Source organism: Syzygium oleosum, unplaced genomic scaffold, assembly GCF_021117445.2.
Source record: "Syzygium oleosum isolate NSW1041296 unplaced genomic scaffold, Sole_v2.1 Sole_v2.07, whole genome shotgun sequence".
Classification (NCBI taxonomy): Eukaryota; Viridiplantae; Streptophyta; class Magnoliopsida; order Myrtales; family Myrtaceae; genus Syzygium; species Syzygium oleosum.
In genome coordinates, this window is record NW_026607491.1 from 11,448,290 (window position 1) to 11,506,068 (window position 57,779).

Consider the following 57,779-nt stretch of genomic DNA (forward strand, 5'->3'; position numbering starts at 1 on the left):
TGCCTTATATAGAAGGTAAAGTATTGACTATATATTTCCGAGGAAATCTGTCTTGGTTTTTATGTCTTCGAGATTCTAATCTCTACCGTGTATTATGGTAAAGTTAGATATAATATTTATTATATGCAAATATAAATCCGTTATTCATAAAAACAAAGTGTTATGCAAATTACTTTACGAGCGTCCCGTAAGTTTGCTGAAAAGACAATGGTTGTGTATTGGACAGAGACAGGTTTGGCACTTGGCGGGGTTTTTCTCTTCTCTAGGAATTCTCCGGGAAGCAAACCAACAAAAACCATTCACCAGTCTGCGCTGCAGAGAGGAAAGAAGGGGCCTGCGAAAGTAAAACCAGTAAATTCAAAAGTAAAGGAAAAAGGAAAGGATACCTTCTTGCCTTGCATAGATATGTTCATAGGCCTGTTCCTCAACAGCGCAGCAATCTCTCTGTGTCTCTCGTGCATGTGTTTGCTGGTCCAAAGTTAAACATAAATGGAGTCACCGCCCTAGTCCACCATTAGCAGAGGCGACATTCAAACCCAACCCCATCAGACTCCTTCCTCCACCACACCCCCAACACTCTCCGAGGTGGTCTCTCTCTCTCTCTCTCTCTCTCTCTCTCTCTCTCTCTCTCTCTGTGTTTTTTATAATGGACAACACCACTCCCTCGCCAACCACCACTACCACCGCAACCCAAGAAAACCCCACCACTACCGTCTCCACCACCAGCGACAACTCCTCCACCACCACCACCAGCAACAGCAGCACGAGGAAGTGCAAGGGCAAAGGAGGCCCCGATAACAATAAGTTCCGTTACAGAGGGGTGCGGCAGCGGAGCTGGGGCAAATGGGTCGCCGAGATCCGGGAGCCCCGGAAGCGGACCCGCAAGTGGCTCGGCACCTTCGGCACCGCCGACGACGCCGCCCGCGCCTACGACCGCGCCGCCATCATCCTCTACGGTTCTAGGGCTCAGCTCAACCTCCAGCCTTCCTCCTCCTCATCCACCACCTCCTCTCGCGGCTCTTCGTCCTCCTCCACCTCCTCCTCGTCGTCCACCCAAAATCTCCGGCCTCTGCTTCCACGGCCTTCGGGCTACGCGTTCACCTTTCCTTCTTCATCTTCCTCTTCTTCCCCTGCGCCGTTCTGTTCGGTCCCGTACGGAGTGTACATCCCTAACGGTGCAATTAGCAACAGCGTCGTTGTCCCGTCCGTACAGTGCCCGAGCAACATCGGGCTACAGAATCTTCAGCTTTCGAATCATCAGAATTTTCATCCTCAGGCCGTACAACATCCTCAACAACAATATCTGTGTGCGCGGCCCGACGGGATCGAGAATATCCCCGCCATGGCAACGACCGCCACCGCGGATGGAAACCCTAACTATGAACACCAAGAACAACAACTACGAGAAGATCAAGATCGTCATCATCAGCAGCAACATCATCAGCTCGGTCACTTGAGCTATGACGACATCAACGCGCTTGCTGGGTCGGTGGGCGCGAGCCTTTCCTTGGCCTCGGAGGTGGAGGCGGCCCCACCGGTGCCTCCGGAGACGACCGCTGCCGAGGTGGGGCAGGGTTCGCCAGCGATGTGGCCGCTGGGGAACGAGGATGATTACATTCATCATGGGATTTGGGATTACGGAGACCCTTTCTTGTTTGATTTTTGAGGAGACTGTTGTGATCTGATTACAGTAGATGCATGATATATATATTAATCAGAGCAGGAACACGCTGAAGTGCTCCTTCGGAGTTCATCAAGATGGTTGCATGCCAGTGCTTTCGAGGTCGGCGATGGCTCGCTTTCGCGGGTTCAAGTGCATTTGCACCGAGCGGCAGAACTCTCCGGCCATATAGCAGAAGGACGAAGGAGATCGGGATTCGTGATATAAATTTAAGAACAGAGAAAGGAGAAAAGCAGGAGGATGATCTGCAATGAGTTGCATCTGCATGTTTTATTATGATCTTCTATATATATTCTCGAGATTTATCCATTTTAAGTAGTAGAAAGGTTTCTGGGAGATTTCAAGATCTGTTAGTTTTGAGCACTTGGAGTCTCGATCAGGTAAGGAGATTCCACATTTTCTCTTAGATTATAATCTTTAGTGAAGAGGTAAGTGAATGCTAATTGCATTTAGATCAAGTTGAAGGTCCTGGGATTAAGCTTTTCTTCTTTTTTTGTGGGATTAAACCATTGTTGAGGAAGATGTTATTTGAGGTTCTCCCTCTGTTGTTGATTTATCCAGAATTTATTTAGGAAATAATTCTGTAGTCTTCATTCTTTGATATTGTATTTTGGCTTTTACATCTCTGTAATAATGCGCTGCAGATCTCTCCTTGGAGTTTTTCTTCCTTCAGTTCGAATTAAATTCTGCCTTGTCCTGCTGGTTTCATTTCATGTTTTGGGTTTCATGTCATTTTTGCTATTTGAGCTTTGGTTGTTTAGTGTTTAAGTGTAAGTTTAGCTGCCACCAAGAACCAGCAAACTGCTGCAATATTCTTCTTCGAGATTAACCAGTGAAATGATGGATAGACCATTTGTTTTTTAAAGTAATGCGGATGTGAGTTGCCTGTTAGAGTTAATTGTAACATTTACAATGTAGCCAATAATATATTCTTTAAACTTAGGTATATACATGCTTGGTTGGGATGAACTAGTTCATTAGTGTGCAAATGAATGCTGAAGGTTTCGCATTGATGGATGATCTCCAAATTCGGCCATTTTTCCCGATCTAAGAACCTGCAGCATTCTCTATGCCTTGTAGCATAATCTTTGCTTAATTTGGTGGAGAATAGGCAAACCTAGTTTGCTCAAGCTGAATTAAGGACACTATGAATAGATATGTATGGAAGTTCCTTAAGAATCACGGTCCATCAATCTTCGTTTCTTGCAGGTTTATTTCCCATTTGCGAGCCCTCCAATATTATCTTCCTGCATAATTTCAAGCAAGGGGAGGGAACAAGAAGCTACAGACTAGTGGTAAATTTTTTGATTCATTTATGAATGGACAATTTTAAAATCGAATCTTGTTAAGCATACTTAACAAGTGTTCTACGGCATTCGTCCACTCTCTACAAAATTATAGTATAGTTTCTAATGAAATGATGCGACTTATTTAGTGAAAAAGTGTCATCAAAGCTTGGAAATGGGCATTGTCTTTGTCAAGCATGCTTTGAAAACCGTTTCCTTTTTCTGTTTAAGTCCGCTTAACAAATGCCATTGACCCGAAGAATGATCACAATTAGAATCTATATGTCCACGTTACAATTCATGGAAACTAAAATACATTTCAAATGCTCGTTATGCATAATGCATTTCTAGGATTTTATATGATCCATGTGAAATCATTTGTTACGGTACCCACCTCCATTATAGTTTGAAAAATTAACTAACTATCCAATTGATGGTAATGAATTCATATTGTATAAAAAATTTTACATGGGTTGGGTTTCAAAATTAATCTTTTGTGGCTTTTCCCTTCATCCCTGCCCGGAGAAAATTCCTCTAATTAGGTCTTTTGATGGTTTAGGAATATGAACATCACCCGCGTGCAAATTTTACTTGTAATAAATGTAGCTGATGTTCATATTTGTAACCTATTAAATTATAAGACTAGTTGGAAGAAGTTTACTCCAAACTTGAAACGGAAGAAGACACGATTCTTTTAGCTGCCCTTCATTCTTGTAAGTTTTATTTGTGTCCCTACAGAAGCGTCATAGGTCCCTTATTTTTACATAGAATAATACTCGACTAGAGTATTTCATATAAATACCATCGGCGAGAGAAATTTGATGTACGTGTCCTGTGTTTTTTTCCCTTTTTAACACAACCCACATTCATTACAATTGATTTTTATTGTCAATCAAGTTTTTTTATTATTATTATAACTATCCAATCAATAGTGGTAAAAGTGTGTTATATAAAAAAAAGTAAAAGGAAGAATTTCTATCCAATAAAATTGGCTATATAGGGCGTTCAATGATAACTTTGCATGCGTCTTCCCGAGGCAAAGGAGCGTTCCAACCACCGTATTGGAGTGGGACTAGCAAAAAGAGATTGAATGAGAAATTAAATTAATTACAAGGAGCAATTTTTGTGCATGCCCAATCTTTGTTTATTTTTCCCCTTGTTTCATACCCCAATGCGACTTAAATCAATCGAGGACACTATCCCTTCACGATCATGTTGCGATACAATGATGCTACAATGAGGCCGTTCTTGTTAGATTTTAAGAAAATTCCTTTCAATTTGAAAATTGCTAAATTCGATTTTTTCATCATGTGTCGCGATTTCATGAATAAGTAAATTGAAATGACTGATTGGATTTTTTTAAAGCGTGATATAACTATATCATTGCCAACTGAAGGAACATCGATTCATTGAATCAATGAACATAAAACAGATAAGCAAATCCATATTTCAAATCATGCGCGATATACCCAATGCAAAACCCTACTCGAGGGGGGCGGGAGGAACTACGAGCCTTATTGACCACGAAATCAATCTCGTAAAATGCAAATCGAAACTCGAGTAATTAGCAAGAACATAAATATAAAACAGAAAGAAATCTCGAGTGCATCGGATGTGTGGTCGTACGCGTCTTCGGGTCTTGGTCAAAGGCAGAACAAGTCAGGAATCATCTTTTGGCGGGCGCCGCAATTGGACCGGAAAGAATTTTCTATTTTTCATTTCATTGGCAATCGTTTCAGCTTACCAAAGATATAATTTGATGAAAACTAAAAAGAGAAAAAAAATAAGGGAATGATGGATGGTTTCCTAACCTATAGCTCATAGAATTAAAAGTTGGCGACAAAATATTTTTACAATTATTGTATGGCATACATGCTTATCTTCTTCTTCATGCAATCCAAATCCAAACATCATAGAGTTCGGATTCTCCTGTTCATGTAATTGTCGTATTTGAATTTCTACCGTTTATGTTCTTTTCATGGTAAATGACATCTCGAGCTAGACACGACCCATCATATCCAAAGGGAAAGTCATTGGTTAAGAGATTGTGAACTATGTTTAGATCAATTAAAATGTCTGTTGAGGCTCACGTGTGAGAGCGTTGCGGGATATAGACCCACGTCGGATAGGCGATGCAAGGTGGAACGATCAATATAATTCTAGTTGGTTTACAACTCGTTAGTCTAAACTCAAAGATAAAAGGAAATATATATTTTTTTTGGATGTGAAAAAAAGGGCTAAAAGCTAAATGCAAAAATTTAACATCGTAAATTTACTATCACTATTTTATCACTTGATAAAGCATAAATAGACTCTGTAGGAGGTAATGAAAAGAAACTAATATCCAAGCGTTTATTCATTTCAATATTAGCAAGGCGGTCAGCAGAGCGAATTCCTTCCCAAAAGTTATGTTTCGCTTTAAACTCAAAGTGAGAGCACATCAGTCTTATGATATCTTTAAACAAAGTAGGGTCAACATTATCAACCATAAGATTCGGACTAATAAGATGAGTGATAGTTTTAGAGTCAATCTCAATGGTGATCTTATGAAAAACCAAGTTGTTTTGCAAAGTTGATTCCCAATCACAAAGACCAAAGTTCTGCTTGTGTCAACAAACATAATCCTATGAATGCGGCAAAACCACCAAGTCAGTCTAAGATAATTATCCAAAAAGATAAAATCTCAAAACAAGGAAAGAATGAATCAAATCGCAACTTTGAAGATTATATCGTGTCCCACATTAGTCTCCCTTGATGATCTCCCCAGGCAAAGTCATCAGACCTCTACCGTGCGGCCTTAACACTATCTATATTCACTTAGCTAAAAATAAACCTATTCCAAGATCAATACGTCCGTAATCGCTCATACCTAACATATAGAAGTCCAAAAAGGTTTAAAAGAAGTCATTGCAAGTCCATCGTACACGATCGAAGTCATCACATCACAAGAGCATTAAACGATAGTGTCCAAACTGAACATCTCGCCAAGACACACAAACGGCGGTGAAAGCCAAATTTCGCCCCTTTTGCCCCCATTTTTCGGCTGTTTTTGCAGCAGTTGGCCTTTCGAGGGATGCATAGGATCTCTCCTAGCGGCACAGGTGCACGAACAGCGAGAGACAGAGAAGGAGGTTTGTCCTACTCGCCGATTACCATGTTGAATGCACTGATCTCGTCCACTGTTTGTCTAATCTCTGTGCTGAGTCAGTAAGCAACGTTACTCTTCGACAAAAAAAAAAACACATTACTCGAAAAATAGGGATAATTACCGAAAAACAATCGTAAATATATTGTACGGATATCAATTCAGTTCTAATCCTTTTAAATTTGACCAATTTATTTATTTTATTCAATCCTAAATATTTTGACAATTTACTAATGAAATCATTCCGGCCAATTTTGAATGAAAATCGGTGACGTGGATACTTGCTATCTTACATGGCATAGCCGCTGGCATTAACGTAGAAAGTTTTTTCAAATTTTTAAAAAATTTTCTGAATTTTTTGTATTTTTCTCTTTTTTTCCTTTTTTACTTTTTTTTTCCCATAGTGGCTGGCGAGGGCCACCAGGGCTTGCCAACCCCTGGGGCAAAGCCGCGAACCCTCACTAGAGGCTAGCGAGCCTCCGCGACTTTTGCCAACCATTGTGAAAAAGAAAAGAAAAGAAAAAGATAAAAAATTCATAAAATTTTAATAAAATTTGAAAAAGTGAAAAAATTATTTACGTCGGTTTTGGTTGTCTCACGTAAGATGGTCAACATCCACGTCGGTGTTTTTCAGCAAAAATTGGCTGGAATAATTATATTGAAAAATTGCCAAAAAGTTGAGGACTAAAATGATCAATTGTTAGGTTTAGGACTGAATTATTATCCGTACAATAGGTTTAAGATTTTTTCGGTAATTTTCCCTTGAAAACATCGTTATGTTCATTAATTTTTGTTTGTGAAAATGAGATTGTTATCAATGATTGTAAAAAAAAATCATAAAATTTTAATAAAATTTTAAAAAGTGAAATAATTATTTACGTTAGTGCCGGTTGTATCACGTAGGATGCTCAATATCCACGTCAGTGTTTGTCAGTGAAAATTAGCTAGAATAACTATATTGGCAAATCATCCAAAAGTCGAGGACTGAAATGATCAATTGTTAGGTTTAGGACTAAATTAGTATCCGTATAATAGATTTAAGATTTTTTCTAAAATTTTTCCCTTGAAAACATCGCTGTGTATATAAATTTTCGTTTGTGAAAATAAGATTATTTTCTATGATTGAGATTTGTCGAGCAACTAAGGAGAGCACCGTGAGAGGTAGAGAACCAACATCGAGGCTCTCGAAGCGTCTAATAATTAATTTGTTTCTCAAACTTGAAGTGAATAATACGATGGATAAATTGCATTAAATAGACCGGCATAATTTGCTCCACCACTGTAGAATCCCTGGGTTCTTGCCCGTATGATGATGACCCTATACATGTGTGGGAGATGAAAAGCTGAGGACATGCAGCCTCTGCTCCTCGGAACTCATAAAACTCCTAATTGCATGCAGCAAAATTGGACCACTAGAGCAACTTTCTAGAGAGAGATCGATCGATCGATCGATCGATGTACAGGCTGGCGAGAGAGATCCTGTTGTTTTTGTAAAGCTTTCTCTTCTTTCGTTTGGTTAGAGGAGAGTCACATTGCCCGTTTCATTAAACTATATATCAACTTCCTCCTCGAAGATCTTCTTTATATATAACTCTTAGGTTAAAATGTATGCGTGCGGAGTACTCGATTTAGTATTATATTTCACATTGCCCGTTTCATTAAACTATATATCAACTTCCTCCTCGAAGATCTTCTTTATATATAACTCTTAGGTTAAAATGTATGCGTGCGGAGTACTCGATTTAGTATTATATTTCACTTGATAATCTTGGAAAAGAAAGACAATCCCGTGATCACAAAACCAACCACGTTCAAAAAAAGTGTCAAGGTAGTAGGCAGGATATTATGGAACAATGACTTAATAAGTAAGTAGGGACAGATCCCATCATGGCCCAAAAATTAAAAGAAGAAAGAACGAGTATTGATTTTCTTGTCGATGATGTTTTTCCTTAATCGTGGACCGACAAGAGCTGCCACTGATGAGACTAACCACGACCCCGTTTCTCGTTTGACCAAAGGGCTCAGAAATAAATCGCTGGGTAGAAATTTTACTCAAGATCTCAAGTTTCTTGAATTGAGGAGATAATGAATCTCAATCGGATAACCACTCGACCGATCCCTAAGAAGACGAGATTACTTTAATGCTATTGGATGAAGAGGACGTTCCTTTACCTTACGGTATGTGTAAGTATGCTTACGTCTCTTTTTACTCTATCTTTATAGTATGATCGAACAGATTAAGCACAAAAGAACCATGAATGATTCTATATGTCATGGGCTTAAATCCACGCAAAATAAAGTTCTCAAGGCCCTAGCCCAGGTCCAACTGGTAGTCAAACTCTTCAGACAACTAATGGCCGTTGACTTTGGGTGGGTCAAGAAAACTACTCTTCCTTATGATCAGAATTCCCTCTCTCTCTATCTCCCTTTGTGCCAAGGCAGGCGTTGACTAGCAAGTGCATGAATCATCTGCCACGACCATCATCCACAAGCAAAGCAACCACTCCTGTCCAATCGACATGCTTTGACCTTGCCAATAAACAATCCTTACAAGATCGTGCGCAGGATCGACACCCCCGAATGTTTAAGATGCCCCCTTTTCCCCTCCAATGGATCAGCATCACTCGTTCTGACGCCACCAGCACCAGCATACTGCAGAAAGCTAAGGTTGGATTGCCCTAAGCGACGTCGCGCATCTCTCTGGTGTTGATGCTGAACAACTACCGACCATTTCAACGGACCGTGCATATCCAGTTTCTTAGGCTTTGACATCTCTTGAAGGGGGTTCGATTCTTGGATATGCTGCACGGTCATACTGATCCATCCAAAGATTAATCCGGCCTCAGTGGATTCCACGTCTCTCGATATAAAGGGGTTGGTAAAGGGGGCGACACGATTGGAGGGTGACCACCGCATTCCTCCAAAAGATTAAAGAGCAAAAGAGCCCGTCCCTTTTGGATCCAAATCGAAGGGAAGGAATTTCCCTTGTCATCTTCCACCACGCCACACCATGGAGCGATATCACTTGCTTGGATCCAGTAGTCCCACCACTTCTGATCACTATCATTTTCGCGATTTTATGTAATGCCCGTTTGATTATGTTTGATGAAGTCGCACATTTGTTTTGTATGTTTTACGTATAGTAACGAGACCCCTCCATAAGGCGGTTGATTTCGTTGAATCGTGTACGGTAATAATCACTGTTATAGATAGTACCGAACTCACGTTGTATATATCATATAGAAATGGTCTTAATCACCATATGTGTGTCTATTGACGAATGGATTGAAAGTTACTGAAATCGAGGATTGACATTCAACACATAAAACTGTTTATGTCTTGAGATATTTCTTGAGCCGACATCGTTATCGTAAGATCTAGAGAAAGATGTAATTTTGTGTTAGCCTGATCTTTGAAAAGTCAACTGGCCGGGCCAGGATGGGACCGTGCGTTTACGTGCATGGGCTCTTGACCAAGCATTCATATCTCTCGACGGCGCTCGCGGGAAGCGCCACCATCACCTTCACGGCGTCGCTCCTGTCATGCAGCGGGAGGAGCAAGCAGTACCGGTCACAGCAGACGGGCCCCACGTTGACCGGTCTTCCCATCCCGAAGTCAACCCTATCCAGTCCGAGCCTCGACCACTGCGACACTATGAGGACCCCGACTGAGTCAGGACATGCCCTCGACTCGCTCACCGTCTCCACCACCGTCCTCACGTACTCGTCGTCGATTCTGTCTTTCTCTCTCTTCACTAGCATCGTCGCGAACCCTAGACCCTTCTCCGCGATGTCTTTGACGCTGGCCTGTGCGCATGCGAGGACGAACGCGTTGCCGTAGTATCCACTCGGAAGGCTCGGCTTGACTCGGTTTCGAACATTCACGCTGAAGAGAAGCTTTAGCGTCTGATTTGGAGGCAGGTTTAGCGATCTTGCCCAGCTTCTCCATATATGAGCCGTGACAACTTCGAACGACGTGAATGCCGAGTCGCTGAGTCGACCTGTGGACGAGGCAAGCCTTTTGAGCTCGTCGAGAGAGGCCCTGTTGAAGGTGATTGAGGTCGGGATGAGCCTTTCGTTGGTGAAGCGAGATGTGAAGCTGCAGAGGTCCGGAACTCGGTTGAACTCGGGGTGAGTTTGCGCTGCCGAGCTGTGCACGCCGCCGCAAGGGAGACGCCGCGGCATTGGCGGGTCCATGAGGTGGCGATCCCAAACAGTCTTAGCCTTGGGCTTGGGCTTGGCCTTGAGCTTGAGGGCGAGTCCTCCGAGTTTGGCTAACTCGGCGAACGAGTTGAGGAACTCCGCACTCCCGATGCCATCGCACAGGCAGTGCTTGATCCCGACGGCAAGCGCAGCAGCGCCATCCCTGAGCCACGTTAGCTGGACAACGAGTGGTGGGGGCTCCTTGAGCACGTCGGCCACGTGGAGCGATAGGAGCCCCCGCCACTCTGTCACGTGCTTTGGGGGCCGCTCGAAGTCGCTGATCACGATGTGGTCGGCCACGGCCTCGATGAAAAGCACGCCTTGCGCCCGACACAGCACTTCGAGCCTCGAGCCGTCCGGCTTGGCCTTGACCCGGCCTGCAAGCGGATAATACGGAACCAAGGCTTGAGCGAGTGCGCCCTTCAAGCGGACCGCCACGCGATCGCGATCCAACCCGGGGTGAGGCTTGTAGACGAGGAGGTACTCGATGGTGAAGCCGAGGAAGAGCTGCGAATCGAGGGCCGAGAGAGCGAGGATCTTCGAAGGAGTGGGCTCGACCGGAGAGACCAAAACGGCGTCCTTGACGGAAACGTGACTTCCCATACCGAACGGCAGTGGTTAGAACTGGAAGAGAGGATGTTGGGCTATATATGTTTGCGGAGGTGTTTTTTCTTTAAGGTCTGCTCAGTGGTCTTTGCTTAGCGAAATGCGTGTAATATGTAATTTGTAGTTGTGATTATTCTACACTATTCTTTACACAACTTAAGGTTTGTCTTTGCTCTCCCCCCTCTCACTGTGGAAGATTTATGGCAGGATTCTGCGCATCACTTTATGGGAAAAAACGAAATAAGAAAAACTATGTTAACAGTTCGGGTTTGCTTTGTCTCTCTTCGGCTGAGTGATAGCTCTCTTTTCTCGACAAAGTATTAGGTCATGCAGGGAATATTTAAAGTGCTTGACTTGATTTATTTCTTACCGCAGAGTACATTATTTTTACACACACACACACACACACACACACACACACATATATATATATATATATATATATATATATATATATATATATATCTCTTTCAAAATGACGGTCTAAGATTACTTATGTGCAGTTATGAACGCAACCCCTTTTTGGTATTTATAATATTATATGCGAATAATTCTTAAAATGTCTGTTTCAACATTGATATCTCCTCCAGCAAAATTATTGTGCATAATAGTAAATTTGCAAGGGGGGTTGATGGACGTCGATGCTGGGACCTGTCTAGCTTGTGTCTGCAATATCTCCAAAATAGATTAGTGCCGACCTTATTGATTTCCTTTCAGTGCAGACATGCATGATCAATCGCTAAAAATAGTACAATAAAAAACCTCGATGTAATGAAAGGAGATGATGACGACCTTTTGGGGTGGGGACGACGTCAAAATTCAATAAATTAGCTCCATGGTGTTTCCTCTGTCCCCTCCGTCGGACATTCCGTGGACCCAACCATTTCCCCAGACCTTATTTTAAGAAGGAAAAAATAATTTGGCAAAAGCAAAAGGGAACAGATAAATATGGAAAGAAGTTAATGATGCACGACTATGATTATCGCATGAAGCAGTAAAGGACAGGTGAAATTAGGGGAGGATGTCCACCAGTAGAGAAATCATCTTCCCCGGTTATCAGGGTCATTGGGCCACGTTGTACCTCTTTGTCCCGCTGAAGAAAATATAAACTATGATGATCTTATGTTTATTCTCTAATTTGGGTATCATGTTCAAGGAAACTTTCGAAATTTTAAATTAGTTATGCTCCATTTTGGCTTGTCTTATATGTAGGTAGAATTTTAATGTTGCTAATTAAGATATAGGATTTTTTTTTTTTGTTAATTTCGTTATCCCAACATAAGATACAGAAGAACTCCATAATGGTCACTCGATAAATAGGTTTCATAAAAAATATCTGAGCAAGTTTTCACGACTTAAAAAAAAGGACAGCATCAAGCAACAACTTGTGGTGAGGCACACTCCTGTCTGTCGGGGGCAAATGGGGCCTATTAGCATGAGCTAGATACTTAATAGAATGATTAGAGTAGGTCAGATTAATTAAAGCATATGTGTCTTAGCATAAGCCGTGCTTTCCCTAGTTTGCTTTTCTTGAAATTCCGCATTCTTAGTAACCATTGGGTTGCTAGAACTAAAATTTCATTCATATCGTATCCTCCATAGTCTTTTCATAGAATGGGAGGATATAATCTTCCAAATAGCCTTACAACCCCAAATATTTAGGCCAGCACAAAACAATGCACTTTATCTAATATACGATGTTTATTCGATACACATCACTGTCACCGTTGAATGAATGATATATGCGTTTGAGAATTAGTCACATTAACAAGCTTCCGCACGTATCGGGCTTTCAAGAATGATAATGAGGTATTACTATTGTTAGATTATTGCTGTGCATAATGAAATTCGGTATGGATATATTTGTCTCGTTATACATCTTCCTTTGACAGTTCAAGGGTTGTGAACAGATATATCTAGGTGGAACGAATAGTTGAAAGAAGAACTACAACATCATAAAAGGGTTAATGTTGAATATACATGTTCTTTTGATTTTCGTGTCATTTTAGATTAAACGAGAAGACGGTTACGTTAAAGCTTTATCATCTAGATTTCCATGATTTCTACTTTATACCTTTTAAGCGATACATAATAAATACGTACACTCTTTTCTCCTCCCAAAAAGGGATCATGAGTTGCACTCGATATATGGAAAAAGCAAATGCCTTGAGATGCCAAAAAATTTGAGCAAACCAAGATATACCCAGAGCTATCAGATATGCCTTAGCTTACATTAATAAAGAATTGAAGCCCCTTGGCTCCAAGAGCACGAGACCTAAAAAGCGTAGAAAGATTAACCTCTCTTTCAAAGGTTCGCTTTCCATTCCTATTCATATATGCTTTTAGCTCCCCCATCCACGAGGAATGCCGCATATTTTAATGAAAAGAAAGATTTATATGATCTCATTTCGCGGACTGTATGATAGACAGAACCAATTACAGTATAAAAAAATACGAGGGAACAGCGCTTTAGAGTAGATACAAGAGTAGCAAAGTTCGGGAGCTATGTCTTGTACGTCCCTTTTGTCTTTACATTGAACCGAGATATTTGCGAATTCGATTAATTTATTATGCTAATTTAGAGGGTGTATCGAGTTGGGAACTTGCAGCATGGTGATGCTGTGTCCACCACATTGTGGTATTGCTGAACGCATGAAAAAGGGGGATCGGCTAGGGTTTTTATGAAGTTTCACTTTATTCTTGTAGATATGGACTACATGCCCATGATGCATGAAATTGATTTCTGTGTTGATATGATACCGTCCAATTTGATGCAAAAAGTTGTTGGTTGTTCCTTTCATTTTCCTTGACATTGATTGGCGATGGTTGCTAGCCATGTATGGCTTGAAATAAAAGACCACTTTCTGTACCTTTACCAATCATTTTCAAAGTTTCATATATATATATATATATATATAAATCTTGACAAATGGAAGATTCATTTAGACTCGTCTTAATAACCCAGTCTCAATTCTAATTAATGAGAGCAAACCAAAGTTCAATAATCAAACAAAAGAATATGAATCTTACATTTAAGTGTATGGACTTTATCTACCACATCAACTGTCAAATGAATCTACCTCATTTTTTTCCTCAACAGGGTCGCCCTAAAATTATCACGGCTCTATACAAGACAAGCATTTAACTAATCAATGGAAACCATCCTTGATTTTTCATGAACCATCAATAAAACATGCCTCAGATTCTATTAAACATGGTACAATTTAACTGTAATATCTTGGTTCTAACATAAATCTCGACAAACGGAAGATTCATTTAGACTCGTCTTAATATATCGAGTCTCAACTCTAATTAATTAGTGCAAATCAAAACTCAATAATCAAACATAAGAAGATAGATCTTACATTTTAGTGTATTGACTCATCTACGACATCGAATGTCAAATGAATCTACCTCATTTTTTTCCTCAATAGGGTCGCCCTCAAATCACCTCAGCTTTATACAAGACAAGCGATTAACTAATCAATAGAATCCGTCTTTGATTTTTCATGAACAATCAATAAAATCAGCCTTAGATTCTATCAAATTTAAATGTAATATCTAGGCTTTGGATGGTCTGCATTAGATCCTATAGATGTCCTAGATGATCTGTGATCTTGAATCACGGTTCCTGCTGTACGAGGATTTTTTGAAAATCTTTAGTGGATCCGGAATTAAAACAATATTTTGTTATTGCGGCACACTATGCATAGATAGTCTTAGTCTCGATCTCCCCTCATCGGAGGAAGTAATTAAAGCTGTCTTAATCTTTCTGACCAAAGCGGCTCAATATTTCTAGCGGGAATAAATGCAAGAGAAGTAGCATCACCTTGTCATTCCTTCCATTCTTCCTCATCTTAAGCCGATTTTCAAATTTGCTCTTAAAAGGGGGAATTTGTGTTATTATAGATATCTCTTTGAAATCAATCGCTTTGGCATCAAAGCTTGGTATAGATTTGAATTGAACGGAATATATGAAGCATGATTCGAACCAAAATAGCTCTTCCGCACGCATCACCGAGTTATGTTAGGAATCTAAAGGTTTTTCATATATATATATGAACAAAAGAACAAAGCAAATCTTGGGGGTTTATAAATGCTTCCTCGATAAGCGGGGAAAAAGCCATCCTAGCTATACTGTGTTCTCATGGACCCTATCTATATTGAAAAATATTTGGAGGTATATTGATATTTTGGCGACAAGGCCAAGGACAAAGTTGGCTATTTGAAAGGGAATGGATGTGCATTAATTGGGCATGCATGTGCCTCCAAAGAAGAGGCAGGCTCTCCTCCCTTCGTCGTCTCCACGGTCCTGCGACTTTTACGTGGTCTTGCGGGTGCCGACATAATTTTTGTTCCCATAGCAATCAATTCAATAACAATGTACAAAAATGGAGGGGACATATTTTCTAAGTTGAGTCGAATCAAGTCGAGTCGGTCCAAGATATAAAAAGAAAAAGTCGATAGGAGTCGAAGCCATTTATTTCAAACCGAAGAAGGTGGATTGACTTGATGCATTCGATGACCTTCGAGTTAGTGTTTGGCTCCTAAACGGGTAATTTCAAACTCGAAGTCTTATGGACTAAGATCGACTGACGGGGTTACAAGCCGAATCTATGGGAAATGGTTTGGAAAGCTTTCAAATTCAAGAGTGTCTCTAGCCCAAAGATCGTGCTTATAGGAGTAGATGCTGCCGTTTAGGTCTCATTTCAATCTGATTCTCACTTAAGATTTAAGTGATTAGTTTAATGTTAAGAAAGCAAATTCGTGGAAGGGGACCAACTGGATGCAATCCACAAAATGCTTCTCCACCAAGGAATATTGCTGTCGTAATTTAGGCAGGGAGCTAGGGGAACCGACGACTCTGGAAGGCAATAGTTGTTACATCAAACATTAAAGTGACCAATATGTATTTAACCAAAAAGATGCCCTTGTCTATTCCTACCGATCGCCGTACCACCGTCCTATTAATTTTCTTTTAGGATGTTCTGCATTCTAGAGAGAGAGAGAGAGAGAGAGAGAGAGAGAGAGAGAGAGAGAGAGAGAGAGAGAGAGAGAGAGAGAGAGAGAGAGAGAGAGAGAGAGAAGGGTCCTTTTCAATTGAATTGAAACAATATTCGAACACGCTTCTGTACCATCGTGGAAATATCGTGCTTCTTTTATAGCCATGAACATATGAGCGATCGTAACATTAAGTGATTAATAGCGTTTTCACTGAAATAGTTGACCGACAGACCATAGCTACAACAATAATAATAGCAGGATTTGTTGAAGAACATGACATGCTGAAAGATTTCCTTGAATTCTAACTATTACAGATTTATTTTTCCTTTTCCTGTGCTTTTCCTTTCTTGATTTGAGTTGAAGAGTGATTTAATTTGTAAATGGAACTATAGCTGAATAATTTGTATTCCTATAGGGACATGATAAAAAAGATGTAGTTCAAATGATAAGCATTTTATATGTCGTTCTAAAAAGTAAAAGGAAAAAAGCCATCAAAAACTATAAATTATGTCCACTATGACATATGTACCATAAATTTTTTTTTCTGTGACACCTAAAATCCCAAACTTGTACTTATGTGATACAATTACCCTCCATCAAAGTTCTGTCAATGAGAACTGTTAAAAACATACCCCCATGGATGCCAGAAAGCAAAACAATATTGACATGGCGCCAATGTGGCTTAATTAAGTGAAGTAAAAACGATGTTGTTTTGGCTAAAAAATCATCTAATGGAACCTTGACGAAAGGTAAATATGTCACATGTACAATCTTGGAGTTTTTTATGTTACAAAAAAAAGTTTAGGGTAAATGTGTCACAGTGGACATAGTTTGGGGTTCTTGTGACTTTTTCCCAAAGTAAAAATCAAGTACCCAGAATATGACTTAGTAAAATCGAAATTTTTTCTATGTTGGTAAATTTCTGAAGGACATGGTAAGTCCCAAAAAATTTCGGTAAATAAAGGTTACCGGCCTTTGTGAATAATAAAAGAAGGTATCAAAAGGGAATTGTGACATCCCTAGATTAACTCAGTGAAGTATCATCTGTTTTTGCCCGTCCCATACCGAGCCTCATGGTTTTGTTCTTTGACATATAGATGGCCATCTTCCCAAGAGGTTACCCATCCTGGGAGTGCTCCCACTTGAGTATACTTAACTTTGGAGTTCCAAAATTAAGTATTGCCATTATGTCAAAAGGCGTCTCCTCAAGTTTATTCTATTTTCACATATATATCCTAAAGTCGCTCTCTCATGTTTATTGTATAATTCGGTTTATTTCTATCCCCTTCACCATTCTAGAAGCCTACCAGGAGCCGTTCTTTGTCCAAGCCCTGGTGATCACTCCCCACCCTTGTCGGATTGGATTGTTACTAGACAACTCAAATGAGAATTAATAAACAATAACTAGTTGGTAACTTGATCAGGAAAAAGTTGATAAATCACTCAAATTAAATTTAGTAATACAAGAGTTGATAAATTTAAGTCGGATTGGATTGTTACATGAACAACTCAAATGAGAATTAATAATCAATAACTAGTTGGTAACTTGATCGCAAAAAAGTTGATAAATCATTCAAATTAAAGTTAGTAATACAAGAGTTGATAAATTTAAGCCATTGTTAAGATAAGTAAATAAAAGTTTGTTAAGAAAAGGAAGATTGGTAACTAAAGAAAAATAAACTTGCTAATTACTCGAATGATATTTAGAAACTCAATTTGAGTAAAGCTGGATACTGCTCTAATTAAGGTTAAGAATTTCTAAAAAGGTTGATAAATTCAAGGCTTTGCAAAGAAATGCAAATAAAGTTGTAAACAATAAAAAAAAAGTCGACAAATTAAAGAAGCTAAATATATGTCGTTAAGTAATTCAAATAGAAACCGGTAACCAATAATATGTATGAACTTAATTGGAGAAAAGTTAAAAAGTTACGCTAATCTAAGTTTGAATCTTTAAATGACTTTATAAATGTAGGTGGTTGCTAACAAGGCAAATAAAAGTTGGTAACTCAATAGAAAAGCTAATAAAATATTGTAGAAAAATAATTAAAAGCCGACAACTAATCCAACTAAGAGTTAGTAACTCAAAACTGTTGATAATTTAATCTGACAACAGTTAATAAGTTACTCTAATTTAGGTTGGTAATTTCATAAAAATGTCAGTAAGTTATATTATTAAAAGTTGGCAATTTCATAAACCCGTTTGTAAGTTACCCATATTTTACCCGAAAAGAAGTCACCGGTCACATTTTCTATCAACGATTTTTTAACAGTAAGCTACAATTATTGAAATTCACCAGTATGAAAAAATCCTCATTTTTTTTGTGCACAGAATAATAGAAATTCTGCCTGCATTTTTTCAAATGATTTGTGGAGTGAAAAATCGGGAAGGAGGAATTTAAAAGTACAATACCTGTTGGTTCACAAAGAGAATAATAATTAAAAAAAAAGGATTTAAAGCAGGGAATTTTAGGTCAAAGTAGGTCCTCCAGATGCATAAAACAAAGTTGATAAATTTCTTGAAAGCATCTAAAGTTATTGAGAAAAAGATGCAGGGGGGTGGCGATAAGATGGCAAAATCAACGAATACATCCTTCCTTTTCTTGATAGACATGCATGCACGGCTGTGCTCCTTTCTAGGGTTTCTTTCCTTCTTGGTTTTCCATGGACACCCCGTCGCTCCTTTTCACAAAAAGCAAAGAAACTCAGGCTGTAGATTACACTTTGACTAATCTCTTTGCTTTATCATCAAAAGATAAAGATCATTTGAATAGACTTTTAGGAAACAATTTCTTTCGGTCGTATACATACATCTAGATATCCTCCTAAAGTTTCAACTACCCATTGTATTGTACTCCATGATTAGCATCATCGCTCAATGATTAGCGCATAGATTAATCGAGGATGGTGTGGTGATGTTCTGTGTTTTGTCGCCGTGTTTCTCCATGCGCGAAGACGAAGATATTGTTGGGGTTTTAAGGAAGATTGGGACTTCGATCTCACTGATTTTGTGCCATGTGATATGTGGACTCCATTTGCCTTGAGAGATCGAAACTTTTTTCTAATTTAAGTGTGTTTGACGCCGCGCGTTAGTTAAGATTGGCTTAAAGCCACATCCATTTTTTTAATTCTAGTCGAGGCAGTGACCAAATATGGCCTTTCAAAAGATAAGGTAAAAAAAAATCAAACAAAAAAAAGGTAAGGTCAAGCTTTGCATGTGAGACTGTCAGTCCATTCCGTGGGCTGGTTTCATCCAAAACCATGGGTTCTTCATCATTGCTCGCATGTTCGTCGGCTCGGTATGTATTAAAATATTAAAATATCAAGTCAAGCATCCATCTGACAGTATAAATGTATAGAATAGTCAGAACGACAGTAATCCTGTGAGATTTCACATGATATTAGAATAAGAGATTCCCCGAGTTCGAATCTTTTATGCGCGAGGAGGGAGGTTGGGAATGATAGAATACTTAAATATTAAAGGGAAAATATCACCAAAAACTCCAAACTATTTCACTTATGATAATTTACCTTGAATTTTTTTTTGTGACACGAAAGACCCTAAACTATGCCACATGTGACAAATTTATCCTGAACTTTTTTTTGTGACACGAAAAATCCCAAACTATGCCACTTATGATACATTTACCCCACAATACTTTGGCCCATGGCATTTTCGTCTTTTTCCTTTTTCTGTTTTTTTCCTTTTTTTCTTTTCTTCTTGACAAGGCGATCGGCGTCGGCGAGGCTACCTCGGCCGGCATCGGGCAAGGGCGACCCTCGCCCGACGCCGGCGACAGTCGCCCTCGCCTGGGCAGGCGAGGCTACCCTCGCCCGACGTTGACGAAGGCAGCCCTCGCCCTCGCTCGACGCCGGCGAGGGCTACCCTTGCCGGAGAATAAAAGAAAAAAAAAAGGAAAAAAAAACAGAAAAAGGAAAAAGACGAAAATGTTCATGGGCCAAAGTATTGTGGGGTAAATGTGTCACAAGTGGCATAGTTTGAGGTTTTTCGTGTCACAAAAAAAGTTCAAGGTAAATTTGTCACAAGTGATATAGTTTGGGGTTTTTCGTGTCACAAAAAAAAATTCAAAATAAATTTATTACAAGTGACATAGTTTGAGGTTTTTTGTGGTATTTTTTCAATATTAAATCACAACGTATGAATTTTTAGATTACTTGACGCGGATCTCACAAGATTTCATATGAGGCAGTTGGCAGTAAAATTTATGAGTGCATGTGGATCTATTTGCAAACCTACAGGTCAAATCCTTTTTAGGTAATCATGCACTTATTTGATACATGTTGTCTTAATGATTCCTTCCTTTGATTGTATTCCACTATTTTCTCCTTTGTCCATTTCGTTCACAAAATATTCAAATTCGGACCTTTCCTCGTGAGGAAATAACCTCTTTCCACCCAAAAGTGTAAAAACCATGCTTTCAAAAGCCAAATTTGGCAAATTTGGCAATTTCTTTTCCACCAAAGAAAAAAAGCCAAATTTGGCAATTTCTTTTCATCGCGGAAGAAAAGGAAGATGCAAATAATTGATAATGTCAAAAGGATTTGAAGGGGGGCTAATGCAAAAAGAAAAAGCATCAACCTTTAACTTGAGTGACAATTCTAACCCGAACTTTTTTTGTCTCAATAAAAAATACCAATTTTTACTCGAATCTCAAATCCAGCTCCCGTGATGTGAAATTTTCAAATTGTTCGGGCCGTATTTGAGATTTAATTGAAAGTTTGTGATTTTTTATGAAACAGAAAAAAGTTCGAGTCAGAATTGTCACCCAAAGTAAAATTGATGTTTTTTTTGGAATTAGGCCCTTATTACGTGATGGGCTTGACCGTGCTCGAACACGACTCTCCTTAGACCCGATTGCCAAGCCTAATGTTCCTATGTGCGCCCGGCTCGCGCTCGCCCAAACCCATCCGAGACTCATCATAGATCTATACACCATCGTCTAATTTGTGGACACAAGCTAGGTAGAACTTTTTCCTTTTCGAAAAATAGAAAAAAAAAAAATCAATCTAATATACCTAGTGAAAATACAAAACATTGGAGAAATTGGGCTTCGTAAAGCGAAAGGCCCATCAAAGCCCAAGGTTCGGCCCACAGACAAGATCAGTCCTTGAGTTTTTCTCTGCTCCGTTTCTTCTTCGCCCGCTCAACCCTGGCCTCGACCACCGCACCGCAATGACCTTCCTTCGCGGAGCCGCGCGGAATCCCCGGTCCGCCGCTGCCGCCGTCGCCCGCCCACGCGCCTCCTCGAACCCCAACCCCACGCCCATCGTCATCCGCGACGAGCCCACCAGCGCTTACTACGACGACCTCGTGAACGCCGCCGGCCGCCACGGCGACTTCGCCACGGTCCGCAACCTCCTCAACAAGCGCGTCCGCGACGGCTGCTTCAACACCGGCGACACCTTCAGGTTCCTCACCCAGGCGGAGACCTCCCTCTCCGCCCTCGACGACCTCATCCGCGCCCTCTCCCGCCTCGACGGCGGCTTCCCCCGGAAGAGCGCCTTCGACGCTCTCATCGCCCGCCTCTGCCGCCTCGGCCGCCCCGAGGACGCCCTCCGCGCCGCCGAGACGATGGCGAGCGGCGGCTTCGGCCTCAACCCGGTCACCTTCCACCCGATCCTCAACCTCCTGACCCGCCGGGGCGACTTCGAGGGGGCGCGGCGGGTGGCGGGCCTGATGAGGGACCGCGGGGTGTCCCCGGACCTGACGGCGCACAACTACTTCCTCACGGCGCACTGCTACCGGGGCGACCTGGCCTCCGCCGGGCGGGCGATGGAGGAGATCGAGCAGGAGGGGCTCGGGGCGGACACCCGGACGTACGACGCGCTGGTGCTGGGGGCGTGCAGGGCGGGGAAGGTCGGGGCGGCGGTGGGGCTGCTGCGGCGGATGGAGGGGGAGGGGGTGTCGCCGCTGTACAGCACGCACGCGCATGTGATAAAGGCGATGTCGAAGCGGGGCTGGGCGGCGCAGGCGGCGGAGCTGGTGAGGGCGTACGCCGGGAGGGACAGGGCGCTGGACGGGGAGAGCTACGGGGTGCTGGGGAGCGAGCTGATGAGGCTGAGGAAGGTGGAGGAAGCGAGGAGGGTGGTGGAGGAGATGGCGGAGAAGGGGCTCATCATGGGGGAGAAGCTGAGAGAGTTTTACAGGTCGAATCCCAATGTTGGGTAATTTACTAAACTTAAGTCATTTTGGACTTTGGAATCCTTTTGATCCGATGAGCAATGCGGTCTATAAGATTTGCCCCTTTATGATCATGTCATAAGTTCCAATTCAATATTGAACATTGCGGTGTATAAGATTTGCCCCTTTATGATCATGTCATAAGTTTCGATTCAATAATGAACGTTTTCATACGGTTCAGGAATTAGTTTGAATATTTATCAAAAGTTCAGGGATCACGTTGAACAAATTAAAAGTCCGGGTACGACATTGCACGTTGGGCTAAAGTTTAAGTACTACATTGAACAAATTAAAAATTCATGGATCATATTACACATTGGACTAAAGTTCATAGACTATTTGTATTATTATACAATTATCCACATCAGCTGCAATTCGAGGCAACGTCGTCGTGTGATCAGACGGCCAAGCAGTCAAGAGTGGTGGCACGAAGAGCGAGTGTGATGTGACCCCTCACATCAGATCGTTCCTCGATCTCAATCATGATCAATTTGTGCCACTTGAGGTGGGTTGAGATGTAGCCGAGGAAGCATTCTTATCTCGATCTCGACGTCATATTATCTCAACACCTTCAAAAATCCCATGGTTGAAGGTAACAAATGCGCATTGTGAGGAAAAAACAAAAAACAAACTCGGGATTATTAACAGATAGCTAGAAAAGCCGATTACGAAATCTCTCTTGGTATTATAGCCAAGTTCTACCTTGCTTCATTTCGCATGTGTTCAAATTTTACACATCGTTCTTAATCGGCTTACACATGAGAAGGGCGTTAAAATATTTAACATCACTTGTCTAAGGGATTTATACGCTCTTTAAAAAAATATATCGTCTCTCTCCACTTAGCAATTTAAGTTTTTGAACGGGACATTCTAACAATTACCTTATTTTTCATTCCTCAATGATGAGACGAGCGAGTAATGAATGATGGCCTGTCGAACTTAATCCTAGAGTATTCAATAAAATAAATCGCACGAGAAGCACAAGCTCATTCTCTTATCCAACCATTTCGTTAGGTTGTCCTAACATAGTCTAAGCTTAAGCATTTGGCTTTACGTGCTACTTAAAAGAATTGCATCGATGAGAACTAGCCATAAGAAAACAGAGAGAGGAAAAGCAAGTTTTGCACAGATTCAGAAATTTGTCGATCGGCCACCTACGAGATTCGGTTTCAATTTTTAGCAGCTAAGTCAAATGAATTTCCTTTTTTCCCAATTCATAGGATTAGATAACAAAAATCTTGTCCTCAAGCAACAATGGAGACTTGTAATAGAAACGGTATGCATTTTGATTTGAGAATTGAATCAGACAAATCTACCCAGACAAACACTGGGGATCATGAGATGCGTTAAAAGGCTGCACAGTCTAACCAAACGCATTTGCTTTGAGCAAAATACACTTGAGCCAAAGAGCTTTGGGGAAACGATTTTGCATTTTCTTAAAGTTGAACCAAACGGGCCCTAAGACTCCTAACCATTCTCATCCTGTGTTTAGGTTCTTTTTCTTGTTCGTCTGCTTCTTTCTATTTCTATAGATTTCCATGGATAGAATCGGCAAGAACCTTACAAGGTGGGTTCTGGGGGTGGTATAGCTGGTAGAATTATTCCTACTGTATCCACAATCTTCGTATCCATATAAAAAAAATATTGTACCATCTCTCGCCGCGAACGGCGACTTTTGCTCCAGAATAATTGAATCCCATCTATAGTTATTGCGAATGTCGCATGCTCTTCAATATAATAAACGCTACTTGGCCAAATGTATATTTATATATCTATTAAAAGATGTATGCTAATCCTGGAAGATTTCAAGCTTGCAGAGGTCAGGAACTAGAATAGCTTCTCCAGTCAGCACACCTTAGCCTCGACGTTGCGTTGCCTAATACGACACTCCGAGTAGTTTCATGAACATTTCACCAGAGAGCTCTCAAAGCCACCCACAGGTCCAAAGCCAGAGTTTGACGAGGCAAATTCTTATTCCAGAAATGCTTAAAAAATTGGACTTTTTTGGTTTGAAAACTCACTGTGATCGTAACGAACCCACCGAGGCCGGACTTTCCACCAGGTGGCGGCAACCCAGAAGGCCTCCACTCCTTCCTAACACCCATCCAATTGTCTTTAGTCATATACTGTACAAACAGAAGCAGTCAAGAGTCTCTGCAATTAAATTAATCCTGAGAAGAATGGAATTCTCTTCAAGCAATTAAATAAAGAACGATAAAAGAAGAACCCACCATGATATCAACGATGGCTGGGGACATAAAACCCTTTGGAAGCAGCAACACCAATGGATGTTTCTCCTCTTCTTCCCTTGCGTCCTCCAATGGCTTTCTCTGGCTTCTTGCCAACTGGGGCTTTATTGGATTCACTCATTCACATATCGAATGAAGTCTCTTCCATGGAAAAGTTCCCTTTTGTCCAGGTCAGGAACACATCGACCATGATCAGGAGGATCAAGCTTCTCTCGTCCTTGTTCGAAGAGATTCAAGAGACAAACACAAAGCTCCCACCTTCTTCAATACTGTGCCTGACCGAGTTGTTCTCCGTGATACAGAGAGTGAAGCTTGTCATCCAAGGTTGCAAAGATGGCAGCTGCCTCTGGAACCTGATGCAAATAGAGTATATCTCGAAACAGTTCTATGTATTGGTGAAGGAAATGGGACGAGCGCTTGATATCTTGCCTCTGAGCTTGCTTCACATAACAACTGACATCAGAGAGCAGGTTGAGCTCCTTCACAAGCAAGCGAAACGGGCCGAGCTCATCGTCGATAACAGAGAGCTTCAAAGGAGAGATGATCTCCTGAGACTGATGGCTTCCAACAACGAGAAGAACAGCAAGAACAAGGGCTTTGTTGATTTCGACAAGGTGAAGGACCTTTTGAGCGACATTGGTTTGAGGGATCCACTGGATTATGAGGAAGAGATATCGAAGCTAGAGGCCGAAGCACAGAGGCAAGCCGGGACGGGCGGACTGATCGTGGTTTCTAACATCAACAACCTCATCTCTCTTGTTTCGCATGCCAAGTCATTGATCTTCAGCAGCAATAAAGAGACTGAGAAAGTCAAAGGAAGTTCGGCGCATTACTCCTTGACCGCATTAAGGAATTTTGATCTTTCTTCATCCTCACAAATGATTGTTACCAACGTCCCCGACGAGTTCCGGTGCCCAATATCGCTGGATCTAATGAGGGATCCTGTGATAGTATCATCGGGTCACACGTATGACCGTACTTCGATCGCCCAGTGGATCAATTCGGGGCACCATACGTGCCCCAAGAGCGGGCAGAGGCTCATCCACATGGCCCTTATTCCCAATTATGCACTGAAGAGTCTAGTGCACCAATGGTGTCAAGAAAACAACATCCCTCTCATAGAACACCCATCATCTTCTTTGTCTGAATCGGAGAGAAGTAGCAGCGGCCGGAGAAACTCGTCTGAGAACGCCATAGATCACTTATCCGCAGCGAAAGCCGCCGTCGATGCTGTCAAAATGACAGCTGAGTTTCTGGTCGGGAAGCTAGCCACCGGATCGCCAGAGATACAGCGGCAAGCAGCATATGAGCTCCGGCTGCTAGCGAAGACTGGGATGGACAACCGCCGGATAATCGCCGAGGCCGGAGCTATTCCTTTCCTCGTCACACTACTGAGCTCTCAGGACCCGAAAATACAGGAAAATGCAGTAACCGCACTCCTCAACCTCTCGATCTTTGACAACAACAAGATCCTGCTAATGGCGGCAGGAGCAGTTGAGAAGATCGTAGATGTCCTCGAGTCAGGGAAGAACATGGAGGCAAGAGAAAATGCAGCGGCAGCAATCTTTAGCCTGTCGATGATCGACGACTGCAAGGTCAGCATCGGCGGGCACCCGAGAGCGATTGCAGGGTTGGTCAGTCTCTTAAGAGAAGGCACTTCGACCGGAAAGAGAGACGCTGCGACTGCCTTGATCAATCTTGCGGTTTATAATATCAACAGGGCGAGTGTCGTGGCTGCCGGAGCGGTTCCCCTGCTGATAGATCTTTTGATGGATGATAAGGCAGGGATTACAGATGATGCACTTGCTCTGCTCGCTTTGCTCTTGGGGTGTCACGAAGGTTTGGAGGAAATAAGGAAGAGCAGAGTACTTGTGCCTCTTCTCGTCGATCTGTTGAGATTCGGTTCTCCGAAAGGAAAAGAAAATGCTATCACTCTCCTGTTAGGTCTGTGCAAAGATGGAGGAGAGGAAGTCGCGGGGAGATTGTTGATGAATCCAAGAAGCATACCTTCTCTTCGGAGCTTGGCAGCTGATGGGTCTTTGAGAGCACGAAGAAAAGCCGATGCGTTGCTCAGATTATTGAACAGATGCTGTTCTCACTCTCGCAATCCTGTTGGATGAGTCAGGGCAGTTGAGTACGTGGGGTGTAAATGTGTGAATAACACATAAAAGAGAAGTTACATTTCCATTTGTTCAGTGTAATCAAATACTCAGAGAGTGGATAAATCTTTATGTCTCGGAGACATCCTTTGAAAGCAAGAGGAATTTCAGTGTCAATCTGCAGAAGAATTTTGATACACCGCTGTCTCTTATCATACACAAAATGCATCTAAAAATATGGGATGAATTCCCTAAAAAACCCCAAACTTTAGGTCAAGTCTCAAATCTGCCCCAAACTTCTTTTTTTGTCTCGGAAAATACCCCAAACTTTAGGTTTAGTCCCAAATCTACCCCGAACTTTGTTTTATGTAAAAAAATCGGCAAATTTCAATTTATTTTCAGTAATATACCCCGTGATCCAATCTCAACTTGACGTGATACTTCCACGTCATAACAAATCCACATTAGCAAAGTAATGGGGCGATAAGTAAAGACCGACGTCGCATTTCCACTTCGATAACAAATCAAACCAAATAACAATTATTGAAATTCTCCAAAATAAAATCATTCTAGGATATGAAAGTTAGAGACAATAACAAATCCACCCCAAAAAACTTTTTTTAATTTGAAAAAAAAAACCTAATTTTTAGATTCAGTCCGAATGTGCTTCGAACTTTTCTTTGTCTAAAAAAAATCCTATTACTTTGTTAATGTAGATTTATTATCGACTTGAAAGTGCCACGTCAAGTTGGGATTGGATCATCGAAGTATATTTTTTAAAACAAATTGAATTTTGATAACTTTTTTTACACAACAAAATTCGGGACAGATTTGAGACCAAACTTAAAATTTAAAGTTTTTTCTAAGACAAAAAAAAGTTCATAATAAATTTGAAATTGAACCTAAAGTTCGGAGTTTTTTCTAAGACAAAAAAAATAATTCAGGACAGATTTGAAACTTGACTTAAAGTTGGGAGGAGGGTTTTTAGTGAATTAGACCAAAAATATGAAAGGACAACTATTGTGCTTGGAAAAGACTGATTGACAATTGTCACTGCCGATACCAACAAAATGAGTTCCAACATTGATCGTTTGATAGGCGAAACTGGTCATCGTTACAAACTCTTGTTACATGAGCAGCTCCAAAAAGGTAGGCCCTTAAGAATTTACATGGGCTCTCACACTCTCTGTCTCTCTCTCTCTCTCCCTCTCTCCCTGTATATATGGAGTGACAAGGGTTTAAATTAAATGAATGAGTGGGTGAGAAAAATCCAACTTTGAGAAGGTTCAACTTCTGTTCAACCAATTCGAAGTGAGCTGATGCAGCGGAAATATAAGCTCGAATACCAGCAGTGAACCATCATTCACATCAGGGAAAGTCCGAGAACCAAATCTGTGCTTCACAATTCTACCAGTTCCAATCCAATGTGTTCCCCGTTTATCTTGTATCTCCAGTACCAACTTCCACTATCGACCATGTTCGGTGCGAGTGTTTCTAATTGAACTGAAAAACCTGAAATGTAGATGGAAGAAAAGGTGAACATCTTACCCATCGCCTTAAGATCACAAAATGGGTTAAGTGCAATTTTAGTCCTCTAAATTTCAGCGTACGTACAATTTGGTCTTTTAACTTTTATTTTATGCAATCAAGTCTTTTATAATTCTTGATTTATGAGATTTGATCATCTAATTTTATTTTGTTCATTCAAGTCCTCTAACGTTCTTGATTTGTGCAACCCAGTGCTTCATTTACTTCTTGTAACTAACATAATCAAATTAGGGTTTCTTGTTTCTCGCTAATTTGGTGCCACCCACAGTGACAATGCCACATCAACGGCTTAGAGTGAGCAATTGACCGAGCAATTTGATTGCACAACCCAAGAAAATACCTAACAGTACAAAATAAAACTCAGAGGACTAAATTGCACAAATCAAGAAAGTTAGAGAACTTGATTGAATAAATTAAAAAAAAGGACGACTAAATTGCACAAACGCTGAAAACTTAGCAGACTAAACTGTACTTAACCCTCGGAAAATTGCAAAAAGAATTATATGAGCAAGAAACAAACCGATAGTGAGGATTTTGGGTGTTGGTGGGGTAATTGGCAAGGGCTTACAAGAGAAGGGAATGATAAGCTGCAAAAGATTTTGCATGCTTCTAGCAGGATCAAGATGGTAAAAGTGATAATGCATGCTGATCCACACACGTCACTAAAGGATTGTTGTATTCCCCTCGATTCCGAGAGGAGACTTTTATAACGAAACCCAAAAATAGACAGCACATATCATGAAAGGGATGCTATTTACACTACAAACCTGAGATTCTAGGAGTAATCTTCATCTTATGGCCATCAGGAACTTCAAAAACATGATTTCCCTGCCGTGGGAACGAAACTATCAGTAATAGAGTCAATGCATAATTACAAGAAACGAAGTGCGTGACATGCAAAATTTTCGACAATTAATGGTCGACATGTACTTCTAAAGTTGGAGCCCTGCATCATAACACTTTCCTGCCACAACAAATAGAATTGACCCACTATTTTCACATCCTACAAGGAAATAATGTGTGGCGGCACGGCTCTTATGGAGGTCGAATAAATAATAGGCTTGCACCTGTGCCAAGATGTGTCAATATTAGCTTAATCCTGTAATTTATGTCCAACTGGTGCAAACCTGAAAAGAGACTTCTGTTGCCTCAAATTCTGCATTCCCATGCAGTATGACCTTCAGGGACTCTGACCGCTGAACATCATGTTTCCAGAATACATTTCCCGAGAATTTCCAGTCGATTCCTTCATTTAAAACCTTGACATTCTGTAACTTACATCTACCACACCTACAAAATTAAATAAGATTCAAAAAAACATGTCCACGACTCTAGAAGAAGCAAGGGAACCAAAAGAGGGAAAATATATCACCTGTGGCCATATTGTAGAATCAGATCACCATTTTTACCCATTCTAGTTGAGCCCATGACATTTTCAGCCTCAATAATCAGGCTTCCCTCAAGCTGGAATACAGGTACCCAATTAGCTCAGAAAATAAGGCACTACATAGGTCGAGTCCCGTAAGTATCAATATGCACCTGAACATCTCTCCATAAAAACTCTGCAACCTCGACTATTAACTCGGATCCTTTGCTTATGGAACCTCCACAAAACTGTGAGAAAGAAGCCAAAGGAGGTCAGATTATTTCAACATCACAGGGCATAAAATCCAGAGCACCTAATTCATTCATTTAGAAAGAAACAAAACCAAAGCAGTTTGAAACAAATTAAAGCAGTTCCCCAAGAAGTCCTAGGATCGTCATACCATGCAATTAGAATGTGAGAGGTAACCTCTAACTTGACATTCCAAATAAACAATTCTCATGACAGACCATAAGATTGAATGTTTACCTTTTGCCGTGAGACCTCCCAAAGTGGGCCAAGTGCTGGGTGAAGAAGAATAAGAAATGGTGGTCCAGAATCAATGTACTTCTCATTCCCTTCTATCTGCAGCAAAGAAAAGAAAGTAGGATTAATCAAACATGCACCAAAAATAATGTATTTTGCATCACTTTTAAAACCAAATATTGATGTGTTTTTTTTTTTTTTTTGGGTAATGAATATTGATGTGTTTTGTTTTAGCAAAAGGAAGAAACTACAAACAAGCAACCGAGGAACAAGGAAAATACAAATGGACAAACAATGCACGAAATGATTTTTATGGAATCAACTGACATGACCAATCTGCAGCAAGACCATGTGCCATACCTCAGGAAGGTAAATGTTACATTGGGAAAGAATGTCATAGGCATTCCGCATTATATCCAACAGTGAACCTTCTGGGGTCTGCACAAGAGTACATAATTGGTCACCATGCATGAAGAGTGTCCACTAGGTCCATGAAAATAAAAGTAGAAAAAAAAACCCCAGAAAGCTCACTCTCTGTATTATGTGACCGCTGGCATTGGGTGTCTATCAATCTTTGGTCATAGGCAACTCAAGGAGAGTTCAAAATAAGAAAAGAAGCAAGTTTATAAAACATTAATCACCTGATGTAAAGACATGTCCGAAGGTTTCCGCTTCTTCTTGGCAGAGGAGGTGACCCTTCTCCTTTCATTGTAGACTAGAAAAGTGTCCAGCTCATCTAGTAATCAATCCAAAACAGATGTCATAGATGGACTAGATGGATAAATCGAATCACTTCAATAGCCATTTTATGAACAATGTTAGAGGGGCCTACCTTCCACACCCTTATAACGACGAGATGAATAGGTATTAAGAAAGCTATCTGCAATATTCTGCATGGTGCATTCCAGCCTTCCACCACTAACACTGTCGAATATAAAGAATTACTTTCATCCAGAGACGGAGGGGGGGTGTGTGGTTTATATCTGATCAGAATTCTAAAAGAGACACAACATCACACAACATCAAGAGCATCGGAAGACTAAATTAATTTCCCAAACAAGTAGTAAGAGCACCAAATAGTTTTGTTCACACCATAATACTGGCATCTAGAAGCAACGCAACCCATCAGATTGTTTATCTAAGCTGTTATTAAGCAAATGTCCTACCACATTGCAAGAGCAAGCTGAGTGTAGCATGTACTCCACACAGAATTGACTGCTCAGTATAATTACCGGCTAGCTAAATTTCTTTGAATATTACAAGCCTATTCCCCACAAGACCACTCAAGCAACATTGTCTCATAAAAGGAACCAACAATCACAACTAAAAAAAAGGGAAGATAGAATGGAATGTAGACAGGAATACATGCCTATGCCTGTTTCCAAAGTCGTCCACGTATTCAATTGGCTTTTTTATATTAAGCACCATGCCTGGTAAACTCCTTTTGTCTTTAGACGATGCAACTAGCTCAGCAGATTGTAAATCCACATATAGGATGTTTGTATTGGCAGGGAATTCTGCCTGCAAACTAGAACAGAGAAGAAAAGTGAATTGATTATTAATAGTAGAGTAGTTCCCATTGGAAAATGGATAGATTGAAAACTTGGAGCCACATATCAATTTACCTATTAGAAGATCCAGTAGCTATCCCAAACTTGTCAAACTCAGTATACTCGATGCATGATAAACCATATGCCCACTTCCCATCATGATTCTTTCTCTCAATGAGAACATTGATTCCTTCTGTAGCACCCGCGCTGCGCTTACATGAAGCAAACCCAAATTTCTGCTTCACGAGAAATCAGAGAAGAGAATGAGCATTTTCTCCGATTAGTAGACTTACTCCACTTATCACCCAGGAAAAATATATATCAAATGGATGCTAAATATAGTTATCACGTCGATTTTTCGAGGCGTTAGCATTGATGTTATGGAATGCATTTATCTGCATATACGCCTTCATAGCACACAAAAAGTCATTAAGCTGTGCGCAGATAGCTCATAAATGATAGCTGTTTCCAAGCGTCAGTATAACTCAAGTCAGGTTCCTTCCTTCATCCTCCATAATAGCATAGACCTCATCATATAGCCAAAGAAAAAAGAGTTCAACCTTTTCAAATTCTGGGGTCAACAGAAGAAGCTCATAAGATCGAAATGCAGAGAGAAGAAGAATTATCATGCCACACAATTATTACCCATCTTAAGTCTCTCGGCTCAGCGCAGTACATCAACAACAATAGAAAGGAAAGAAAAGCAACCCATTATGCAAATCTTCAACTCTTATATCTCTACCTACATATGTAAATGTTCATCAAGGTTTTGAGGTCATGACTACCACCATCTTCACCCATGTTCTGCTCCTCTGATTCCATATCGAATAATTTTCATCTTAACGTGACCATTAACCAATAAGCTACAGATGGTACCACTCACGGTCTCATTCCAATCTCTAATCAGGAATCTGCTAAACTTGATTTAGAATATTGGAGATGAGTGACTAGAGGAGACACTTATAAGATGATTAGGTTGTTCAGAATCCCACTGTTGGACAATTGGCATAAAATTCACTACATGGATGTGCATAAACAAAACGAAACCACTTACTTGCGAGAGCTGAGATCATTATTTTAATGAAGAAAGCCATCAATTCACATAGACAAACACTATATACAAAATGCCCTATGTTTATATAGTTTGTAGGAACCAGGAACAAAGGAAGAGCATGAAATTCACTGTCTTTGCAGTGTTCAGCAATAATACCAGCAGAATGTGTAGCGGGACTACTAACTTTCCTGGAGAATGCAGGTTTCTAGTTCCAAATAGGATGGCATCCTCTTTATTAACAATTCCATGGCAACCGCATGACATCTTGAAGGAATATAAATGAGTTTGATGACTCGCACAAGTAAATTATTGCCATGAAATGTGGAAGTCACTCAGAAGTTTCTTTGGAAGTCCTGAGAAAGAATGGTACACAATATGTATTCGTACCTTCTCATGACGTAACCCAATCCCTGACAATGCCAAGAGTGTCAAATCTGTGGCAGCAACGACATTACTGCAGAAAAATAACTACAGATGATGTTCCGGCTCTCAACCAATTAAAGAAACAAACATGAACCAGAACGGACTAATAAGACCTGACTTGTCTAATAGTGGCGCCTTTCCTTCCATGTTTGTAGAACCATTCAAAGATGCCTCTGTCATAAGCCAGTTTCCATATAACACCGTGACCACCAGGTTTGCATACAGGCACGAATGATTTTGTGATGATCCACTGTCCATCTTCTGTACTTACAGCTGGTACAAGAGGCTGCCAAATACATGGCACATTTTAGGTAAGCACCAAATGTTGACACTAACTTGAGCTTTTAATTAGATAGCAATAAAGATGAAAGAAAGTGCCAATTAAAACCTGTTCAAAAAATTGGAAACTGGATTGACCTCTTCCAAACCACTCGAGTTTCTTGCAGAGGGAAGTAATGCGCTCATGGTTGTTCTTGGCACCGCTTGTCATAATCGCAATAGGAGTGATACATTGCTTTCCATACAACTTGAAGTACAGGTACTCCCTAGCCTAGCAATTATGAGAGAACCAACGGGCATGTTATTGGTTCATAGGATAACGTTACATTTTCTTAAAGATTTTCTGCTAATTAACATTGCTGCTGAGCATGCCTAAGAAAAATGGCAAAGAAAAGGCAATAAAAGAAACTCTGCGTCATAAGCAGACCATGCACCTGTAGATCTCTCACAAGGCCTTCCAATAGTGTGCGTCCACAGTAAGGAAGCATGGCAGCAGGAAGACATTCACCAGTGTCAGGATCCACCAAACCAAGTCTGTCGGCAGAGCCTCCGAGAGGATAGATTTCACCTAGGTTGGGCAAACCCTAAAGGGATAAGACCTTAAGTTCAAGATCATCCACCGCATATACATGCTGCAAAGAGAACTCTATTATTCTCAGGAGACGAACCTCGATACCCCAGAGAGCCGCTTGAGATGCGTACTCTGTATTCTGAGAAAGGTCAAGTCCAGCGGGAGAGTGAATTTCCAAGATCTGAGATTCCATCGATCCCTTTGAATTCTGCGACCAGTTGGTAGACTGCCTTTCTGATACTGATTCTGTAAGGAGCTCAAGCACCATTATCTGATAACTACAGAAGTTATGTCAATTAATAAGTAAGATACAGAGGGACAAAAAAGCACGAGAACAGCCCCTAAGAATCTTCACCAAATCTTCGAAGCCTGCATGCCAAAATTCCAAAGCAGGAGGTATTCTCGATATACATGAATCCCATTAAAGATTTTAACTTGAGATACTCTCTAATGTTGTCAACTTATGGCAGGTAAAAGTTTGTGCAAATTTTCAATTTCACTGTCCATACCACAGTAATCATTCGATCGTTTGAATCCTAAAAAAGCACGTATCAGGAATAAAGGCAGTTCGAATTGAAAGGGAAAGTTTCCATCGCCAGCAATCAACTGACAACTTCAATATCACTTAATGCAGGAAGCATTGAAAGAACTCTTCTTTTATTTATCCACAGAATCCGTCAAACATTGACATATCGACTACAAGAACCCATCCCCTAATCGACCATCACAATTAGTGCCTCAAGTTCATTCCACAAGGCTTTCAAGAAAAGGCCACCCCCTGGAATTGATTTTCGAAAGGCAATCAAGTCAAACCAAAGTCGAGCATATCTTCCGGGACCCCCATTTCCCAAGCGGAAGAAACAAGCACGATTAAACAGAATTTGGTCACAGAAGAAGAACTAACTCACCCAATAATTCCTCCAATGCAATCATAGAACCGTTCGATCTCTCCTAGGGTCCGCAGCAGCTTCTTCAAGTCACCAATGTCCTCGTCCTCAGAGCCCACGCCCATCTTCCTCTCCCGGCCATTCACATCCAGCCTCTCTATCATCTCCACCAAAGCATAGAGCGCGCTCTTCAGCGAACTCTTGGCAGGCTCGCGAAAACCGCCCGCCGGAGCCCCAACCTCCGCGCCAAGAAGCACGTGCCCCTGCCCGGCGGCGACCAAGCACTTGATCAGGAACAGCTCGCCCTCGTCCAAATCAACGGCGCCCAAAGCCCCGGCTAAACCACCGCCGCCGGACGACCGAGAGCCGAAGAACTCCTTGACCCTGGAATCGGCGCTCACCACGCCGAGCTTCTGCGCGACGGAGCCGGCGCCGGCGAGCCGGGACCGGAGAGCGGCGAGGCGCTCGATCTCGGAGCGGAAGTCGAAGTCAGGAGCCGGGGGCACGTACTCGAGGGGGGCGGTGGAGACGCGGGTGAGGCGGCAGCATGGGGGCGGCGGGGGAGCGAGGAGGGGGGAGAGGGAGAGGGAGAAGGAAAAGGGGGGCGGGGGCGGCCGGCGGAGGAGGAGGAGGGAGCGGGGGAGGGAGGAGGCCTTGGGGGTGAAGGAGAAGAAGAGGACATTGCTGGTGGCGGCGGCGCTGCCGGTGGTGGTGGCGGTGCGGCCGAGCGACGGAGGAGCTGAGCCGGACATGAGAGAGAGAGAGAGAGAGAGAGAGAGGGACGAAGTCACTGTAGGTAGTGGAGGTTTGCAGGTGGCGATGCAGTCGAGGAAGGAGGAAGGAGGAGGAGGAAGGAGGAGCAGGAGAATAAAAAGGGAAGATGCGAGGAGGATATACCGAGGATGGGATGGGATGGGGATGGGATTTTGCCGCTTTTAACTGTCATTTCTTCTTGTCCTCAAGTTCCTCTCCTGAGTCTCCTCCTCCTCCGCCTCCCTCCTCCTTCTTTTTGTTTTTTTCCTCTTTTTTTTTTTATAGACGTATTTATAAAAATAGTATTATTAAATCCCATATTTTATAATTGAGCGGGAAAGAAATGGACAAATTTTCGTTGGGAAAATTCCAATTTAGGATCCAAAGTGGAGTCATTTTCTCGATTTAGGGTCCCAAGTTGAAAAGGAAAAGAAAAAAATAGAAAAAATAAATAAATAAAAACACTGTTTCCGTTCGCCGGAACAGTCGCGGGATCGCCAGGCGGCGGGTATTTTGATCGGCCGGCGACCCAGACCCTTATTTGACACTTTTTGGGCACTTTGAGTACCAATTTGGCACTAAATCCACTTGGGACTCCAAATTGAGAAAATGGCCCCACTTTGGACCCCAAATTGGAATTTTCCCAATTTTCATTCTCGAGGGAGGAGAACGCAGTAAAACCCAAAAATATGTATATAAATATTTTAACCATTTATTTATCTTGTTAGCGATCTCCCCCATCCACAAGAAAGGAATATTCAGCCTATGATCCGTCCGTCCTTCTATTCGTGCAGTGCGACCGTGGCACGTGTACCGTGGTAATCGAGGAAAGTTTGAACAGAAGCCGGACTATTAGCCCACATTTGATAGTCGGAATAAAATTCGGAATTGAATAAATTTTATCCTTCTACCGTGTTCGGTGTTTGCCCAGGACAGGATAAAGTCGGATATATAACCCGGATAAAATTATACCATGAGAGAGGTGGAATAAAGGTGAATAGGATTTCTAATATCCATTATATAAAAGTTATTTTTAAATTAATAAAATATAAATAATATTTAAATTTTAATAAAAAAAATTCAAAATAATAAAATTCATTTTATTTGTTCTTATTTTTATTTATATATTCAAATTTCTTTCTATCTTATGATATAAAGTTCATATATATATATACATTTAGTATTTATACTTATCATATATTTTAGGTATATTTGTATAGTTTACTATTTAATAAATTTTTATTAGAGGATGATGGAAGGAGAGAAAAGAATTAAAAAGTTGAGGGGAAAAATAATAAAGAATAAGTAAATAAAATGAAATAGATAAGAGTGTCGCGAGAAATTTTTCTCATTTCCGTTTAAGCAATTTTTAGATTTATTTACACTAATATGACGTTTATAACAAATAATGGACATGATAATATATGAAAATATCCAGCTTTATTAGTGCAATTTACCAAGCAATAGATAAAATATAGCAAATCTCTTGAATTTTATATCTTATCATATCCAATCATATCCTGATAGAAATCCAGACGACCAAACGCAGCCTTAGAGTTGCGCAATCAATCTGATCAAAGACGAGTCATTCATGCCGGAATTTAGGAGATTTGCCGGGGATCGCATACCTCGCGTGCGTTGCAGAAACTCTGGCTCCGAAGATCATAAGAACGCACGTTTCGCTTTTTGAAATGTGAATAATTACATAAGTCGGAGAATTAGAAGCCAAGTGTTTTCCCGAGAAAAAAAAGAAAAGAAATTCAAGCTGAGTAATGTAGATTTTTTCAAATGATTTGTTCAAAATAAAAAAACTTGTCATGAAAGTGCAATTGAGTCTTGAAACTTTTAAAAAGTGCAATTAAATCCTAAAACTTATCAAACAGGTGCAATCAAGTCTTTCCGTCGATTGCACTCTTTGAAAGTTTCGAGACTCAATTGCACTTTCGTAATAAGTTTTAGGATTTTCAGTGCACTTTTTTCTTCTTTTTCTTTTTTTTTTGGTACATAAGAAGATAATAGAGAATTACAAAAAAAATTGGAATTAGAGAAAGAAAGGGTATCCGCTGGAAAGTCGAGAATCAATTTTTTTTTCTTTTTTCTCAGTTCATTTCATTTCATGTTCCAAAATGGACTCCGCGACCACAACCCACGGCCCAATTGAAAGCATGATATATGCTATCATACTTACTGAACCCCAGTTGGTGGTTCCTTTCGTTCACTCCCCTTAGCGACACGTTAATTTTTTCGCGTTTAGGCTTACGGGCGATGACAATGAATCGAGAGGTGCGACATTTCGAGCCCACTTCTCCTTTCCGGATCGAGTCGAAGCTCGCGCGAATATGTACAGAGGAAGCGATGGCGATAGCATCGATCGCGCGGGGCTGTGATGGAGAGCAAGAGAAGAGGGCGATAACGAGCGCTGAGCGAAGATATTCGCCGTGAATTTTCGACAAAGGCAGCAAGTGTGGGAGTAAGTACATTGATATTACGCAACGTGAAACCCGAACAATAGCAGCCTAAGTCCGGTACAGGGGCGATGAATTGGGCCCGTAATTTAAAGCCTTTAGCTTGTTTTGCAGGCCCGTGGGCCAGGCCCAATTCCGCCGTTTCGGGTCGTGCGCTTGTGATTCAAGCCTCAAGGCCCAACATAACATGACGACTTGAGGACTATAATCGATTTCATCCAATAAACTTTTGTGGTAGCCGAAAGTTAAGAGTGCCGCCGTCACGACGGGGATGAGGATCGTCTTCTCCTATCGGTGTCTTTGATCGGTGCCCAATCCGATCCAAACAATCGCTCCATACAGATGAGGGTAATTGTGGAATTTACCGTCGATGTATCGACGGCCTAGATGTCGAAACACTGATGAAGGTATCGAGCGGGGTGTAAGATACTTCTCTCATCAGTGCTGTTATTCTTTTTTCTTCCCTCTCCTTTTTTAGATGTAAAAATAAAATACATCAAAATGGTACGAAAACGGTATTTTGGTGAATTTGTTTTCAATGCAAACATTACAAGGTATCACTTCTAGTTTTGTATTGAATGAGGTGATATTGTTACATCTACGAAGATTAAGGACTCGGCCTCGTGCATGTACGATGAGTATTTCATTCATTTTCTTTTGATAATCTAGAAGCACGAGCGCGGAAACCCAACAACCAAGAGGCTCAAGAAATATCTAGCGAGCCTCACGAGCCAGTTAAGTCCAAACCTTTTGGCTTATACAGGCAATCTTGATCCGGAACATATATTGTATGTAGTTGGTGGGATCTAGATTAAACATCGCTTGGTCCCTGAACTACAAATTCACCGACTCCCAAATCGACCATGGCAACATCGGGATCGCAAAGGAGATTGCCTATATGATTAACTCGGAGATTTGGGACAACATTTTCTCTTCGGATTACATTGCGAGGAAACAACAGAAAGGAGGCAAAACTTAATGAAGACGCATTTAGTTTGACATAGGATGATAGGATACTGCCTAACATGTTCTCTTGGAGATTTGCTTACATTCTCTCCTCGGAAAATCAAAAGGAAAAGACAAGGAAATGCAGAAAATCGAAAACTGAGGAAAAACTTAATTCAAGAACCAATTCAATCACCACCAAATGCAATTATAGAAGTGCCATTTGATGCACATCAAACATGCATTGTGCAGAGAAAGGCAACTGTCTAGTGTCTACTATTAAGATTGACCGGGAAAATGGATCGGTCAAGATGTGTAAAAACTAATCAGGACACTATCTAACTTGTTATACAAAATCAAATGATAATAATAAAGTACTCTATTATTTGCAAAGTATCTTGTGATTTATCGAGGGTGAAATCACACTCATAAAAAAAGACAGAAACGACTATCATTATAGTATTTATAGTCCACGCAATAAATAAAATACAATATAAATAGAAAAGCTAAAATTGCATGGAGAAAATGTGATAGCTTTATTCTCACGGGCATTTATTAAATATTGAATATGACCCATTTATTTCAAAACCTTGTTACATCATGTAATGTTATTTTGCATACCAACTTAATCGATTCATTTAAATATACCTAGCGTCACTCCAAAAGGGATACTTGTAGGGTCCTAAGATATAGATTAAGCCACACTGGTTCCAAAAAAATCTACATAAATATCATATCCCTATAAAAGTAGTTACTACTAGTGGTTAGTTTTGTCTAAATTAACGGCAGTAGATTAAACAGATAAAAGAAAGCTTCTAGTAATCTCTAGCCATTGATGATCAAATAAAGTCTGCCTTTGTTCTTGTAATGTTAGGTTATTTTTAGAAGTTCACAAAATTCAAAGCGAGAGTCATTGTAAATAAGTAACAAGTTTGATGATATTTCGAAATGTGTGGATGAAAATGTTATCGAAACTTACACATGCATCCTTGTCAAAAGATTCGGATAACTTGTTTAAGCAATTCTTCACGTAGCATTGCAGAATAAAAATTCTTCAAAATGCTTCTTAAGCTAATTTATAGTATCTCCACTTCACAGAAGTCCAACTATTTCAATCGAACTTCTCTCCTAATTCACTTCTACTTTCTGTCATTGAAATTTGTCTTATCTACCTAAGTAGTTAACAAAGTTTTCTTTGGGGGGTAAGAAGATGTCCATCGAAGTCGCCAACATCAGGGTGGGTATGTTGATCAAACACCATGAAATGATGACAAAAAACCTCGTACTTCTTAAGTTGGCTGCTTCTTCTGCTTCCTCAATGGCAAAGAAAGACAGCAAAAACAAAACAAAAACAAATAAAACAAATTTAGGTTCCAGGAAAAGTGAGATGCTGTCGTTTTACGCTGACAGGATTGCAGAAACAAACGCAATAGAAAACCGTTCTGTCTCTACGCAGTTCAAGAAGCAAATGCAGGCAAGATCAGATCTAAGTTTAACGTACTTCAGTTCAGTCCTGTGTGATGAATTTTTATTCATTTTTTCTTGGTCAGTTCTCCTTTCAAAGACACCTCGCAATGCCCAAAGTTTTATATTATAATTTTGTTTCAGAAATGCTTTATTGTTTAATCTCTGCGGGACAATTCAGAGCAATATAAAACTCAGCCAAGCAAGAATCAGAGTCCAGACAGGATGTCATGAAAACGGCAATTACCTTTTGTGATGTTCGTACATGAAAACAATGTCCTATTATTGAATGTTCCAGTATTGATAAAGGATGCTAGAGACAAGTACCTCAAGATCTCACTCAGAAGTTGTCTCATTCACAAAGTCAGATCTAGAGTACTCGCGTTCTGCTTCTTCAAATTCCCATCACTATCACCATTATCCTCCTTCAATCTGCTGAGCTTCGAGAACAATGAACATGAAGAAGGAGACAGAGAAAGAGACAAATCGTTATCGACCTCATTATTGCCATTTTCCAAATATTCCTTCTTCGGTCTCACCACTCTCAGAGATAATTCCAAGTCTAAGACTCCATTTGGGTCCAAACCCTTCCTTTTCAGGATGCTTCTTGATCTCTCTTCTTGAACTGATGATGATCCGCGCGCATCGTCGAACAAACACGTTCTGATCACTTGTTCACGTCCTCTGATGTCTTCGATTTTCTTTAGGAGATCAGGTTCCTTTGTCGTTGAGCTTGGTGTTGCAACTTGGGCTTGACTTATTTTTTGCCAAGATTTATGAATTGATGATGATTTGGAGTGATCTTCTCGATAATGATCACGAGTAGCAGTGATAGTGTTCCTAGCAGCTTCTCTATCAAAAGATGAATGACCCACATGGACATAATCACGATTAGGCGCTCCTAATCTTTTGTCGATCCCACAATTAATATTTTCTGCTGCAGAAGCTACAATATGTCCAATCTTGAATCTTTCAGACATTGGTGAACCTTGCAGGTGACTAGGGTTGTACATGCCACTCCAAGAAGCATCCATGTACCTTCGCAGTTAAGAGAAGGAGGTTTTGATCGTAACAAAAATTCTCTCCAGAAATTCTTGTTCCTAAAAGAAAATACTTATTGAAGGAATTAAATATTACTTGCAAAAGTAATTAGTACCTTAGAGAAGAAGGCCTCTGGTTGAATGCTTGTAGGAGGGGAAGTTGGCTGAGATTGTAAATATGATGATCACCACCGTCACCAAAAAGACCATGGTCCTTTATAGCTGTCAGAGAGAAAAAGGACCCAAAAGAGGTTTTGTTAGATTAATCTCTTCAAACCATAAACAATTGCAAACCCTAATGTTTTGTTAGAGAGATCACGAAAATTGAAAAATCACCTTGATTGTGGTCGTCTATCTTCTTGCTCCTGTACATCTGAAGACACAAAATCATTAAAATTTACGGCTTTAATTACAGAAAACTGATGGTAGTTGATCCAGTACTTTGACATGAAAACGAAGACAAACACTAATTAATTAAAAGATCCAGCTGAAATTAATTACCTGAAGATGGCTCTTCACATGGGCGATGCTAAGGCCCTTGGCGTTCATCAATTGAAGAACCAACTTCGGAGTTGCTTCTGTACCAATCAAATAATAATTACAATTCTTCTTTCATCAAAAAGAACATAGACGGGAACGAAAAACTGAAGTTACAAAAGTGCTCACTCTCATGTCCTCCAAGTCTTTCAACAGCATGGATAAAGCAAAGATGGAGATCAGGTGTCCATCGAAGCCGAGGCATCTTCGAACGTACGTATTTGCGCACAGATCCACAAGCTTTGACCTTGTTGTTGTCGTTCTTCTCACTCTCATCGACCGTGCTGTTGCTCGAGCTGCTGCGGCCATTTCTGAACATCTCCGCCTCTTCTTCTTCTTCTTCTTCTTCTTCATCGTAAGAATCTTCATCTTCTTCTTTCTTGTTCTTGTTACGCAGGCTTGAGATGGTGAGCTGAGTACTCTCATTGCTTCTCATCTTTGTAATTTCTTTTTTTGAAGGGGCTTTTTGGGTTTGTGTTACAGAGATGACTCTTGGGGTCGTATTCATTCTCTCTTACCTCAGGCAAGAAAGACCAGAAAGGGAGACATATTACTTTCTTGGAACACAGAGAGAGAAAGAGGGAGATGAGAATTTGTGGAAATTGGTAGAGAAAATATACGACAAATGAACCCTAGCCTTTGACATGTGGAAGAATAAACCCTCTCTCTCTCTCTCTCTCTCTCTCTCTCTCTCTCTCTCTCTCTCTCTCTCTCTCTCTCTCTAGGTCTTTCTGATTTGCTTAAATTAATAGCATTGTTTTGTACGACTTGCATGCATGGTGCAAAGTGTGGATGCTTTTATGTGTGAATGAGTCCATACATGATGACTGGTGGAGACACATGCACGAGAAAAGAAGAGAACTCAGTTTCTCTATCTTCCTATTAAAAAGTCCATGCATACAACTCTTCTTCTCCTGCTTCTTTTGTTCTTTTTTTCTGTTTATTAACGCTTAAAATGGAAGAGCTTCACATGCCATTTCTACCCCCCCACACAATTCAGCAAGGCTTATAATAAGACAACATTTGGAAGTGCATGCCAATGCATCTACAGGTCTGTGGTAACCATTTTTGACTCATGTTTCGGAGTTCGCGCAATAAACTCTTACTTCATTTTTATTTCTTTAGATTAATCATGAAAAACACTCATAGAACTGTCTTTTTCGTACTTAGTTTTGTAACTTGCATCTATATCGTTTTTTTTGTTCCCTCATGAAAAATGTTAATCGACTCTGTATTGCGAACTCCGAAACATGAGTCGATTTTAATACGACAAAAATGGTTACACCTCTATATTGTAACTTACACCTCTACATTGTTAATTGACTCTCTCTCATTTTCTCTCAAATAAAGGTGTATTTTAAAAAAAATATATAGAGGTGAACCCTTCTTCACACTCCATTAATTTCAGTGCTTCAAAGTTCAAATGATAGCAATATCTTAGCCAAAAACAAGGGTAGGAACGCATTAAATATTTAGATCGGTATCCTCCAAATAAAATTTCGGATAATGAGGGTATTTGGATAAAGGAAAAGAGAAGGTAACAGCACCCTGAGAAGTCAATAATGAAACATATCATTCCAAAGAAAATTAAATATCGAAACATAGAGAATCACAAGCGGAAAAATATTCTCACTAACAATTTTTTTTAACGTCATAACCCCACTTTTTTTTTTAAACCAGATGTCCGTTAAACAATAACCCCATCGTTTCCCTTTTTAGTTTACCGGTTGCCCATCTAACATTATCTAAGAGTCGTGATCGGAAGAATAACATGACAGTGCCGTTATGCTAGCTGCTCTCTTTCGATAAAATCGGGATAAATAGTGATGGGGGGGTTGATCCGTACCCTATATCATTCATTTTGTCAACGCATCCACCATTTAGAATGGAAATTTTTATCCTATGAAGTGTTTAGAGGACTTAAATCCGGGATGATTATGCCTAAGCAAAAAGATTGTTGTCTTTTGCATGGTCCTACTACGCTTTTGCCCGCATTCTCGTCGAGAATCACGGATTTGTCATATGTGGAGACTCTTCACCAACTTTCGCGAGGAAGAGATTGTCATTACTTGCAGAAGCCATATAGCTTACCCCCTCAGCAACTGTCTTCATTTTTCATTGAAAAGTGATGGGATACTTAAGGCTCCATTTGTTGTTTCACGAGAAATAAATGATTTCGAAACATTTTCCTAAATGTAATCGCTTGTGTCGATTAAAATGATTAGTCAATGAAAAATACTTTCATTATCGACAACAATTTATGTCTAAACATTTCCATAGGCGATGAAAATATGTTTCGTTCATTCATTTTTTAAAGTGATATAAGCAATCATTTTTTAGAATATGTTTTACAAATCATTCATTTTGCGCCAAACGAACGGGCCCTTAATCATTATGTAAATTGCGTGACCTTTCGAAAATCTAGAGCTATTAAGGTGCTTAGTTTACCGAAACTTGCTCACTAAAAGTAAACTTGGCGAAATCAAATCGAATATTCAAATAAGTGAGAGCCAAAAGCCAAGCAAATTATTATTCAAATCATTCAAATTGCTTAGTAGACAAATTCGCTTTCGCAATTAATTACGTTTTTCTTCTTTTGAAGGTACATAGTTAGGTTCAAGTCTCATCATCATTTCCCAATTAAGTTCTCCATTCCCAGTGGCATCCAGCAATACTGCAAATATCTTTACAATTTGGTAGCAGTGGTAGTTAATTGGAATCTCTCCCATTCAACCTTCTCGTGCAGAAATTATCTCCACCACATCTATAATATATAACTATGCATAATCATAATGTGTAGATTAAGGAATTGAGCGTTACAGCATGGTGTACCGCAAACAGAGTTGTTAGCAGAGTCGCTTGATGTGATGTTTAGAGGAAAATCAAAGTTCGAGTTAATGGCGATGAAGTCCAAAGGAGTAAACTAGCCACACTAAAATAAACGATTAAGTGACTCCGGCGACAAATTTAGATATCTTGAACGGTAATCTTAGAATAGTTAGTTACATGTCTATTTCACTTTGAATCTTTGATATCGAGCTACATAATTGTATCCTCAAGCCTATTTTCTAGCGGTTAACAAACATGCCCATCGAGTGACTTTTTGACATGATAACTACTGTCGTGAATTTTTGAATAGGAGAACCCCAAATAAGAAAAATTAAGACACGAAATAAGTAGAAACGATTGACCGGTGTCTACATCGATGACTTCATAGTCCAAGGGGACATTTGCATCGGAAGAAGCTGGAGAGCGAAACTTGAGCCAGGCATTTTTCTCAGTTTTGACCCATATGATTAACCCCGTTGGAGAAGCCAATCAGTACACGCGGAGAAGTAATTCTCACGACTTATGTTTTGGACCCCTCTTTAAGGAGGTAGACTTCCCGTCCGTATGCAAAAGTTATTCGACGATGGCGCCCCCAAGGACTATATTATCGATAACTAGCTCAACTTCGACTGGACGAGCGATCCGTCAGAACCACTCGCTAGCAACCCGGAGTCTCGACGATCACGACCCCCCCGACCCGTGCCTAAGTATCGATTGATAGAGTCACTTACTGGCCCAAAACAAAGGGAAAAACTGAAGCACATGTCCCGGGGAAACTGCGAGGGTTTCTTGCATCATATGGAGGCGGCAAGTTCGCAAGGATTAGCTTTCGTCCTGGCTGGATCGCGCTAGCCTTGAGTCACGTCGCACGGAAGGCAAGGCCTGTTTTATATGGACTGAGAGTTGGGATCCGCAATCAACTGTTTCAGTGACGTTATAGACCAGACAGCCGCGCCCTGTCAATGCATCATCGTCGGAGATCGAATTCAAGGAACATGCGAAACCCTTTTCTTGTTGTTTTTATTGTCGTTTGAATCTAGTTGACCTTGAAAAAACGAGGCGTCAGATCAGAGACACGACCAATGGGATTGCTGTAAGATGGAGGAGTCTCCTGCGTGGGGCCGACGACCGCGCATCGCGGTGGCTGTCTACTGTTGGAGGCATCTTTGACTGACTGCAATCTCCAAGTCAGGAGTGATTCAATCTACGACTTAAACTCCATGTTTTAAACGAAATGATAATGAAAATGAAATGGAGAAATGGATAAAATGGAAAGAGCAATGGAATGAAACGGGTCATTTCCATTTCGGATCCTGCATATACCCGAATATGGTGCCGACCCCACTGCGCGGATCCGGCGCGGGAAAACAACGATTTGTCTAATGTCGATGAATGTTGTATTGAGAAAGGGTAAAAAAAGAACATGAGCGGAGGAAAATAGTTAAGATTGTACTTGAAAATTGTTAGAGATGCTTAGGTTGTTTCCAGTAATTTTTCGTATCTCTCGTAATGGTACATATATTTCTGTTAATTGTACCATATCCTTGATTGATATTCACCTTGGATAGTCATCTAATAAAGTCTATCATGTAGGCTTAATCGAAATACACATAGAAATATACAGAACTTACTATTCCGCATTATTCTTATATTGTTAAAAAATTCGACCTAAAATCCTGAACTGATTTATGAAAGGAGACCACATGAATAGAAAGAATATATAAACCCCATATCAAGCGATGCGGGATATTTCAATATCCTCTCTCTTGTACAAGCCAAATTGGAAATGGCATGTGAAATTTGACAAACGGGTGGATGCACTCTCGAAATACCTTGAGAAGGAATCGGACTCCAATATCATGTTAAGAAATCCAACCCAAAAGCTTAAATCAAAATATTTTGTCGAAAAAAATGATATAGCGAGGAGCATGCATTTCCTTTCCCGAGGAGATGAATGTTTATCTCTTCCACATATTACACCAGCATTTATGTTGGGATGCTCGTTCCATTTTCAACGATCATACCAAATACTCGAAATTAGATTGAAAAGTCGGGAGCGACAATTTCATTCCTTTCCATCCCGACATGTCAAACAAGCCATTAAAAGATTGTCGATCGAGAAACTTTCAAAATACAATAAGTGCTCATCCACGCGATAACTAATAGTAGCAAGTTACCGACATAATGTATTCTCTTAACTAGGAAATTAAGTGAAGAAACGTCGAATTTTCGACAGGGCTATCAGGACCCCACGACTTTCCCGCCCACTTTGGGAGATATTACAGTTGAGGAATGTTGAAATAGTTGACAAGGTCAGGTAAAGCCAAAACTCATTTGGAAATTTTCTTGCCAATACATGTCCCATTGCACAAAAACATGGCCTTTTTTCTGGAACATTAGTCTTCGATTCAGCTTCTATGTTCTCATCTTTGTGGAACCCACCTGAGGACAACAGACAACTGGGGTCTTAGTACAGAGGATGAATCTTAAGACATAATAAATGCAGAGCTATGTAAGTCTTTGTTTGTACATATATGGCCAAAAATCAACTGATTTAATTGTTTGACTTGCTTGTCTTAAGAAGCTAACTTGGCTCTTAGCTAAACTGCCCTCCCTCGAGTCTATTTCTTAACTTTTTTTTATTATCTTATTTTGCTTCTCTTTTTTCTTTTTTCTTTATTTCTTTTCTTTTTTTGTTTTCTTCTAAGCATACCGAGGATTGCGGCCCTCACCCATTGACTGTCTAGACAAAGGCTGTGACCGTTACTTGCTACAACTAGGGGTGAGCATGGTACGGGTGGGCAAAATGGGAACCGTTTACTAAGGATCAGTTCCGAAAAATGGGAACCGGAAATCGCCTGTTGGTTCCATAGACCCACCCGGTAACCAGATTTGACTAAGGTGAGCATCGACCGAGAAAAGTGAGAGAGTGAGAATGAGCTTGAGACGAAAGCGAAAGAAGGTGTTTCTTGGCTCAATGTGATAATGTGAGCGTCGAGCGAGTTAAGTTTAGTTTAGGGATTTAAGATTTTTTTAATTAAAAATTAAATAAATATATTATATATTATATTATATTGCCAGTCCGGTCCAGTCTGGGTGGACGGGTGGGCGGTTCCACACCTGGAACCAGAAACCGGACCGGTACCCACCGGTTTCCAAAAATTGAAACCGGGAACCGGACCGATTCCCTTAGGAACCACTGGTTCCGGGCGGCCTCGGGCGATTCCCCATTCTTTTCCACACCCCTAGCTATGACGGGTGAGGGCTTCGCAACCCTTGTTTAGTGGCTAACGAGGGTTGGCTGATGACCCATTTCAGACTTCGTAGAAAAAAAAAGGAAAAAAGAAAGAAAAAAATGAAAATGAAAATTATAAACAAAAATTCAAAAAAAATTATAAAATTATAAAAAAAATATCCACGTTAGCATCGGCCGTCCTACGTGGTACTGCAGACATCCACGTCAGCGATTTTCGGCCAAAATTGGCAAATTGTAAAAAAGGTTTACAACTAATTTGATCAAATTAAAAAGTTTATGACTGAATTTGCACAAATGCAATATGTTATGACTTTTATGGTAATTTTCTCATCAAAGATTACATTGGCAAATCGTCGAAAGATTTAGGACTAAGTTGGCCAAATTAAAAAGTTTAGAACTGAATTGCCTGTCGTACAATATTTTTATAACTTTTTCGGTAATTCTCCCCATTTCATATCCACTTTTTCGTGCCATCTGCGACGGCTCCTCAGAAGTTCGTGAAAAAAGCGTTTTTTTACGCGTCTCTCCGACCATAGAGTCCAATGTAACCAAGTGCCACGCCGCTCTTTCAGATATGGTCACATGAATAATTCACTCGATCCGTGCCGATAGAGGCCACGATGAAAGCACCCTCACGAGGCCTCGAGATGATTACGACCAATCGAATCGAATTGGTAACTTTATGCACATGACCAAAAATTGACCTAACCTCGAGAAAAAGAGAAATTGATGGTGGTCATGCATTGACAATTCCTCGAACGTGTGTCCATGTCGCTGCTGCGTTCACGAATTGATGTGCCAACTGTTGTTTATTAAAGGTGAAATGTGAAAAGAAGAGTGCAACCTCCCCCACGGGCATCCCGAGAGACCGAACCGGGCGTTCAAAGTGACGTCTTCTTCTTCAAAGAAAATGTGATTTCATTCCCTTTCGACCTAAGAAGGAATCGGAGCGATTTTCCGAATGAAAGATAAGATATCGCCCATCCAACTACATTTCAAGACGTGAAATCGAGGGCTATCAAGCGAACCGGCTACATCACGATATAAGAATAACCCGAGTCTCAATTTTTCAACCTACTAAATTGTAGGATCCAAATTGATGGACCCCTTTTCGAAACTCAACCGTAAAAACAAAATTTTCAGATATAAAAGAGAGAGAGAGAGAGCAACAACACATCGACGGCGGAAGCAATTTCTGAGCAAATGGACTGGTTTTTTTTTTTTTGGGGGCAAATCTAGCCTGTGGATCCAATTAAAAGAAAGAGATGTGGACTGAGGGACAGGGAGAGAGAGAGAGAGAGAGAGAGATTCACATCAAGGAACCAGTCTGTAAAGTCAACTCCTACCAGAGCCAGTTTGTTGTTTTGCTCTTCTCTTGCTGTGTGTGCGCGCGCGTGTTTTTTCGTGTTTTTATAATATGGCAGTATGTGTCATGAAAAGTATTTGTTAATGCTGCATGAAATTACGTGAACCCTATTAATGCGGATCCGAATACCTTGAGAATGAGGATGTCTGTCCCTTTCTCCCTTCACCTAACCAACATTATCTTATTATGCATGATGCATGTCACATGCCATCAGCACCACATACATGATACATCCAATCAATCTCCACATCATCATCATCATCATCATCATCATCATGGTCAAGCATGTATCTTGATCTTTCCTCTCTTTTCGCAGCAGCCACTCGGACACTTTCAAAAGTTTAGACAAAGCTGCACATCACAGAATATATAACGGTTCCCTTGGATATACCTCATTTGCACATTTCAATTTTTATATCAATACATTATTGGTGTTTCTTGCGCAGCACTGCTTCCTCGGATTCGGTCAATCTTAAGAAAAGACCAAGACGATTGTTCTTTGAAGTCTCGAGTCTGTCCGCCACTTGACCAAGCAACCACAAGCATTGGCAGGGCAAAAGCATCGATGAAGCACGGGATAACCGAAAAAAACGCATCAAGTTACGATCCGATCAAGTTCCTCCCCACCGAGCACCCCGAGTTCGATCGACTCGCAATCATACCAAAAGGGCTTTGAAAATTGAGGTAGTTAATTAAAGGGACACCATCTAAAGAATCTCACTCGCAGCAAAACATCTGCAAGTATACCTGACAACAAAGATACTTGATTGAAGAGTCCATAACCATATTCTAATTCAATGATGACCTAAAGCATATTTTGCCTAAAACATGTTTCTATGATCCGGGAGACTGACCAGTTACCAGTCAATATGCATATATAGGATTTCTCTGTAAGCTGGCCACTGCTTTTCACCCACAAGGAATATGTATATGTCTTTTGTAGTTCATAAGTACGAGTAAGAATAATATTTCAAGCGCTAATCTAACATAGCCCATCGTCTTCTTTCCATCTGGCGCTGACGATGAGGGGGTTAATATACGTTCTCAACAAATTCATATGATTTTCTATTGAGTAGAACCATCTCCCAACCCCAAGTGAGGAAGAAAAAGCAAAAGACAATCCTCAATGGCTATTAGAAACATTGAGAAGAAAGTTCAGTAAATGGAAAACGTTTAAAAGATGATGATCAAATGAGAACACTTGAAATTGATCTTCCACTCAACAAGAGCAACATCTAGTAAAGCACAAGAAGTATCTGACTTATTTTTCCTCCATTCATAGATCAAGAATTCTGCTGGTCCAATTTCTCACTTTCGTTTTGAAACTACAAAAATGGTGAACAATGCCTAAAATTTCAGCGCCCGCAAAGCAGCACCATTTTCAGATGAACAAATTGTTCAAATACCTGAACGACGGATTTTGTTTCCCTTCTGGTATGTCGACAATCATACATCAGGTAAGAAGTCCAAATTTAATCATGTAGAAGAAAAGCTAACTCGTAGCCCAGTCTTCCCTCGATCAAAGTCATATTGCTTCAACACGTAACAGTAGTTAACCTGCAAAAGGAAGAAAGGAAAATAACAGTGAGCAAACTCTAAACTAGAATGATTAGCATGTGCAATTGAGAAGTTGAGATGTGATCTAACACGGTATTGCTCAATCACCCTCATTTTGGCACTTTTATCAGGTGCTTCAGGAACATTGCTAGCAAAGCATCTCAGCTGTTGGATGCATGAGATTGATATGTATTAAATGCTTTCTTCCCAAAATTCATTAGGAATAGATGCTCTCAGAGTATGCTACTGTTACTCCTCATTTTTGACCAAGCATGTAATTGACCACTCCAGAAAATTAAATCTGCCATATAAATCAAATACACCAGCCATAGAACCGACAAAATCCTGAAGCATATTGATCAAAACATTGGTCTATCATTTTCTTTTCAAGATTTGCTATTAAGCACTGTCCAGAGGACAATCATGCATAATCAAGATCACCAATAAAGAGTAGTATATAAATAAATGTATAGGAATTCTCAATTTATTATTCTTGAGGTATTGGTAAAAGAACAGACTGACCTCCACTCGCACAATACTTGTGGGCACAACAATTCCAGCTCCAACAGAGCTTCTGCAGGATTTTAGGAAATTCTGAAAGGAAAAGTTCCGAAACTCGTTCTGTGTCAACTTGGCCAGGTTTCCAGCGCATGCGAACACATGTCCATAGATTCCACTCTTTTGGCACCAGCTGAATGGAAGATCAAAAGAAAGGTCAGCAAAAGTGGTAACTGCAAGATCACCACCAACATAATCCCTTTCAGGATCATCATTGCCAGTTTGCCTTCTTGGTTCAGTGGGGCCCATTCCCCTAGTCCGAAACCCTAACAGTGAAGTAGGACCTCCTAAAGAGTAAAACGGAGAGGTATTGCCACCCATGAAGAATCTTTCTGGCAATGGTGAAGCCTTTTGCAGAAATCCGCATCCCCAGGGAAAGACAACTCCACCAGAGATTCCAACGTTGATAGCAGCATGATAAAATCCAAGAGGCAAAGCATAACGAAGATCAAGCTCCTGTAAAAAAAAGAAACAAGGTTCCTTAAGTAACATGAGGGAATAAAGACATAGTCATTCTTTATCCAATATCTTCATTATTCAATTAACAAGGTTAAATACAGAGGAGTGGATGAGTCACATATAGCTATGACATCATAAACAAATAAATTCTGTATCTTTTGTGTTAGGTTTACAAAGATTTACGCAAAGGATTGTATCACTTGGTGCATTTCTCACTTTCTGCATCAGTTTTAGGCCTCATAAAAAAGGATAAATCCTCAATCCGTTCATAGGAAAGAAAACTAGTCGACAATAATTACATCGATAAAGAAGAGAGTAAACAGTCATAGCATCTCTCTCTCTCTCTCTCTCAAATTGACCCTCTTACAGATATCTTTTTTTGTTTTTGGGATCAGACAATGCTGAATAAGTGTCCCCTACCACAAAACTAGACATTAAGAAGCTCTTGCAAGACCTGAAAGCCTAAAATCCCATAAACTAGAGAAACCCAAGATGAAATAGAACAGGTACTACCATCACCAAATTCAAAAATGTTAGATCAGAGAGCAAGTGCCGATTATTTGCATGAAAAAATTGACACAACGAATGAAGGACCTGAACAGTAAAACCCTAAGAGCAACTCCCAAGAAGCTGCTGATGTTGCGCAACCATGAGGGACCCAACGCTTATCCACAAATTAAGTTAACCATGAGGACTAGTTAGAACTTGGTATGGTCAGAATAACTCTTATTAGTTTCTCTTAATTTTTTCCTTTTCTTTGTGCCAATGGAAATTTGACTTTTATCTGATGTATACAAATAGACATGTGGAGTCATTTAGGACTCCTTCCATAATTTTTAACATATTTTCTGTTTTCAAAATTTTGCGGGAAAGCAAAAAGTAGTTTGAAAGATTATTAGCAAATATCTCTCCGTGGACATGAGTCCTCATCTACTGTTGTACATCTTACAACAGCATATGAGACTTGAGAGATCCACAGAACTTTGTCACCTCCACAGCAGCATTCTCAACAGGAAGCCAAGAAGTCTAATCAAGAATGGAGACTGAGATTAACAAAGAATGAGATTGATCAACTATGAGAGCCAAACTTCCTAAGTTTCATAGAATATTTAATTTGAAATTCACAAACTAAGGTTTTAGCATATACTGCATTTCATTTCTACTCTTATTATAGCTTGTCTAGAATGGAGATGTTCCAGAAAACAACATTCCAACTTCTCAAGAGGGAAAAATGGTCCAAGATTGAGCTGCAGTTCAATTGTATTGAGCGCCCAACAAACTCAGATAAGATGGTCCAGATAATTATTCCCAAATCCCCAACCAGACTTCCACTAAGAAATGATATGGGCTCTTCAGCTCTACAGCACCAGCGGACAAATGACAACAATTCGCGGTCAACCACAGCAACTGGACCTCAACTCGAATATTTGGCAGTATAACAAAATAGGTACTTGCAGGCGCATTCCATGTATAGAGTGTTGTCAAGAAAGATTAAAGACCATCAAATGCTTTAGTTGATGCATCTCAAATCGAGAGACATCACAAATGAGAAACGAAGGGAGAATGCTGACCTGGCGGAGAAAACGTGCACTTCGGGGATCAGGTGTAAGGCCACCAATTTGAGTAGTAGAAAGAAAAGCATATCCTCGTGTTGGTCTGATGGGTGAGTTTCTCCTGTCAAACCTGAAAGAGTATTTTAGGGAAGAGATTAAATTATGTCCCAGCTGCCTCCTTATTGATCTAGCCGACATCTGGGAAGGATCTGTCAAAGTACGCCATGTCAAGTTGTAAGCCAAGTCATGATTCCTCGTTGAAACTAGGCCAAGGGAAAGGCCTAATGATTGTTCATTGTATGAAGAGTGCTTCAACCAGTCTTGGGATACCAAGAATACTCGAGCACTCAAAGGGGCTAACAAGCTTTTCATTCTAGGCAAATAGACACCAGCACTTAGCTCTGATGTTTGATTCCATCCATATGCAAAAGAACCATCCCAAAGATCACCAAATCCAAGCAAGTTTTTGAGTTTCAAAACTCCTTCAAGCGTTGAAGATCTAGCCTACAAAAGCATCATTAGACAAGAATGAGCCACAGGCCAACAGGTCAACAGGTCACAATTATTCCACTGTGACGATGAATCTCGAGAAGAATGAAATCAAGGTAAAGAAGCAAGAGAAAATAAAGTTAAATAACCACTCAGAATATTTCTTCCTCATTCGAGTGTTCAACCAGCACTGGACTGATAAGCTGGAAAAAAAAGAATGAGCAGTAAGCACCGCAGCATAGTTGAAAGCATGTGTCCTGTCGCACAGCACATTAAAGGCATCAAAGTAGCGACAAGCATCAGTCTTTCCATTCAAATAGGTGCTTGCAGGAAATGAATTCCACATGGATGATGACAAGCAATCTTAATATATTAGAGAATTACACGGTTGAGATAATTATCCTTGAGCAAAATAGTTTGGGCACGACATAAATTTTTAGTCTGCACATACTTGAACAATCTAAATCAGACATTCAATTTAGCAGTCAAAGAGTTTAAAGCTAATGAAGAGAGAGGTTTTGGTTATTGTGGTTACTCAAGAGAAGGAGAATGCTTTATTGTTGCTTAGAGCTAAAGAAAGAGAGAGCCCGGAACAGCTTGAGTTAACAACTGGAACTGTCCATCAATGACAATTTTGCTTGAATTTTATAATTTAGCCAGTTACTTTAGGATGGCCCAGAATACCAGTAATTTTAGTGGAACGTACCTAAACCTAAAGGATCAAAGAATTACTACTGTACGTACCTCTACAACAAAAACTGTCCAGAAAAAAATAATTCCCTGATTAGGCCATCTAAGTCGGCCAAATCCTAAAGTATATTCAGACAGTAGCTAGCAAATTTGTTCGAGCTATATCAAACTCACAACAAAGAGGAACGCAATGGCGTAAAGCAAACCGCAAAGTGACTGGCATTAGTAAGAAAGCTGCATTGCTATATTTTGTCATAATACGCAACACAAAACCTGGAAGACAACCCAATAAAACCAGTTCGGAACCAGTGAAAATAGGCAAATTGCGACATTCCAATGTGCATTGACACCAAAATAGTCACAAATATGATGAAATTCCTGTCTGTCAATTGTTGAACACCCTCCTCCTCCTCCTTTCAGAGAGAACGAAACCTAAAAGATATCCAAGCCAATCCCCATCTCCACACGACTTCAATACAACAGCACAGCAATGTGCGAAAATGCTAACGAGTAGGTGGCTAACTTCACCAGCCTTGTCCAGAATTTCATGACCTTCACTCTCCCAACAGCAAGAAAACGATAAATACCAGTCCAATAAACAGAACAACATTGCTCAGGGATGATGAGAAGTCCTAACACATTTCAAAGCTTTAATCAATTAAATCCCGAGCTCGAACCAGTAAGCACAACCCCAGTAATCACGGCAGAGAACGCGCAAGCTGACCGCTCCGGCAAATCACTCCAGCACATTTACAGACAAAATGTGAAACCAAAACCAAAACCGAAACCGAAAAAAAAGATCACCTCGGGCTTAGTATAGTAACCAATTTCGCCGGAGAGCGGGTTCGTGGCCTCGACGACGTTGACGATCACGTTCGCTGTGCCGGGCAACTCCTTCGGCCCCGAATCGAGCACGATGTTGACAGACTGGAAGATCCCCAGCTGCTGCAGCCTGAAATTCGCGACGCTCGCGACCTGCAGCAGCTCCTGCAGCGACGCCACCTTCTTCAGATCCTCCAGCTCGGCCTCGATCACCCAATCCCTGGTCTTCGAGTTGCCCTTGATCAGGACGTCGTGCACCCGGATTGGGACACTCTCCGAGGAGAGCTTGCTCGAGAGGTTGTTGAGCCTGGCCCTGTGCGCCCGCAATCGGTCCTCCTGCGACCGAGGCTGCGGCGCGCGGCGCTCGGGCTCGTCGTCCTCGTCGCCGTCGTCGTCGTCAGATTCGTCCACTTCGTCTTCGCCTTCTTCTTCTTCTTCCTCTTCTTCGATCCGACGTGGGGGACGATACGCATCGTTAGGGGTTTCAGAGACGGAGCCTGACGAACCGGAGTCGCGATTCGCCATTTGACGGCGAAGTACACGGCGAAATGCGGCGGAGGAGCGGCGGAGGTCGGCGGTGCTTCTGGTTCTTCGGGCGACTGACCTCAAGCGAACCCAAGTCCCTAGTGATTGTGCGCGAGGAGGCGGGGGTCAAAAAAGGAAAAGAGGAAAATAAAAACATTTTTTTTTTGGTCATAGATAAATAAAAAAAATATTGGAATGAAGAAAGTTATTATAAAATAGAGATTTTTCCTTCTTATTTTTCTCCAAAAGGTAGGGATAAATCCACCCATTTAGTAAGAAGAAAGAAAATTACCCTTAATCATCCAATTAAAATTTAAAATGATGGACCCTAAATTTACTCACTTTCTCTTTCTTTTTTTGTTTCCCAATTTTTATATAGGAACCATGGGTCATGCTCGAGATTTAGTAAATTTTAAAGAAGAAACCCGCGATTCTTCCTCGATTGTAAATCAGCTGACGAGAATAGATACGATGACCCATCTGATCCAAATTACGTTATCTATGCAAGATTAAAGAAAAAAAATAAACATCGTATGTCTAGTATATATGTGTCTGTACGAGTATTAACTAAAATTCGAAATCAATACTGCAAAAGTTTATAAACAAAAGAAAAGGTTTGATGGTGATATACACAACAAAAGTGAAAGTTTATAAGCAAATGATTGTGTTGAAATATCGTCCATGCTAATTTTTTTTCTAAATTCTATTTGACAATTGATCCACAAATTTGGTCGACAGAGTAAAAAGGAATTCGATTTCTTGAAATTTTTCCTTTTTGATATAACTAATTTCTATGGATGTAAATACTAACATTAAAAAAGAAAACATAGTTCCCACTATAAACAAAAACAAAACATGTGAAATTCTTAATTATGGCGGTTAGATCACACATGGAAATAGAAAAACTAAAAAATGAATGAAAGAAACAAATTTAAGGCCTTTGACAAAAAAAAAAAAAAACAAGTGTTGCCACTTTAAATTGCAATTGAATGATTGGGGGCGATTTTATTTTTTTTGGTGAAAATTGGATGCATTTAATCATACAAGATTGGAAATAGCGCCGCCCCGATTCTAATGTGAAATGCTTAGGATCCATAAAAGTGCCAAAGGTTGCAATTAGGAATTTTATTGTGTCTCAACTATAAGACTAGAATGATTAGAGTTCATGCACCATTATTTCATTACCCGAAATCGCAAATACTTTCATAGACAGGTCGTAACTTCATATATACAAGTACTTTGGGGGAAGAATAGCATTGGTGCCAAAAGTTGTGTACGGAGCTCACTTTGATATCAAAAGTTTCATTTGGATTATTTAAGTGCCAAAAATTTTGAAAAACGATCACTTAAGTGCCACTTCGCCGGAAATCCGACGTGGCATTTTTTTATTAATTTCTTAAACTGATGTGGCTCGCCGGGGGCTGATGTGGCATTTCTTTTCTTTTCTTTTTCTTCTACCATGGCCGGTGGCCGAAGGCAGCCACCGGCCATGGTAGAAGAAAAAGAAAAGAAAAAAGAAAAAAGAAAAGAAAGAAAAAAAAATCAGAAATTTTTTTTTTAAAAATTGAATTATACATATGGAAATGCCACGTGTCATTAAAATTTAAATATAAAAGTCACGTATTAAATTTGATTGGAATTTCTCGCCGTTGGCACTTAAGTAATCGTTTTTTCTCCGATTTGGCACTTAAGTGATCGCCGGCGTAAACTTTTGGCACTTAAGTGATCCAAATGAAACTTTTGGTACCAAAGTGAGCTCCGTACACAACTTTTGGCACCAATGCTGTTCTTCCCCCCAAGTACTTTAAAATCATCGTACCATCTCTAGAAATTGTTGTT

General features: G+C 40.4%; 7 protein-coding genes across 9 annotated transcripts; 3 read left to right on the forward strand and 4 right to left on the reverse strand.

The window, feature by feature from the left end:
* Nucleotides 1-646: 646 nt before the first annotated feature.
* LOC115671202 (ethylene-responsive transcription factor ABI4) lies at nucleotides 647-1,666 on the forward strand. The gene has a single exon (XM_030592699.1). The coding sequence runs from the start codon at nucleotides 647-649 to the stop codon at nucleotides 1,664-1,666; it is 1,020 nt and encodes a 339-aa protein (XP_030448559.1).
* A 7,683-nt stretch (nucleotides 1,667-9,349) lies between these two features.
* LOC115674533 (alcohol acyltransferase 9) lies at nucleotides 9,350-11,172 on the reverse strand. Its single transcript, XM_030596971.2, has one exon. It carries the CDS (start codon nucleotides 10,915-10,917, stop codon nucleotides 9,565-9,567), a length of 1,353 nt encoding a protein of 450 aa, XP_030452831.1. The 5' UTR covers nucleotides 10,918-11,172; the 3' UTR covers nucleotides 9,350-9,564.
* Nucleotides 11,173-20,972: 9,800 nt separating this feature from the next.
* Nucleotides 20,973-22,191, forward strand: LOC115675688 (pentatricopeptide repeat-containing protein At2g40240, mitochondrial). Its single transcript, XM_030598468.2, has one exon. The coding sequence runs from the start codon at nucleotides 21,116-21,118 to the stop codon at nucleotides 22,109-22,111; it is 996 nt and encodes a 331-aa protein (XP_030454328.1). The 5' UTR covers nucleotides 20,973-21,115; the 3' UTR covers nucleotides 22,112-22,191.
* A 1,928-nt stretch (nucleotides 22,192-24,119) lies between these two features.
* LOC115669955 (U-box domain-containing protein 1-like) lies at nucleotides 24,120-26,662 on the forward strand. Its single transcript, XM_030591136.2, has one exon. It carries the CDS (start codon nucleotides 24,408-24,410, stop codon nucleotides 26,490-26,492), a length of 2,085 nt encoding a protein of 694 aa, XP_030446996.1. The 5' UTR covers nucleotides 24,120-24,407; the 3' UTR covers nucleotides 26,493-26,662.
* An 829-nt stretch (nucleotides 26,663-27,491) lies between these two features.
* On the reverse strand, nucleotides 27,492-35,399 carry LOC115669945 (UTP--glucose-1-phosphate uridylyltransferase 3, chloroplastic). The gene is made up of 17 exons (XM_030591129.2): nucleotides 34,654-35,399; nucleotides 33,843-34,023; nucleotides 33,609-33,758; nucleotides 33,284-33,445; nucleotides 33,009-33,181; nucleotides 32,860-32,926; nucleotides 31,494-31,654; nucleotides 31,238-31,396; nucleotides 30,701-30,792; nucleotides 30,510-30,604; nucleotides 30,229-30,306; nucleotides 29,872-29,967; nucleotides 29,559-29,633; nucleotides 29,392-29,483; nucleotides 29,147-29,309; nucleotides 28,787-28,847; nucleotides 27,492-27,983 (listed from the first exon to the last, which is right to left on the reverse strand). The coding sequence occupies exons 1-17, from the start codon at nucleotides 35,382-35,384 to the stop codon at nucleotides 27,871-27,873; spliced, it is 2,649 nt and encodes an 882-aa protein (XP_030446989.1). The 5' UTR covers nucleotides 35,385-35,399; the 3' UTR covers nucleotides 27,492-27,870.
* Nucleotides 35,400-40,487: 5,088 nt separating this feature from the next.
* On the reverse strand, nucleotides 40,488-42,490 carry LOC115676616 (uncharacterized). The gene is made up of 5 exons (XM_030599589.2): nucleotides 41,966-42,490; nucleotides 41,801-41,877; nucleotides 41,636-41,672; nucleotides 41,416-41,521; nucleotides 40,488-41,297 (listed from the first exon to the last, which is right to left on the reverse strand). The coding sequence occupies exons 1-5, from the start codon at nucleotides 42,342-42,344 to the stop codon at nucleotides 40,616-40,618; spliced, it is 1,281 nt and encodes a 426-aa protein (XP_030455449.1). The 5' UTR covers nucleotides 42,345-42,490; the 3' UTR covers nucleotides 40,488-40,615.
* A 7,155-nt stretch (nucleotides 42,491-49,645) lies between these two features.
* LOC115670026 (uncharacterized) lies at nucleotides 49,646-56,062 on the reverse strand. 3 transcript variants are annotated; one of them, XR_008816972.1, is made up of 5 exons: nucleotides 55,398-56,062; nucleotides 53,433-53,918; nucleotides 51,367-51,858; nucleotides 50,694-50,844; nucleotides 49,646-50,034 (listed from the first exon to the last, which is right to left on the reverse strand). XR_008816972.1 is itself a non-coding variant. In XM_030591218.2 (4 exons), the coding sequence occupies exons 1-4, from the start codon at nucleotides 55,938-55,940 to the stop codon at nucleotides 50,764-50,766; spliced, it is 1,602 nt and encodes a 533-aa protein (XP_030447078.1). In that variant the 5' UTR covers nucleotides 55,941-56,062; the 3' UTR covers nucleotides 50,430-50,763. The 3 variants fall into 3 exon arrangements, 1 of the variants encoding a protein (XP_030447078.1); XR_008816973.1 differs by lacking the exon at nucleotides 49,646-50,034 and adding an exon at nucleotides 50,430-50,612; XM_030591218.2 differs by lacking the exon at nucleotides 49,646-50,034 and having other exon boundaries at nucleotides 50,430-50,844.
* Between the last annotated feature and the right edge of the window lie 1,717 nt (nucleotides 56,063-57,779).

What these genes read in the sequence shown, in the direction of transcription:
- LOC115671202 (XM_030592699.1), top strand. Translation starts at nt 647, where the DNA reads ATGGACAACACCACTCCCTCGCCAACCACCACTACCACCGCAACCCAA.
- LOC115674533 (XM_030596971.2), bottom strand. Translation starts at nt 10,917, where the DNA reads ATGGGAAGTCACGTTTCCGTCAAGGACGCCGTTTTGGTCTCTCCGGTC.
- LOC115675688 (XM_030598468.2), top strand. Translation starts at nt 21,116, where the DNA reads ATGACCTTCCTTCGCGGAGCCGCGCGGAATCCCCGGTCCGCCGCTGCC.
- LOC115669955 (XM_030591136.2), top strand. Translation starts at nt 24,408, where the DNA reads ATGGATGTTTCTCCTCTTCTTCCCTTGCGTCCTCCAATGGCTTTCTCT.
- LOC115669945 (XM_030591129.2), bottom strand. Translation starts at nt 35,384, where the DNA reads ATGTCCGGCTCAGCTCCTCCGTCGCTCGGCCGCACCGCCACCACCACC. An exon ending in GCCTTGTGAGAGATCTACAG is followed by an intron (nt 33,446 to 33,608) that starts GTGCATGGTCTG and finishes CATAATTGCTAG; the next exon opens with GCTAGGGAGTACCTGTACTT. An exon ending in GATTACTCCTAGAATCTCAG is followed by an intron (nt 27,984 to 28,786) that starts GTTTGTAGTGTA and finishes TCTACATTTCAG; the next exon opens with GTTTTTCAGTTCAATTAGAA.
- LOC115676616 (XM_030599589.2), bottom strand. Translation starts at nt 42,344, where the DNA reads ATGAATACGACCCCAAGAGTCATCTCTGTAACACAAACCCAAAAAGCC. An exon ending in ATGTGAAGAGCCATCTTCAG is followed by an intron (nt 41,673 to 41,800) that starts GTAATTAATTTC and finishes TTGTGTCTTCAG; the next exon opens with ATGTACAGGAGCAAGAAGAT. An exon ending in CAGAGGCCTTCTTCTCTAAG is followed by an intron (nt 41,298 to 41,415) that starts GTACTAATTACT and finishes TTAACTGCGAAG; the next exon opens with GTACATGGATGCTTCTTGGA.
- LOC115670026 (XM_030591218.2), bottom strand. Translation starts at nt 55,940, where the DNA reads ATGGCGAATCGCGACTCCGGTTCGTCAGGCTCCGTCTCTGAAACCCCT. An exon ending in GTTACTATACTAAGCCCGAG is followed by an intron (nt 53,919 to 55,397) that starts GTGATCTTTTTT and finishes ATGCTTTTGTAG; the next exon opens with GCTAGATCTTCAACGCTTGA. An exon ending in CAAGTATTGTGCGAGTGGAG is followed by an intron (nt 50,845 to 51,366) that starts GTCAGTCTGTTC and finishes TTCCTTTTGCAG; the next exon opens with GTTAACTACTGTTACGTGTT.